Source organism: Cantharellus anzutake (genome assembly GCF_015039405.1).
Source record: "Cantharellus anzutake strain C23 chromosome Unknown EI90scaffold_73, whole genome shotgun sequence".
NCBI lineage: Eukaryota > Fungi > Basidiomycota > Agaricomycetes > Cantharellales > Hydnaceae > Cantharellus > Cantharellus anzutake.
The window spans coordinates 1-71,020 of record NW_024067023.1 but is presented as its reverse complement, the minus strand read 5'-3'; the positions used below and the strand labels follow the sequence as shown (position 1 = coordinate 71,020).

Genomic DNA, 71,020 nt, shown 5'->3' with positions numbered 1-71,020 from the left:
ACAGAATGAATAGGGAGGGTAGGCTGCGAGTACACAGCCTATCTCCCTTACAGGTCTGTTTGCTGGTTTTTCCTTACTTTTCCGTAAGGCTTCCTCAGTGAACTCCCTCATTTTGGTTCACCTTCTCTTCATGATCTTGGAGACCTCCTCTGAGGTTGGCGACCTTGCCTTGTCTGGCATGGTGTGGGGTTGTGTAAACAGCAGAAGTTCTTTTTGGGCTTCTGCACTCTGAGAGATCCTGCTCTCAGGGCATTGTTACAGGGATAAACCCTTGCACTACAAAACAGTGCTCTTTCATTCTTTCATGTACATACATTGGTGAGTGTAGTTGGGGTAGTCCCATGACTGCACAGCCACAACTACACAACACCATACCACAAAGACCTTTGGTGAGATTGAGAGAGGCAGGCAGGAGATTACTGTCCCCCTGTGAGCCTGTGTGACATTGGGATAAATTCCCTGTTACAGCGTTCCTTTGTGCCTTCTTGGGCCTTTAGCCTGAGAAGGAGTTGTTCTTCATTTCCCATCCTCCATTCAGACAGGACCTGGAACAAGTCCAGTAATTTGTTGGATAGCTGATGCAGAGGTTCTTCCCTCTGTTTCCCTCTGTCTGCCTTTGGGGCTTGACTTGGGGAAATGGGGGAAGACTGCAGGGGATAATGGGGCCCTGGAGTTTCCTGCAACTGTGTCCAATCAGCTTTTCAGGCTGATTGTTCAGTGCTTATGCATTTATTGCACAAGTCAATCACCTCCACTGGAGGTGAGAGATCTTCCCCAACTTGGGTGAGATCAATGTGGCATGGAGTTCTAGGGGTATTGGGCCCTGCACTTACTCCACGTAAGTTTTTAAACCCTTCAGGGACCAGCCCTGAGGTGGTTGTTCTTTCTGGATTGTGTTGATCCTCATCGTCATCTGATGACAGCTGTTGCTTTGAATCTCCCATAATGGGAGATTGCGGTTTCTTTATAAACTGCTCATTTTTCTTTATCATCGCTGCAGACATGACCTTGCCCTTGCAGGCATGTTTTGGCACCATCAGCGCTACCGAGTCAGGTTGTTAATGCAATGTGATAGTTTTTGTGGGTTGTGTTGTAAAACACACCTCATACACTTAAAAAGTGTGAGGTCTCAGTGGGATTGCTCAGCACACGAGGCTGTAAGTGATATGATGGTGTGTATTTTATGGTGTGTGTAAGTGGTTAACAGAAGTTACTGCTTACCCATGTGACTATATGTACATCGTAATTACATATGGCTCAGGGTTCAGGGCTATTGCCCTGACACCTCCCCCTCTTCACCCAGAGTCGTCTTACACACTTATCGGGTCCTTCATCAGACTTGTGCATCGAATGCAATGTCTTAACTCAGCCACTTCACTTGAGCACCTCTGGACCCGCATCTTCACATCTGCCTTTGCTGGACTCAATGGGGGACTCAGTGCTGCTCCAGGGACATTGTGGGCCACCTCAGAAGAGCACTCCTCATTGAGGTATGTGTATACATCCATGATTTCAAAGGCCAATTGGCAGAGGCCCTCATCCTCAAGGCATGCCTTAGCGTCAATGTCGAAAAATCCCTCATTTTCGTGGTATGAATCCAATTTGGAGTCATCACAGTTGGCTTTACAAAAGTTCTCATCATTACAATGCAAGTGTCAAGGACTGTTTTGCAGATGGCTGGCTCAGCCTCAGGTTGTGAATCAAGCTGTCCCTCATCAGTAAGTCTGCCTGTCTCATTTCCCCAAATAATTAATGTGATCATACGTTTCCATGCCATGAGGATGTGGACAACCCCAATGACCACAGAATGAAGGAAAAGTTATGGACTTTGTAGCAGTGGGGGGTTTCTGTTGCAGACAAGGGCCAACAGGAGGAGCTTTTGAGCATGTTGGCTCCTGTTCTTTGAGCCAGGTTATGCTCGGCAAAACATGGACAACATGCTTGTCAACAGCAACACAGACATGGTAAGTAACTTCATGGATATTCCTAGGAAACCTCCACCAATAGGGTGTCTGGTGTGGACAAGAGCATGGAGAAGAAAGGAAAGTAGCAACATGTAAGGGGTTGGTGTAGGTTCCAACCCCAGTTCTCCTCAATCCTCAGGTCATCAATAAAGTTGAGCTGTATTGAGCTTTAATTATTAACAATGGGGAGGAAAAGGAGTTCCGTTCCTTTTCCCAAATTCCCACGTTATTGTATATACACTGTTTATACATGTTTATTATGAGACACATATAGAATGAAGATAGGAATTAAGGGGTGGGCTTACACAACATGAGGCTGTTGAAATCCTGAAAGAGTACCCACTTGTCAAATTCTCAGACTACCCAACATTGCAAAATGTTAGTGCAGACCCTCTTTCACATCGTTATGCTATTTTGGACTACTGATGGACTCCTGAAGATTGACTGTTCGTTCCAGGCTGTCAGGGCATGGACAGTTATCCAGCTGGCCTGGACCCCTATCTGGATAGGTTGAGTACCCATAAGCCGATATCTGCATGTGATTTGCCATAGTTAGAACGCTGTAGGAGAAATAATGGTCACACTATGGAAACCCATTATGGAAATATGCCAGATAAATCACAAAACCCCATACGACAAGTAGATATGAGAAAATAGAAGAACCTGAATTTTAACAAAATTTTACGAAGTTTTACGAATTATTACGACTACATACAATAAAATGGAAGAAAGAAAATTAGCAAAAATACTTCAAGCTTAGCATCAACAAGACGGAATTCTCGGGGGAATTTATAGCAAATATTAAACAAAGAATTAGGACAATCGGCCAAGATTTGACTATAAAAACAACCAGAGAACCTCCACGGAAACTACTTTCCCACATCTGCACACGTAGCCGAGGGTGGAAGTACCACGGAACAAGGATTCATTAGGAATTAATGCAAAATTCAAAGTCGTGTTTATAATAAGAAATGTAGATGTCCCCCAAACGGACCCAACGAAGGTAATTACAGGGAAAACTACCCATAAACAACGGAGATATGACTAAAACTCCCGGAAAATGAGGACAACGTTTAAAAAGCAAGCACGAAGAACAACCAGTAACGACCAAGACGAGCTTAATAGCCCATTAGAAAGGAAGGGATCTAATCTTAATCCACCCAAATTTTCATAATAAAAGGATCACACATTAATGAGATATCCAATAACGGGAATAGCGACACCAAAAGTCCGAGCTCAGGGAAAAGACGATGTTTATGTAGGATCCATAAATAAAACATACAACGAAATTTACATGGAAATTATGAAAAATAGTTATGCAAATTTTCAGCCCAAACAGTGTAACGGGTCTATCGCCTAGACTCGAGACAGAGAGAAGGGGGAGGGTGGTAGTGTGTGCAGGTGTGGTTCGTGAGGCCGGGTCTTGGTCCGTGGGTGCTACTGAGTCTGCAAAAACCTCAAACAAACACTCACCTACGTCTCTCTTGGACGTCAAGGCTGAGTATTATGATGTGAGGGGTCTAAGACGTGAGCAACTAGCTCAGAGGGGGCGTTAGGGTCGTGGATGGCGTCTTTGCCACTTGGATGCAACTTCTGCTTGTCCCTTCACGGGTCTATTCAATACTAACTTGTTATGTACAAATTGTTATCTATTTTATATGAGTTGGAAATGAAATGAATGGACTGGGGGAATGTAAATGGGCCGTTAGGCAACCGTAAATGATGAATATCCAATTGGGAACAAAGAAACAATAAAAGAAATATGAATGAATGGGGAAAATGTGACAACGGGTCCGAAATGGGAAATGTAAAAGTTAACTCCGCAACGCTTCGCCACAGCGCCCGCCTATCCTCCCGTCAGAAATCTCCTCGTCTCCAGCTTTCCAACGAGCCCCTATTCGTCCCATTTGGTGCAGTACTTCTTGAGATGTGGCCATTGACAGGTGCTGTCAAGACCATGTGAGAGTATACTCCGTGCTGAACCATCCGGGTATGGGATTGCCATTCTGGGAAATGCTCCGGGGGTGAAGAAGGGTGGTAGAGCATCACTATCGGGTGGACAAATGGCTGGGTTGTGTGTGTGGGTATGGAGGTCTGGAGAGGGGGTCAAATTGGCGGCGTGGTTGGGCGTGGGAATTTTGCTTGGGGTTGTCGGGAATGATGGGGAAAATATGGAAAAATATGGAGTGAGTGTATGGAGTGTTGGATAGTGATAGAATGAGTATCGGGAGCGTCAGCGAATATGTACTGCGTGTTGGTGACCAAATTCCGCAGAATCCGACTTTTTGCGGTACATGGAGTTGTCCCCACAACAACGGTGCAGTCGTTGTGAAGTTATACCAATGATGGGAATATAGAAATCCGCATCATGTTTAATGACACGTGAGGGTGGCAATGCAAAGGGAACCGAGATCTGCACTTTGGCAGATCGCGAAGACCAATTTCCATCCAAATAAGGAAGAGCCCGGTCAAAACAAAGCACGGAAGGTGCAAAACAACCTTAGATCATGAGGGAAAAATCTGAAATAAATCATGGAAGCCCATATAAAGGATACAAACACCCACGCATACCATAAATCCTGAGCAATTAAACAGAAACGGAGCCCACATATGAACGACTACGGGAACGATGCATGTGATTACCAAATGTGCGTGTGAACTTTTGCTAACTCGACGAATACCAGGAAATAGAACACAACTTTAGTACCATTGGAAAGGTGGGAATAAATGAAAATTTATGATACCAAGAAGGTGAAAAACCATCCAGAAATGAATGAGATACAAGGACATGAAGTTAGAAACCTGAAAACGCGCGGGAAGACAGCTTCAAGAGGTCCAGAGCCCTAAATAAAATACATAAAAATATGATATCTTCGAGGACGACCTACTATAACAATGAACAATACATATGGAGGATTAGGATGTGATAATACAAAGGGGAATCAGGGGAGATGAACGAAATCCATGAAAACCACTAAACTACGATGGACCATGGCAGGAATTTTAGGGAACGATATTCTAATGAAGTGGAGAGCTATAATACATTCATTTGAGTAATTCTTGACTACTAGCAACTTTTGCTTTCGGTTCTAAACCTGAATAATTCACTCATTTACCATTTCAAGTCTCATTTTAACTAAATGTCGCTGAATAAAAATGGAATAAATCAGCTGAAGGTCTCAGTGCAGCCATATGCATAGTAATGTGAAGTTTGAATTCAGAATCACCGAGTCATAGCGAATTTAATGGTAAATATGAGGAATTTGAAATAGGAAACTGTGACAAATGCAGCGCAGTCAAGTTCTAATTAACCATTAAAATAGCTTAGGCGAGGAAGGACAATAAGGATTCTAGGCGCAGTCTGACTGCAGTAGAGCTGCAGTTCAGTGCAGCAGAGTGCAGTAGAACTATAGTGTGAAAATTTCATTTTTTATTCAGTTTGAGAAAAATACACTGTAAATAAATCCTGTAACTACGAGGTAGAGCGTGAAAAAGGAAGGCAACCCTGTCATATCCATCCCTGGCCAATGACTTCCAGTACCTCCGATCCCTCCAGTCTACCTCCGCTCCTTCTTCACTAACCTCAGAGCTCCCATATTCCGCAATCCCCTCGGTACTCCTCGATGGTCACCACCCCCTCCTTTCAATTTATTACCTATGCCTCCCTAAGTATGGAGCCCTGAAGACTTCCAGACAGCTCCGATGTCCGCTAGTGCACCCCCGCCTCCGCTGGGCAATACACTCGCCTGCCCTGCAGAGCCCACCTTCGGGCCTGTCATATCCATACAATTCCGACCTCCGCTCCGGGCTCCTGGCACTCCAAACTCCGACTTCTGGAGCCCTACTTCCCTTCTGTCACCTTCTCCTTGCCGACTCCCAAGAGGTTATCCCACCTCTGGCTCGGACACCACCTTCAGTCCGACTCCAGAACATTCCGGGTCCGACCCCAACCTTGACACCTTCCAGATGAGTACGCAAAATCTATGCTCCCGACTCCGGACCTCTGCTCCGGAATCCCATTCATGTCTCCGTCTCCGGAACCTCCGGTCTTAGCTCTGACCTCGGACTTTGACCCCACCTCCGCTTATACCCATTGTATTGGTTAGCTCATTCCATTTAATTACCTTTGCCAATATTCCGGAGTTTAACTTCCGAGTTCGGACTTTCTGGACTTACCTCGGACCTTGCAACTATTGCATTGCCCTATTCAATTCCGCTATTCTCCCTCATTCCTATTTGGGCTGCTGCTTCCTTTCTATTCAGTCAGCTAGCCATTCCCCACTCCCAACCTCCTTCCTTCCTCCTTGGGCCTTGGCCCTTCATTCCTCCTTTGAGAAACACCATTGAGTCAAACCCTTGACCCTCGGTGTTGTTCCTCTTTCCATCTCCCTTTGTCTCCTTTCATCCTACCCTCACTCCTTTTGATTCCGGACCCCTCCTTATATACAATGTACATAGTAACTTGTAACCTCAGTCCGAAATCAACATGAATTCCCCCCAAGAGACTTTCCCTCTGCTAGATCCAAAATTAGGGACCCCCAGGACAACCAGCAATGGCACAGCACTCTGCCTGAGTCGCTGAGGCCAAGGTCCTTCCATGCTAAGTCTCCGATTCCACTCCAGAGTCATCTGAATCCGCCCAGTTCTAACAGGGCCTATCCCTCCTTTCCGTTTCTGGGTTATCGCCTGCCTTTCCGTTAACCCTGCAACCTGACTCGTCGGTAATATTCAGTCAGCTAACGTTAACCCTGTTAGTCCCGCTCCGTTCGGCTCCGCCATTTGCAGACCCATCTTCGCTGTAACCATATATATATCCAACTTGTACATAGGTTACACTTCAGTAATAAAATTGACTAGAGTTACCCCCCTTCAGTTCTGGTTGCCAGTTAGTAAGTTAGGGCACGGACGTGTTACTAGGCACAGCGCTCTTGGCATAAGTCGCTGAGGCTGAAGCCCTCCGCCATGGAGACTTTCCTTCGTCTCGAACCTGGTCTCTGACAGAAAGTGAGAGGAAGCCTTGTAGCATTGTTATTTTCTGCTGTTCTGATTTTTCCCGATTCTTCTTGGTCTCATTCCCAGCTGCTCCTCAATACTCCTGAAAGCTCCTGGGAGGGTCCAGGAGCAGCTGGGAATGAGACCAAGAAGAATTGGGAAAAATCAGAACAGCAGAAAATAACAATGCTACAAGGCTTCCTCTCACTTTCCTATTCACTTTTCAGACTTTCCCATTAATTCAGTTCTCATTATTTCTCAGGTCTCCAAAAGTATTTTCCATTTTTCTCCATCATTTCTTCCTCAATTTTGCAAATAATTATATATCCTGAAAGCACTTTAAAGGCACTATAGTTCCTGATTTTTTTTTTCCTAATTTTTTTTTTTCAACTTTTTAGAGACCAAAATTTTCCTCCCACTGCTCCTCATACTCCTCACCACTCCCAGCTGCTCCTGAACCCCCTCCCAGGAGAACACTATTGGCTCCAGGAGTGCCCAATCTGCTGTTTTGTCTCCCACATGCTCCAGCCACTCTTGATGCTCCAGAGCATAACGGACTTTTGCTGATGAAGCGTGCCCATCATGTGCAAGCAGCAATGCAATGATGAGGAAAACATGCTCAAATGTGAACCATTTGTGCATTGGAATGATGTCCAAGATTGTTAAGAGTATTATGTAGATCATTGAGTGACTTGGCCAATTTGGGGGTGTATGATCCTGGGTTAATGGCAACTAGCTGGTGACAGAGTTTGACACTTTCTTCAATGAATGGGAGTGCCTCTGAGTGCTGTCCAAGATAGGAAAGAGCAATATGTAAATTGTTGAGTGACCCAGCCAAATACAGGGTGTATGATCCTGGGTTAACAGCAACTAGCTGGTGATAGAGTTTGACACTTTCTTTGATGAATGGGAGTGCCTCCAAGTGCCATCCAAGATTGGAAAGAGCACTATATAGATTGTTGAGTGACATGGCCAAATCTGGGGTGTATGATCCTGGGTTAATGGCAACTAGCTGGCGATAGAGTTTGACGCTTTCTTCAATGAATGGGAGTGCCTCCGAGTGCTGTCCAAGATAAGAAAGAGCAATATGTAAATTGTTGAGTGACCCAGCCAAAGATGGGGTGTATGATCCTGGGTTAACAGCAACTAGCTGGCGACGGAGTTTGATGCTTTCTTCAATGAATGGGAGTCCCTCTGAGTGCCATCCAAGATAGGAAAGAGCATTACATAGATTGTTGAGTGACATGGCCAAATCTGGGGTGTATGATCCTGGGTTAACAGCAACTAGCTGGCGATAGAATTTGACACTTTCTTTAATGAATGGGAGTGCCTCTGAGTGCTGTCCAAGATTGGAAAGAGCGCTATATAGATTGTTGAGTGACATGGCCAAATCTGGGGTGTATGATCCTGGGTTAACAGCAACTAGCTGGTGATGGATTTTGACACATTCTTTGATGAATGGGAGTGCCTCTAAGTGCTGTCCGAGATCAGAAAGAGCATTATGTAGATTGTTGAGTGAGCTGGCCAAATTTGGGGTGTATGCTCCTGGGTTAACAGCAACTAGCTGGCGATAGAGTTTGACACTTTCCTCGATGAATGGGAGTGCCTCTGAGTGCCGTCCAAGATCAGAAAGAGCATTACGTAGATTGTTGAGTAAGCTGGCCAAATTTGGGGTATATGATCCTGGGTCAATGGCAACTAGCTGGCGACAGAGTTTGACACTTTCTTCAATGAATGGGAGTGCCTCTGAGTGCCGTCCAAGTCTCCGAAGAGTGACACACAGACTGTTGAGTGACTGGGCTAAATGCGGGGTGTAGGAACTTGGGTCCACAGAAAATAGGTAACGGCAGAGTACAACAGAATCATTTGCTGCCTCATATGCCTCCTGGAATCTTGAAAAAAATTTCAGGTTCAATGGAAGCCGGGTAAGCACATTAGCCAGTGCACTAATTGCCCTGTGGTCAACAGCCAACTGGAAGACCATGAGCTAGTTTCTTTAACACAATCCATAACCCATACCTTAGCCCACTCAGGGAGTAACAAGATACTGACATAGTTTTCCATTCTCACACAGACTTCCACCCACCGAGTTGCTTCCTGACTCAGAAACATACTAACTGGCCCAGCAAGCTCCTCAGACCATCCCTGGACTCCACTGAGGTGATGAATGATGTGGCGACAGGCATAACAAAAATGCTCAGATAATTCCTTTGGAGGAATGCGCGGCATTTCATGTTTTTTGGACAGGTGTTTAATCTGTCCTAAGCCCTTCACAGAGCAGAGATCCTTGTTCAAAATCTCGGCACACCGCAGGGAAACCCTGGCATTCTCCACCCCCACAGCTATGAGTGTGCAATGAGAGCTGATTGTTTGGGGATCGATCCGATCGACAATAAAATCGCGGAAAGATTGGTGTAAGATGCGAACCGGAATGTGGGAATCCTCAACTCCTGAGAGCAGAGGAGCAAGTTCGGCCAACACATATCGAACAGAAGAATTGAGGAAAGGTGACAAAATTGCGTCCCAGGCTGTGATGGACAGAGGCTGCCGAGCAACGAAGATCGCTCCCATCATGATTGGGTAATCGTGTGCAAAATCTTCTTCCTCCCAAGCACACTTCTTCAAAATGCTTCTATACAAGTCATCCATCATCTTCTCAGCCGGGACCTCTGGTCGTTTGGCACCAGTGTCAAGTAGACTTTCTAGTGTCCTCATAGGATCCTTGTTGGCCATCTTCATGTAGCGAAAGATGGTGCTGATCCAGATAAACAAGCCATTTGCTCGTTCCGAGATCACTTGTACCATTTTATCCTCATCCTGAAGATTACGCTGTAAATCCTGATGTACCTTCTTCAGCTTTCGCAGCTGGAAGCGTATGTACCTAGCACAGTCCTGCACGTTTGCCTCATCCGAAAGATCGATACTAAGACGACCAATAGGGTAATTGGGGGAGAGGTAGCGATTCACGAGACCAAATTGTCTTGATGTGATGAAGAATTTGACGGAAGATGGTAGTCTGGGCACTTCATCTCCAAGGATTTCGGCAAGGGATCCGAACACTTCTTTGTCACATTCATCCAAAGCGTCGATGATGATCACCACAGGGCGGTCGGAAGGTGGAGGTTTATGGAGCAGGGGTGAAGCCACTAATTCCTTGAACTGCACCGTGAATGGAGCTGTTGAGAGGGTGGGGTCTTTTCGAAGGGCAGAGATAATGAAGGCACGGTAATCTGCATCACGCTTTGCTAGAGCTTGAGCAATGCCACTGAATAACTGGTCCGGCCGTGGCTGTTCGTCAACTGTGAAGAAAAAGCACAGCAACAGGATAGTCTCCCTGTTACATCTATCTGCAATCGTGTGCACAATCGATGTCTTGCCAGCGCCGACCACAGAAGTCAGTAGCATCAGCCGGTTCTCGTTATCCCCGGTGTTACGACACCAGTTCATAATACGCTCCGTGAGATCGACCCTGGTGCCTTCTAGGCATGCCTCTGTTGAATCATGGTGGGCGATTTGAGGGTACCGGAGATTATCAAGGATTGGGTCACTCTCCAGCCGGCCTAAGCTGTCCTCTATGGTCGATAATCTGACACCAATTGTTAAATTCGTCCTAAGCTACACCGACCGAACATCAGAATGATTATGGAATGCCGTGAGGAAAGCTACCTGAAATGATGTCAACGCTTTGTCAAAGTCTCTCTTTAGGTCCTCGATTCTCCCTGGGTCTCGATAGTGGGACCATGCATTTCTTACAGCTGAGCGTTCCTCTACTTTTCTATGTCTTCGTTCAATTTTGGACCGGATCTCCTGTAGTGCGCTGGTACTGGACGTAAGTATGATATCGAAAACCACCAAAAACCAATACAACGTACTTCGCAAGCTCTGTGACACCCTCCATCCATGACGTTGCCTCTTTCGTTGACACATCATAAGACTTTATGGCTGAAACTACCCTAGCCATAGTGCTAGCTACGTATTCACCAAAATCAGCCCATTGTTTCTTGTTCCCCTTGAACTTCTAAGTGGCGCAAACCAGCGTGAGCTTTCATTCATAATCAAGCTTGAATCATTACCAACTTTAACCTCGTCGAGGATGGAGAGTGCACCGCCAGTCGCCATCCTTAGAGGGGGACACCAATCAGCGGTAGCATTGACAACCCTGAGAATCGGAACCGCCATATCAACTCCCGCCACAAGGAGATTATCGATCTTTTGCCTGAGAGCTTCAGCCTTTTGCCGCAACGACATGGTTGACAGCGCACGAGTTGATGGAGGAGAGCGTTTTGGTCACGCAACGCACGTGTGAGCCCCTAAATGCCCAAAAGCCAGAGCCACGAGGCATCCGTCTGATTATAGAAGGTCGAGGAAGGATATGATATACGGATTGACTATTTGGTCGACCATACATACAGACCTCTAATCCGGTACTATCAGCGGCGAATTCTAGAGTCTGCTGCACGAGAGCCAGTATCCCACTGCAGTTGATGTAGCAACCCGCGTCGTGAGAGGCAAAAGGGCACTAAGCGCCGTATTGCCGATGTGGTGCGGCCGGGCCGCACAACACTGGATCACCAAAGCTCTAACACTTCACGTTGTTCGCACTTGTAGTTTCACCTTTGTCTTGCAGCGCCGTTAGTGCCGCGAAGCCACTGGTCAAGCACAACGGGATGACCTGCAGCACGGTATCCAACGAACAGTGATATCATGCTCAGACGCTCGTCGGACCACCAATAACACCACGTCCTCACAATTTACATCACACACTTCACTTGGTTTTGAGTGAGCGAACAAATCTATAACACATTTCCCCTTCACTGAACGCTGCACCCCGACCCCCCGTCGCAATAAACCGCACTCTGGTAAATCCCTAAGGAGCAAGCTGCAAGACTAACGGGCATTTGTCGCGCCGGCTTGCTCCTGCCAGTTGTTTCAGTCGCCAAAGATGTCCAGATTTGTCAATAATAATCCATACAATTCAGCAGGTAGATGAACGACCAGACTTGCATCAAGAAGAGGGCACTCGCCATTGCTAATCTTCAGATGGACCCCACAAAATGCTCCCACCACTCGCATTTCCGCTGACTGCTCGCAGGGATGGGAAGCCGTCACCCAACAAATTAAAATTAGTTACTGTAGAGCACCTCACACTCGGAGGCCACGTCATTACTTTGAGCGATCGGCGAGCTTCACAATCTCCTCTCCGTTGTACGCAATGATATATAATGAATGATCCATCGATCCGACTAGAAAACGTTCGACATCAGTCATTTCGGGGATATTGTATGGACTAACAGTGAAGTGGGATGGTTCATTGAGATTCTAACACCACTGAACCTTCAGCACCGTCAACAAACGTCCAGTTTGACAGTTATAAGCTTTTTGGATTGGCTAGGGAAACTTTAATTTCTCTCCCGATGAGAGCCAAGTATCTAGATCCCAAACTTATTCCGCGCAGGTCAGTGAGAAATGGTGGCTCCGGATATGAATAAAACTGACTTCTCAAATTATCATCATAGCACGTTGTCACTATTTCCCTCCCTCTAGGGTCCCAAAAATCTGAGCTAACACTGTATTTATGCTCAATTTGCCCAAGGATACAGCCCCGACCAAGTTTTGATGAAAGGAAATCCGTGGCAGCCTCGTGATCTTCTTCTAGCACAGGAGGCGGCTTCGCTTTGGAGCCGTCATCATCACCCTCAACAAGTGCTCTAGTTTCAATTAACATAAGCTTTCGAAGGTCCCATATTCTGCCATTGGAGGAGCAGGTTAAGTCCAAAGCACTAGTAGCATTGCTGACGCTTACTTCAGGGAAAGATCGTTGCTCGCGGTGCACAAGAGGTGACTCCTTCCAGCAGCAGGATTGATGCTGACATTCAATTTAGCGTTCACTTGTCTCCGCAATCGACTGCCTTCGCGGAGGTTCAAAAAAGGAGATCCATAGTTCATTCCCACATGACGCGATATTAATGGATGTGAGAACTGTCGAAGTCGAGGCAAGAGACAAAAGCTCAGTAGATTGTCAACTTAGATTGCCCAGATGTCAAGGAGGTCACATGCAGCCTGGAATCATAGGATGTCGTAGAAACCTATGTAACGGAATGAGCTGAGTGATTCCCATCCGCCGCGCCTTTCACTCACACCACATGAGCATCGGTCGGGCTGAATTTGATGCAAGATATCGAGCTCTTTGGAGATCCTGGTCAATGAGGCTGTAAACACCTCCTCATTCTCGCGTATCATACTCGTACTCTTCGTTCTCTTCGATGGCGCCGCGCCAACGCATCCCAAATACCAAGTTGGCCATGCTTATCCCCAACAAAAATGAGATCTTTCGTTTTCTCCGGGTGGTAAGCCATGGAATAAACACTCTCCCCTCGTAACCTTGGCTCGCGATAGCACGATCCATGCGGCTAAGTCTTTTCCTAAATCAGGATCGCTGCCCCGCCTGTGACAGCTTCCCAGCGCCGTAGCCTCGTGGGTAACTGCTTTCTCGAGAAAAGCCACGACACACTGGGAAAATGCACGAGCAATGCCTCTCCACCTGAAATGGTCAGACCTGCTTCTGCCTCACGCTGAGGTTTTTGACCCTCGTGTCGGAAAACGCCTTTCTGACTCGCTCCTTGCGCTCTTCAGGACCCGCATCAAGAAAATTGAAATTATTGTCGAATCCGTGCATTTCCACACACTCGGAGCTCCGCTGCAGCAATCTTGGCAAGGGTGGATGGCGCCTTATCCTTGACTATTCTTCTTCAAGCTAGCGACATTGGTATTGGCAGATACTCCGACCTTGAAGGGCGCTCCAATAGGCCTGTTTTCGTGATCCATGAGGAGGCACCAGAGTTTCATGGCGGTGGTTGGGCCACGTTGTAGCAACCTCGAATGCTTGCATGGAATATCCATCGAATCAAACGATAACGCGGGTAGGACTGCTGATGCACCCACTCATTCACCCCGGTGATTCTCCGGCCCGATCGCGGAGTTCGTCTCTGCGTTCATGTATCTTGCTTCTCGGTGCTCGAATTATGTATCCCTTTCCCTGTCCCGCGATGTCCAAAGCTCTTCGAACACGATTCGTAGTTCCAGTCAAATGTCAAACATCACCGTCGGGTTCGTCAAACAGGCTATAAATGGTCATTGTCGATCGCTTCACACTGTTTTTTTTTAGTCGCCCATCGGGTAGAACGTTAGTGGCGTAATGCTTCGCTACTAGCTCATGCTTCCTCGAGTTCTATCTTTCTGCAGCTTTCGACACATCTTTCTTAAGGTGGCTATCTCCGAGTACGCTGAAGTGGAAACCCGGGGCTGTTTAGTCGCACTGTTGAATTGAAGAATCAAGAAAAGAAAATTATGAGAGTATGCTGATTATGCAAATGAAAGCAGCCCCAAAAGTGGGCGTCAGCCGACCCTCGCTAGTTATTCCTCATCTATAGGTCACTACTCAGGGCGACGGTTCCCATCTAGCAGAACCCCTGGTGCTAGTCAAGTTGTCCTACATATGGCTGGGACGGTATTCGGACGACGTGAGGGTAGACTGCTAAGGAAGAACGCAAATTGCCTGGTATAAATGACTCTATATACACACATGTTTCCAAGCTGACTTTCCAACACTTATGCCATTCGGGAGGATATTCGATTGAATCGAGCGCTGAAGCGCTAGGGTGTGACCCAACCCAAACATTAATGTGGACCCACACGATGCCTAGCAAATTGTTCCTTGTGAAAGCCGGGGTGTAATTCTCCCTGATCGCCTGGGAAACGTTCATCCTGGAGTGGTTTCGGTGGTTCTGAAAGGGGTATCCTTCTGTCGAACTGCGTTTTGCACTAAATTAGCGCCGCTTCCGTCTTATTGACGTAAAGTCTTAAATATAATGCCACTCCACCCGGACCAACGTGCGCAATCTTCTATGGAAGAATGTAGTCCTGGTCGATTGACTGCAATCAGGAGACAGATTGTCAGAATGCTATCAGACAAGGTGGGGCAAGTTGGTGGGTATTCCAAGAGCATACTATTTCCGCGAGTGAGTGCGACGAATACGGGTTGAAATGTGCTCACCAATAGGCCAACGTGAACCGAAAACGCCTTCTCATTCCCTCGAGAGGCGCTTCCCCTAAATCCGGGTTAATGCTGGTGACGTGGAGCGAGTAACAACACTACATGTGACCCATAGTCATGGGTGAATGTGTATGCAAAGAGCCATCGTGAGTCGGGTGGATGTACGTCACTGAGGTCAGCAATCTCGGCAAAACACTCTTCTTCAGGTAAGGAAGCACTTGAAGCCATATGGAACAATTGGGTAGCCATGAGGTAACAAACTATTGATGACGCAAGCACATTGGGTTCAAGTCCGTATCGAGTGGCGTCACTGGCTTGTCTCAGTAGTATTCCTGGTAGTTTCACATGCTTCTTGTGTATCCAACGATCGGACGAGACGCCGATCGCGATCAATTGGCTTGCTGATATGCTATCCACTGATGAGGCGGACTGTTGGCGAATTTTCCCCCTCGCGCCGGCCGTACTTGGAAGAACGCCAGGAACTCTTACATAAATGACCTAAAGGAATCCACGGGTGCGCAGTGCATGGCAGTGCCGCCGGCTATCCCGTCATAAACACCGTAGCGTACATGAGGGGATCGTCTCTGCATGAAAAGAGTGAATCGTCAGGTGTAAGTGGTCATCGGGGTTTGCAGGTATTGTCGTGGTATCGATGCAAAATAAATAGCGGGACTGCTCCTCTTGTCCACTTCGACCGCTTTCGTCTACTCCTCGGTCGTTCGGCATCTCCATCTCAGTTATCCGGGGTTGGTGCTCCTCGTGTTTTGGCCTCCTGTGTTGGGTCTGCATTTGTCGCCTGTCTTGGATTTCTTGATGAAGGTTGCGAGTCTCGCGATGCAGAGTACTATCATTCTAAAAACGTTCACATCAAATCAATTGATCATCATATTTGAACGCGTATGACACACCGGAGCATGGCTACTGCCATTATATCAGGAAGTGTATATCTGGGAAGGGAACACTAAGGAAAGTGGAGTCGGGCAGCAAGAATGAACCCGTAGGACGAACACGGTGAGGAAGTATCCTTCGGCGAGCGAACTACGAGTGGCTAGGTCGACATCCTTCCCAACTCATCGTGCAATTTCTTCTTGTTCACCGCACCAGCCGGCACTGCTCACATGATCCTGGATTGTGGCGTGCCGCGGCGGCGTGTGGCATGCTGCTCAGATGGGTTTAATTGCGCCAATCACAAACGCCAGGATGGTCATTTCTACCACTGACTATCTGTAAACTTTCTCGGAGAGAAGATTTTCCAAGATGCATCTGAGGACTGTTCTCTTGCCTAACAGATCAACTTCTTCTAGACTTGCGTCGACATTTCATCATGTGAAGAATTTGCGGTTCAACCTTGGCGAAATCGGCGGGCGAATTTGTACTGTATCCTTCTGTGTCTATTGTTGTTTCTGGGCAGTGGCCACAAGAACGCAGCTCAGGAAGGGAGGGATTCGCTCTCCCGACATCTATGGTGCGGGTCCCACAACCCCTCAAGGACAGGCTTTTCCTTCCTATGGTCACATCCCACACCCGGAGCCTGACGGAATTGTCTTGACGTTGACGGCGTTATTGGAAGCACACACCCTCACCCATGAAATTGGTAGTGTGTATGTGGGGGTCGGCAATCCGTGTTGAAGCGTGCCACCCCACGTGACCCACTTTTCCCCGTGAAACCTGGCGAGTCCTTTGATCATCTAACAAAGTGCTCAAACTCTCTCCAAACTCTTAATCATTGTTATTAACGCCAATATATGGTCTCTAGTAATCTAAATGGCCAGTTATTTTGAAAATTACTCTGTGGGATTGTGCTGATCGGCTGTCATCATCTCGCTATCTCCCGCATCCTCCATTTCTCGCCCTCTCCTGCGCTCAATTGCTAGCACCAGCTCTCTAACCTTGTCATCCTGATTTGGAATGTGACTGCTGAGAGGAACCAACGCATCTTGGAGCCTATATGCATTTAGCTGAGGCTTAGGCTGCTAGCTGCGCGATAGTTGTCTTTGGGTTTCTTGCCCATTCTATGTCATTGGTGAGTTCAACCGCCTTTAATGCCTCGATTTTAGCGGTGTATTTGAGTTCCTTAAACTTCCTTTATCTGCCTTTCCCTCCTATTTTCTGCAACCTTCGCTATTCCAGCATCTGCAAGCAATTTTCTACGAGCTTTCTCGGATCCTGACGCGCTGATAGGGGCTGTCCGCAAGATCTTGTGTTTTCTTGGTGTAAGCTTTGCTGTGATGAATTCGTTGACAATTGATGCAGCTTTTTGATTACGAGAATGGCCATTCCTTTTGACCCGGTTCCACTGTGAAGCCATGATACAATGGGATCCCTCATCAGTACCCAACCCCGGTGTGTGAATGCACTTAAAAGAGCGAAAAAGGCCCACTTTGCGCGCGAATTTGGGCTTCAGCAACTGCTGCATGCACTCGATAACCACAAATCCCGCTGCCCAAATTTCTCCTTCATCTCATAGTGTCTTGACTTTACAGATGAATTGAATATATATTGTATTGGATGTATCTAGGTATCCGTAGGTTTCGTTTTCAAAATTAATGGCATCTTTCATGTTTTTCACTGTGATTTCTCGCAATATCTCAACAAAGAAGCATATTCAAAACGAAAAAAACCTAAGGTGCACTGGTATGGGTCACCAAGAACACTAATTTGCTGTCAGGGTTCAGCACCCTGCCTTAGGGTGCCCCGGACTCCCCACCTACTTTATCCCCTTTTATTCTTTGACTGTTGCCTTGTTGTTGCCTTTGTGTGTTGTGTACACGCACGTGCACGGGATAGCGTGGGAACTTTCTGAGCGAGCAGCTCGCCCAGAATGTTCCCACGGGTCACAGCCACAGTTCTGGGCGAGCAACTCGCCCAGAACGTTCCCACGCTTACTGGGCACTGCCACCTGGATGTTCCCTCCGGGTCACACTACACAACTCTAGGAGCTGTATAGTTGTGGGCATGTGACCCATTCCTTTATATAGCAACCATGCGGGGAGATGAGACCTTTACCCTTCTTCTCATCTCATGCCCCGCATAGTGAGGACAGGTTAGATGGGGGTTGAGGTCAGGGAGCCTCCGAGTCCGAGGCCGGGCCCTGACATTTGCAATCACTTGAGTTCTATATTTGTTGTGTAGAGAGTCAAATGTCCCACCATTCCCAGCTTTATTTGCAATAGACAGCACAGCCATGGGTGGGTGAACAGTCGTCAACCTGAATTGCTGACCCCCAGTGTATGTTCCTCTTCTGCAGCACGAGATGCAACATGGTTAGTGTATCCTGGGACAGGTCGGGTCGGACTTCACACACTCGAGGGCACTTCTCCCTAATGATGTTGTGAGCAGCGCCCCACCAGAGAAGGAATCTGCAATTGGCTGTCCCATGGGGAAGGATTCCATCTCGGTAGCGAGCTCGAACCTCGTTCCAATGAGTGAGTATTACCCATCTAGTGAGCCCAGAACCACAGAGAAATTGAATCAGCAACCCAGCATGGTTACATGAATGTTTCTTATAGCACTACTTTGGCAGATTCTGCGTGAAAAGGCTGTGACGTGGGTTTGTCGTGGTATCTGGACCCTGGTAGAGCTCAAACCCAAAGGGGATTGGGGTGTTGAATACTGAACCGAGAGTGGAGAAATGCCAAGCCTTCGATGTGACACATCACTGGGGTGCTTTTTAGGACGAGCACGACTGGCTGATTTTCGCCATGTGCCACGGTCTAGACCAACATCAGATCTGTGGGAAACAGACCCCACAAACTATGGGGATATCCCTGTGTTACGGAAGGCTTTGGACGAAATAGACAGTACTCCTGACTGGTCCCAGTCCCAAGACCTTATTCGACGTGATGTACATCGTGCCCAAAATCCACTGGAATCTGATGTTTAGTTTTGGCTTAGAAAACTGACATACTGTCATATCCATCCCCGGCCATCGACTTCCGGTCCCTCCGTTCCCTCCAGTCTAACTCCGCTCCTCCTTCACTAACCTCGGAGCTCCCATATTCCGCAATCCTCTTGGTACCCCTCGATGGTCACCACCCCCTTATTTCAATTTATTACCTACGCCTCCCTAAGTACGGAGCCCCGAAGACTTCCGGACAGCTCCGACGTCTGCTAGCGCACCCCCACCTCCACTGGGCAATACAATCACCTGCCCTGCAGAGCCCACCTTCGGGCTTATCCCTCCTTTCCATTTCTGGGTTATCACCTGCCTTTGCACTAACCCTGCGACCTGACTCGTCGGTAATATTCAGTCGGCTAATGTCTAACCCCGTTAGCTTGTCAGGGGACGACTCCCGGGTCCCCATGACCCTCCCCTATGGTCCACAGCCCTGAGGTGTAACCAGCCCTATCCAGGGCACAACCTACTGTGGGTAAGGAGATGAGAAGGAAGCTAACTTCTCATCTTCCCACAGTGGCCACAATATCAGCAAAACTTCCGGGGATACCCGGAAGTCACATGAAGGGGTAGAAACCGGGTCCGGAGCATGCGGCGTGCGGAGCGTGCTGTCAGGGACGCGTCCGGGGTCGAGAGGGCCCAGGGGTAATATCCGGCGCTGAGGCCGTCGCGGGGTGTGGAGCGGGCGTGCGTACTGGTGGGCCCGATCTGGGACAGTGGTCCCTGGCCACTCAGACTGAAGTGGAGAATGTGTTATTATTATTAAAGGGGAAAACTATACTACTTACCTGAAGTGGAGAATGTGAGAAGAAGGTTACTTCTTCGGTTCCCACTTCAGGTACATTTATGTACATGCGGCTTGAGTCACATGACAGGTGCCACGTCATCCTCGGAGGCAGCCGCAGGCATCCGGGTGTCCCCGTGGGGGATCCCGAGAGCGTCTGCTACATGCGCGCATGCTGGGCACAGCGGGAAGCCGTCCAGGGTGTGTGGGCCGGACGGGTCAATAGTACATCGATACAAAGGAAGGTGGTCCGTGTAGATAGAAAGAAATAAACAGGAAGAGGAAGATGAGAAGAATGAAATAAAGAAAGGGGAAAGAAAAGGGAAAAGAAAGGGGAGGAGAGGGAGGAAGGAGGGGGGAGGGGGATAGACAGCGGGGAGCGGGTGTGGTGTGGCCAGGTGGGCCCGGGTGGGCCCGGGTCAGGCGGGTGTGCCCTGACACGTGCGTGCATGCGGGAAGTGCAGCGGGTGGAAGCAGGTCCGGACGCGGGTCCGGGTCCGGGCTAGTCGGGGTGTGTGCCCTGACATAGCTCCGCTCCGTTTGGCTCTGCCAATTGCGGACCCATCTTCGCTGTAACCATATATATATCCCGCTTGTACATAGGTTACACTCCAGTAATAAAATCAACTAGAGTTACCCCCCTTAGGTTCTGATTGCCAGTCAGTAAGTTAGGGCACGGACGTGTCACTAGGCACAGCGCTCTTGGCAGAAGTCGCTGAGGCCGAAGCCCTCCGCTACGGAGACACTCCCTCGTCTCGAATCCGGTCTCTGACAGTATTTTATTACTCCCTGACTAGTACACATCTTGTATGGCACCAAAAGTCCTTCGCACTCGTTTGCAATTATGCACATTAGTTCCCAACTCCGCCTCACCTTCCCCAGAACCCTCTCAGCCTGGTCCTAGTCGATTGGCGAGAAACCCAGTTGAGTTTCGAAGCTTTTCTAACCTTGAAACCCCTCTCCCATTGACTCCGATCATGCGCCCCGTTAGGAATCGATCAGCAGTTGCAGACTCCGACTTCGGAGACACCACGGAACAACCCATAGATCCCATCCACTTCTTTGGACTCGGTTCCGAGGTCCCTGACTTCGTCGATCCTCCCCCTGCTGATCCTCCCATCCCCACTGTCCCAACCACCGACGATGCCGAACCCACCTCCAACGTGGCCATTGCACAATTGGCCCAAGCCATTGCCAGTCTGGCTCGTCACACTGGACGACGACGACGACGACCATCTTCTGCTCTCCGGACCAAGGTCCGCGAACCCGAACAGTTCGACGGAAAGGATCCCCGAGAACTTCGAGTATTCTTGGTCCAATGCAAGCTCAATTTCCAGGACCGTCCCCTCACTTTTGCCAGCGACCGCGCTAAAGTCATATTTGCGCAGTCCTACCTCAAGGGAATGGCCCTCGATTGGTTTGAACCGGACCTGTTATTCGACCAGAATTCCATGCTTCGTCCGCGATGGATGAACGACTATCAAGAGTTCGTTAATGAACTTCAAACTAACTTCGGCCCTCACAATCCTGTGGGCGATGCCGAGGTTCAACTGATGACCCTGGACATGAAGGATGGGCACCACATCAATAAATACATCGTCGAGTTCAATCGACACGCCTCTCAACTTCACGGTTACGGAGAAGCCGCGCTGAAGGAGAGAACGAAGGAAGGTCAGTTGGGAGGTTCAAACGAGACCACCACCAAGCTGTTCCCTGGTTCTTTAGTTAGGATGGGGAAGTGTACTAGTGTTATTTATTGTGAATATAGTACCAATCCGAGTGTTTTGGCTAATTCTATTTTTATGGGTTAGTTTTAAAGTTCCTGGGAATTGACTTACAGATAAACCGAGCTCTGCAGAGCTGTTTCTTTATTGGAATTTATTAATTTGTCTAGGTGTAATTCTGTGTAGCGTTGTTTAATTTGGATTTAAACTTGAATTTAATCTTCTACTTGGTGAAGTTTCAAAGATTCTATTCAGTTAATGAATTTGGATTGTATCTGGAGTGTCCCTTGGGTTTATTTTATTTTTGTCTTATTTTATTGCTTGTTTTAACAGTAGCAAGATAACTGTTTTGTGTTTACACTTTGAAATCTGGAGTGTTAACCAGCTCTCCTGTTGAAATATCTACTTAATATTTCTCTCCTTAATTGCTGCCTTTTACTACAGTGGCAATCTTAACTGTATATCACTTTTTCGCACTGGAGTGACAACCAGAAATGCTTGAGAAAAATAATACTCTATTTTCTTACTTCTCTAAGGGGGGCGAAAAGTCGCAGAAAGGGTCTCCCTTTTATACTCCTTGGGTCGCCTTCCTTTTTCACACTCTACCTTCTATTTACAGGATTTATTTACAGTGTATTTTTCTCAAACTGAATAAAAAATGAAATTTTCATGCTATAGTTCTACTGCACTTTTGCTGCGCTGAACTGTGGTTCTACTGCGGTCAGACTGTGCCTAGAATCCTTATTGTCCTCCCTTGCCTAAGCTATTTTAATGGTTAATTAGAACTTGGCTGCGCTGCATTTGCCGCAGTTATCTATTTCAAATTCCCTATATATACCATTAAATTTGCTATGACTTGATGATTCTGAATTCAAACTTCGCATTACTATGCGTACGGCTGTGCTGAGACCTTCAGCTGATTTATTCCATTTTTATTTAGTGACATTTAGTTAAAATGAGACTGAAATGGTAAATGAGTGAATTATTCAGGTTTAAAACTAAAAGAAAAAGTTGCTAGTAGTCAAGAATTACTCAAACGAATGTGTTATAGCTCTCCACCTCATTAGAATATCGTTCCCTAAAATTCCCACCATGGTCCGTCGTAGTTTAGTGGTTTTCATGAATTTCGTTCATATTCCCTGATTCCCCTTTGTATTATCACATCCTAATCCTCCATATGTATTGTTCGTTGTTATAGTAGGTCGTCCTTGAAGATATCATATTTTTATGTATTTTATTTAGGACTCTGGACCTCTTGAAGCTGTTTTCCCGCGCGTTTTCAGGTTTCTAACTTCATGTCCCTATATCTCATTCATTTCTGGATGTTTTCTCACGTTCTTGGTATCATAAATTTTCATTTATTCCCACCTTTCCAATGGTACTAAGGTTGTGTCCTATTTCCTGGTATTTGTTGAGTTAGCAAAAGTTTGCGCACACATTCGGTAATCACATGCGTCATTCCCATAGTCGTTCGTATGCGGGCACCATTTCTGTTTAATTGTTCGGGATTTATGATATGCACGGGTTTTTATTTCTTTCATATGGGCTTCTGTGATTTATTTCAGATTTTTCCCTCATGATCTAAGGCTCTGTACGGGTTGAAGAAACGGGTTTCTTCCACCCATTTCTTTTCGTTTCTTAATTCAAAAGATGACCGAATCATTCTCGTTTCTTCTCCCGATTTCTTTTTGCTTTCATCAAGAAACGAGAAGAAACTGGCAACTGTTCGGTACGCGGTTTCTTTACTGTTCTTCACCACTTCTTTTTTTTTTATAAAACCTACATGTAAAATTAATTGCGAAATGTCATTTCGAGAATGCCTCCGAAGCGGAAGCAAGCTGATCCCGATCCTGGCACTACAGCTGACCCACCCGTCAACAACAAACGACGTCGTGCTCCCAAAGGAGAACCTACACCCACTACTGCAGACCCACCTTCTTCACGTGCTGTTTGGAAATCCCGTGAGGAGGCCGAACTCATCCACTTCCTTCTTGAAGTGAAGCGTGCAGGTGGCTCCTCGAACATTGGGTTCAAAGACAAAGTTTGGAACTCAGCTTCTGCGCATTTACATGAGGAATGTGGGACTGTGTTCAAGCCAACTGCTTGCAAGAATAAGTATGGCAAGGTGAGTATCCACTTAATGAGTAGTCATTGACACACGGAAGCTTGAATACTGACTATATCTTTGCAGTTAAAACAGATATACTGGGCTGTCAAACGTCTTTCAGAGCAGTCGGGATTTCCGTGGAGTAGCGAGAATGGTGCCGATCTGGGCCCTGAAGAGGAACAACTTTGGGTTGATTTCATTGTGGTACGTGCTGCACATGCTGCCGATAAACTCCTACTCATGATACTATTTACTAGGAGTGGCCCCTGGCAGCTCCTTTTCGTCATAAGGGGTGGCCACTCTTTGATGAGATGGATGAGATCAATCCCAGACGTGCAAATGGACTCCAAGCATTCCGTGCCACGAGGATATCAGAGCATGATGATGCAGGTGAGCCCTCGAATGGGGAAGTCAATGATGAACAAAAGGTATGGTAATTCCTCTCCTCTTCAAAGCTGCAACTCAGATTTTTGCGGGATAAGGGCAAAATTAATGACTGGACCCGTACTCCTTCTCCTGACCAGGCTCAAACTCGTCGCAATCTTGGCTTTGAGAGCAATGTTGATCCTGAGCTCATCAAATTGTCATCTCTCTCTTCTCTTTCCTCAACTCAGTCACCTCTTGAATCACCAGTGCCGCAAGTTGTCAAAGTTGAAGTACCTGAACGAAAGCGTGGAATCCCACGTTCAAATGCTGCACTTGGTTTCACAGCACTTGCGGAATCAATGAATGATTTTACCAAGGCTTTCATTGCATCATGCTCCACCTCCGAGTCCTCTCCCACAGCCCCTACAACTCCACAGCGGAAAATTCAAGCCGCCAACTATGCTCAAGAGATTGAGGATGAACTGGATGATGATGAGTTGACTTCCCTTCTCAATGTCCTTCAGGAAGAGCCTCATGCAGCAGACTTTTACCTCAGCCTCAAGCGCGATAGTTTGCGAAAGAATTGGGTCAAAAAGAAGATTGCCCCTCTGATGGCACCAAATTTTTTGGCTAACTAGGATAGTATTTCATCACGATAGACGCATTAATGAAGTAGCAAGTATTGTTGGTAGCTATTCCACATTGCCTGAGCTATATTATCACGGACCCCACCAGTGCGATTACTCTCTTGCCTGGTGATTACACCATGTTGAAGTTCCCCAAAACGATGTGAGGGAATGTTTGTGTCCATTGTGCCAAAATTGTTAATCTCATCGGCATCATGGAACCAGATGAAGTTGTGGAGACAGCAAAGTGCAGGGAGAATACGGACTTGAATGGTCATGGAATATGAAGGTGCACGCTGGAGGATTGCAAAGCACTTCTTTATGATACCAAATATGCGCTCCACAGCATTCCGGAGCTGGGCATGCCGAAGATTATACAGCTCTCGATGATTTTGTGGCCTAAGGGGACAGCAGAGGTTGAGTGTATGAGAGAATACTTGATGGAAAATGAACTTGAACTAACCGATGTTGGCTCCGGCCAAACTCTTGCAGATGATACCTTTCCTTTCGATAAGGGACTAGGAGGGTATCGCATGCACCAAAGCCAGCATCTCCAAGATACATTTTTCCCTCTGGAATAGGGAAATCTGTTGCGTGTGCATCATGGTACATGGCCATATCAGCAGTTGACCCCTCCCATCCGCTAAGCACATATTGAAAATAGAGATCAAATGAGCAGGCTGCTAGGCAATTCTGGGATACACCACCCTTTCGGTTGCGTGATGCTTCGTGCTCTTCTGCAGATGGATTACAGGGTATGTGTGTGCCATCAATGGCACCGATGACATCCTTGAAAAAAGGAAAGAATTTAGGATTGGATGATATCTCAATTGGCGTTGGCAAGTCAGGTTTGGGTAGGTGGACATATCTCGGGTAGAAGGGGGGTGATGACAGCATGTAAAGCACTTTCTTGAAGTAGCTGATGAATCATCAGTTGTACCATATAGTCGAGACATATGGCAGGTGACACTGACGTTGAAATTGTTTCAAATGAGTGCTGGAAGTGCTCTGCAATGAGTCTTACAGAGAGTCCGGTTACAGAGGAGTATAGGAAGATAGCGACATGTTCTTCAACAGCGAGATATTTTGAATTTTTCATACCAAGGGATCGAAGCTCCGCAACCAGATGACGAAAGACATGCTTGTGGACCCCAAATTGGCCATAAAACCAATCTGGGTGTCCATTTAGCAGATCACGAACCCAATCTTCGCCCCTATAGGGTGAGTCATGGTAAGGCCGTCTCAGAAGATAGCGATGGTGGTACACTTCCACCGCAGAAAGCGCCCATTGAGAAATAAGCAGAGCAATAAATTTCCATTGATACTTGGTGCGATGTTCTTTGGTATTACCAGTCTTGCGGCCAACGGCCATTATTATATTCACTTATTATATTCACTTTTAAAAAAAAACAGGACAGAGAATCTACAAGCATGTGCGGGATGCCCCGGGGCATGCAGTTTCTTAAAAGAAACTGCTGAAAGAAACGAAAAGAAACGGGCAGAAGAAACCCGTTTCTTCAACCTGTACAGAGCCTAAGGTTGTTTTGCACTTTCCATGCTTTGTTTTGACTGGGCTCTTCCTTATTTGGACGGAAATTGGTCTTTGCGATCTGCCGAAGTGCGGATCTCGGTTCCGACGGCTGGTTCCCTGCGCATCGCCACCCTCACGTGTCATTACACATGATGCAGATTTCTATATTCCTGTCATGGGTATAACTTCACAACGGCTGGACTGTTTGGGCTGAAAATTTGCATAACTATAGTTCCCCATTTTTAATAATTTCCGTGTAAATTTCGTTGTATGTTTTAATTATGGATCCTACGCAAACATTGTCTTTTCCCTAAGCTCAGACTTTTGATGTCACTATTCCCGTTATTGGATATCTCATTAACGCATGATCCTTTTATTATGAAAATTTGGGAGGATTAAGATTAGATCCCTTCCTTTCTGATGGCCTATCAAGCTTGTCTCGGTCGTTACTGGTTAATTTTCGCGCTTGCCTTTTAGATATTGTCCTCGTTTTGCAGGAGTTTTAGTCATATCTCCGTCGTTTATGGGTAGTTTCCCCTGTAATTACTCTCATTGGGTCCGTTTGGGGGACATCTACATTTCCTATTATAAACACGACTTTGAATTTTGCATTAGTTCCTGAGGAATCCTTGTTCCATGGTACTTCCATCCTTGGCTACATGTGCGGACGTGGGAAAGTAGTTTCCGTGGAGGTTCTCTGATTGTTTTTATAGTCAAATCTTGGTCGATTGTCCTAATTCTTGTTTTAATATTTGCTATAAATTCCCCCAGGAATTCCGTCTCGTTGATGGTAAGCTTGAAGTATTTTTGCTATTTTTCTTTCTTTCGATTTATCGCGTATAGTCATAATAATTCGTAAAAATTCGTAAAAATTCGTGTCCTTCAGTTTTCTTATATCTACTTGTTGTATGAGGTTTTGTGATTTATCTGGCATATTTCCATAATGGGTTTCCATAGTGTGACCGTTATTTCTCCTACAGCGCACTCCAACAGACTTCTGCCAACACCTCTGACCCTGACTCAGACAGAAACCCCATCCATCTTCAGTCTGTCTTCTGACAGTACTTCTGACTCTGACACCTCCATAGTTTTTGCTGGGTAGACTTCTACCTGGGGGGTTTAGGGGGTGAACCCCTGGGGACAAGTGTGAAATTGGGGTGTTGTATTGAGCCAAAACCTGTAACTCCACTGTGGGGAAATGCATTTACACACTGATCATCACATGAGTGTGGGGCTCACTCTGATCTGGGGGATCGGGAATACCCCACTGGTACTCATGTTGATGTGGCAACCCAACGCACCTGCACTGGTGGTGGGATGCTTGTAGGGCTCCTAGCGGATCGGATCGGTCCGGATCCGGATCAGAATCTGCGGATTTTTAGAGGTTTGAAACAAAAACTGTATCCAGTGGTTAGAAATCTGCAGATATGCGGATCAACCGCGGATTATAGATAATACGTTCCAAAATTATATTTTGTTAGAACGGCCCTGATGAGAGCTTTCTAACAATACCAAATATGTCCATATTGGTGGAGAACTGACAGAGATATGGGGAAAATGGCACAAAAGATGGGTGTCAGATGCCAAATTTGGAAATAACGGGCCTGGGTGGTTAGATAGGACTCGAAAACATATGAAAACATAGGAGGGGTATCTAGGAAAGTGGGATATATTTAATCCACAGACAATCCACCTATCTGCAGACTAGAAGCCGTGGATATTATCCTCTCAAAAGCCACAGTAGAGTAGGAGTTACAGTAAATATGGGGAATTTCACCCTTATTTGCCTCAGATCTCCTGCATATCTGCAAGCAATAAACCATGTGATAAAACTGTGGAAATCTGCAAATCCACAGATTAAAAACCATGGATATTTTCCTCTGAAAACCCAAAACCAGATCCATGAATTTCCGGATGCAGTTGTGGATATCCACAGATCATCTGATCTGCTAGGAGCCCTAGATGCTTGTTCTTTTCCTGTTTTAACTTCATTTTGTCTGCCATATCCTGTACCACCTATTGTTCTGGCTGGCCACACAAATAGGTATATGTCAGGGGACGATCCCCGGGTCCCCATGACCCCTCTCTATGGCCCACTGTCATATCCATCTATGGCCATCATCTTCCACTACCTCTGATCCTTCCGGACTACCTCTGCTCCTTCTTCACTAACCTTGGAGCCCCCATATTCCGCAATCACCTCCAACTCCCTCGATGGTCACCACCCCCTCTTTTCAATATATTACCTACATCTCCCTAAGTATGGAACCCCAAAGGCCTCTGGACAGCTCTGACATCTGCTAGTGCACTCCCGCCCCTGCTGGGCAATACACTTGCTTGCCCTGCAAGTCTACTTTTGGGTCTATCTGTCAGGGCACACACCCTGACTAGCCCGGACCCGGACCCATGTCCGGACCCGCTTCCACCCGCTGCGCTTCCCGCATGCATGCATGCTCTGCACGCTGCATGCTCCAGGCCCGGTTCCTACCCCTTCATGTGACTTCCGGGTATCCCCGGAAGTTTTGCTGATATTGGGGCCACTGTGGGAAGATGAGAAGTTAGCTTCCTTCTCATCTTCTTACCCACAGTAGGATTGTGCTGGCCAGACCTGAGGCTGTGGGTCATAGGGGAGGGTCATGGGAACCCAGGAGTCATCCCCTGACACTATCCCTCCTTTCCGTTTCTGGGTTATAGCCTGCCACTCTGCTAACCCTGTGTCAGGGCAATAGCCCTGAACGCCGAGCCACATGTAATTAGACACATATAGTCACGTGGGTAAGCGGGAACCTCCGGGTAACTGCTTACACACCACCGTAAAATACACATACTTGTATCACTTACAGCCCTGTGTGCTGAGCTACCCAGAGACCTCACACTTTTTTAAGTGTATGAGGTGTGTTTTACAACACAACCCACAACAACTATCAAATCTTAACATCTGACTCGGTAGTGCCCATGGTGCCTAAACACGCCCACAAGGGCAAGGTCGCATCTGCAGCAATGCTAAAAAGAAACAAGCGGTTCATTAAGAAACCGCAATCTCCCATCATGGGAGATTCAAACCAAAAGCCGTTGTCAGATGATGACGAGGATCAACACGATCCGGCATTAGCAACCACCTCAGGGCTGGCCCCTGAAGGTTTTAGAAACTTACATGGAGTAAGTGTGGGGCCTAATACCCCCAGAACTCCACGACATACTGATCTAACCCAAGCTGGGGAAGATCCCTCACCTCCTCACAAGGTGATCGACTTGCACGATAAATGCATAAGCGCCGAACAATCAGCCCAAAAAGCTGATCAGATAGAGTCGCAGGAAACTCCAGGGCCCAACTATCCCCTGGAGTCCCCCCTCATGTCCCCAAGTCAAGCCCCAAAGGCAGACAAAGGGAAACAAAGGGAAGAGCCCCCGCATTGGCTATCCGAAAAACTACTGGACTTGTTCCAGGTTCCGTCCAAATGGAGGATGGAAAGCGAAGACCGACTTCTTCTCAGGCTGAAAGCCTGAGAAGGCGCGAAGATACGCCCTGAGAGCAGGATCTCCCAGAGCACGGAAGCTCCAAAAGAACTTCTGCTGTTTACACTCCCACATGCCATGCCAGACAAGGCAAGGTCGCCAACCTCGGAGGAGGTCTCCGAGATAATGAAGAGGAGGCGAACTGAAATGAGGGAGTTCGCTGAGGAAGCCTTACAGAAAAGTAAGGAAAAACCAGCGAACAGACCCCTCTATGAAAGGGAAGCACCCTCCGCAACAGCCTCACCTAAACAAAGCGAGCATGGAGTGTTCACTCCAAGAACCCATCTGGAACCCCCAGAAGCGGTAATGTCAACTGGGGAGAGTCACTGCTCGCCCAACCAAACTTCCTCCTGGAAAACCAGGAATCCCGCATAATAAACACGATAAACTTGATCCAAAAAAAGATCGAGGAAACGAACCACAATAGTATGGCTCGTCTAGAGATAACTCTAGAAAGAATGGCCAACGCAATTGATGTGTTGACTGAAAAAATCAGCATACAGACAGACTTGCTGAAGGAAATAAACTTCTCACAAAAAAGTGAGGAAACAAATAAACACCCCTGGACCACGGTCCAGGACAGAAATAGAACTCGTGAAAAATTCACGAAAAGAACCACCAGTGAAAGCACACTGGAGTATCATCAGTGACTCGACAGAGATGCTAAGGAGATCCTTCTCCCAAGGATAGGAGAAGACGATGCCGAAAGAAGGCATCGTTCAGAGATTAGGAGGAGAATTGGCACATACCAAAGGTTTGTCCAAACGTCCACTTACGATGGACCTCTCAAACAGAGAGGTAACTCAATCACACTCTCTCAAAACAATGAGAGAATCCAAATACAACTTCAGGCAAATTCACCTGAAACCAAAGAAACGCTGCAAGGAAGATTTCCCCCAGTGAAAACCCCCCCAAAGGAGAGATCTCCATTGGATAGCGACCCTGCGAAGGCAGGGGAGCAAGAGGAGTACCTGGAGAAATGGTATGAAAAGGCCATAAGAATGGCTGAAGTGAGAATACTCACTCCCTACCCAGAAGGAGTGAAGCCTGAAGCCCTAAAAATGGGCCGGCATTCCCTGACAAGAAATGGTCAGGGGAGAACAACATGGAATCGTTCTGGCAGTGGTTCACAGAACTACTGGGATTCCTCCCTTCACGAGGATGCAAAGGTCCCCAATTCGATGAAGTCCATCTGAACTGCTTGATTCATGGATTAGGGGGGCCTGTGTTCGACCTCGGAATAAGACTCTGAGACGAAACTCTCCTCAGAGGAGACGAGGGCATGGTCCTCGAAGTTCTCAACATATTGATGAGAACTTTCATTAAAGCCTCTGCTGCGTTGAACGCAACAAAGAAGTACTGCGATGTCAAATACGAAGCGGAAAAAGGCCTAAAACAGTTCTACCTAGAACTGTCCAAAGCAGCGTCCCAGATCGTGACGCCGCCAGACCAGGTGTCCTTCAATGCCAGGTTCCTAAACTACATTCCCCTCAAATGGAAGAGGGAAATGATTGCTCATGATAGAATCAGAGCAGACTTCTACTCAAATGAGGAGATGTTAAAAGCAATATCTCATGTAGACGAGATAATCAACCAGCTGAAGATGTCTTCAGCCTACAAATCAGGTTACTATACCCAAACAACTACCACGGCAACCACGAGCTGTGGTAGAGCCCTCCCATCAGGAAAAAAGGCTGAAGAGCTGAAACCCAGATGGAAAGAGGATACATCCTCGAAAAACTCGAGGAAAACTGACCAAAAGTCAGTTCCAATTTGCAGCAAATGCGGCAAAATAGGGCAAACGAAAGATTGCCCAAGACACAATGTAACGAGCGATGAAAAACCAAGGCGCATAGCTGCCATGGAGATCGTGATCACAACGGAAGAAGAGTCGAAAGACTCATCAGATGAGAAATCAGAGAACAACTTTGGTAACTCCAAAGCATCAAGCTTCGAAGTAGAGGACCCATACGAAGGACCTCAATACTCACCTGACTCAGAGGGTGAGGAAGTCAATGTTGGGACCATAAGGATGGGCCCAATGTCAGTCGTCGATCATGATGACATCAATTACAAAATCAAACCAGCTGTAGCACGCCAGTTAGAAAACATGGCAGATGAAAAAGTCGCCAAAGCCTTGGTGGAAGCACCAAGAAAAGATGCCTTGGGGAAATACACCAAAGTACCCAAGGAAAACAAGGACAAAGGGAAGAAGGACCAAAAGTCCATCGAAACCCAGTCCCCCTTGTTCGATGCGAAATTCCGCATCTCAAAAGATGCGGGAAAATACCCCGCAAACAGACTGCTCTCAATGAAGAGAACGCTAATGGCTCACATAAAAATAGCAGGCACAAAAGCCTATGCGCCATTCGATAGTGGAGCTGAAATGGACGCTTTATCACCGGACTTTGTCTGTGCAGTCCACATCCCAATTCTCCAATTGGAGAACCCAGTCGTCCTTCAAATGGGGATGAAAGGAACAAGATCACAGATCCTGTTCGGAACAAACGTGGACATTGAGATTAACGGCCATGTAGAAAAACACTACTTCGATGTAATTAACATCGATAGATACGATGCCATATTCGGCGCCCCCTGGTTAAACAAAAACCAGGTAAGCTTAGACTTCCAGTCCCACAAAGTGAGAACAGTGAACAAGGGCAACATAGACACCCTTGGAATAAGCGAAGACCGTGTGATGAGATCACATGGATGGAAAACTTGAGCAAGAGCTTGAGAACAACCAAAAAAGAAGCCCCCCCTGACAGGGAGGCAGGATTGAAACACACCTCAGGGTAAAGAAAGTACCCTGAAGGTTGGCCCAATCCTAGTCCGGAAGGACTAGAACTTCCAGACGTACCACATCTGGAAGGTCTCTCCATGAACAACCCCGAGTTCGAAATACTCAGGGAGTGGTGGAGAGAGAAATTCGAAACTGTAATGGCACCAGCACCATTAGAAATGCCTCCCTTGAGGGAGGTGAACCATCGAATCCCGTTGAAGGATCCGAACAAGAAATTTCGGGAAAACACCCTGAGATGTCCTGCAGCACTAGGCTCCCGATACAAAAGAGCCTGATGTGTGATGTGTGCAATGTGTGCAATGTGTGCAATGTGTGCAATGTGTGCAATGTGTGCAAAGTCTGTTATGTGACACATGCAGTGCATGGGAAGTTGCTGATAGCAGCATGCGCACTTTGACATTGCAGCAATTTTTATGAAATGAGTTACTGAAAAGAATTTCTGCATTTGCATGTTGTCTTTTGCTTGTTGCATACTTTGCAGACATTACATACTTTGCACACTTCACACACTGTGGCAACTTCCCATAGTTCCCACACTTTTCATTTTCAATAACAAACAAATTGCTTCCGATACAAGTCACATTGCAGGTTCAATACAAAAAGTCACATGCTACAGAGTGTGGCTATTTCCGCAAAATGAGACAAGTTCTCAGCTTCAACCATGGGAAAGATACTGAATTGGACCTTTCAGACAATGTGACCTCATGCTCAACAACCTTTTCCGAAATTTTGCAAAATGTAGTATGGCTGTGCTCTGTCACTATCCGGCCTTTAATTTCCCATGGCAAACAAGGCTCACTTCAAAGCTCTAATCTCCCCAATCCACAGAAAAAAAATTAGTTAACCCTACCTAACATTAACCTGGCCCAATCGGACTTGTGTTTGACCCTGCGGAAATAGCCACACTCTGTAGCATATGACTTTCTGTATTGAACTCACAATGTGACTTGTATTGGAAGCAATTTGTTTGTTATTGAAAATGAAAAGTGTGGGAACTATGGGAAGTTGCCACAGTGTGCGAAGTGTGCAAAGTATGTGATGTCTGCAAAGTATGCAACAAGCAAAGGACAACATGCAAATGCAGAAATTCTTTTCGGTAACTCATTTCATAAATTTTTTTCGGTAACTCACTTCATAGGTCACGCATCACACAGGCCTGCTGGCCCAATGTCCGGTGTCACGCACTTTGAGTAGAATCCAGTGGCTGTGCAAGCTTTCAATTCAAATTTTCCAACTACATCGTTAAAAGTGTGTCTGTCTTGCCTGTTTAAGCCACTTACCCCATCCCAACTCACCACTACCAACTTCAGACCCAACTGCCACAGTGAATTCTCCAATGGATTCTGCATTGTCAGCATCAACTGAAGGCCACCATTCATGTCGGCAAGGCCATCAGGCAGGGTTCCGGTGTTGAGATGTTCATAAACCTCCTCCAACATCACCTCCACATCATCCTCTACAGCTTCTGAGAATTGTCCTTCATGTACTACCATAGTAGAGTTAGGATGAATCCCACTGTCACCAGTAGGATGCTTGCATATTGAGAACAGCCTGTAGCAACCAATGAGAAATATAGGGGTGTTGTTGTATGTGATAGTTTCCTCAGCACAAGCTGCAATATGGCTGGCAAGCACAAATCCATCCATAATACCGGGCAGAAAATTTGACATGAGAATTTCCATTTCAAAATTCAAATATTATCAAATTCTCTCGGATATAAGACAGAAAACCTGTTGTCTGAGGGGTTGTGTCATGCAGTTCTGGCCTCAGCCTGTTGGCTGTCATGCATCACTCAAGCTTGCCAGTTGGATGTCCAGTGCCATGCTCCAAACTGGATGATGTGTGACCAGTTGTTGGTCGTGCCAGTACAGTATACTTGTTTCACAGGTTGGGGATAGTGCATAAATTTGCACTCCTGCCCAATATTTGCGATAAATAAGACTGCAAGGGTCTCTGCTGCCTGTTCCAATTTCATTTTCCCTTCCCACATTACCACATGAACAAAACTCCATCAGGCTTGACCACGTAGATGTGTTGCCAACAAACACTCGCTGATTTCAGGAATTCATCCCTTGTCCTTGTTGTAAAGTCTGTCAGGAACGTGTTGGATGTGTATCTGGATGATCCGCAAGGTGCACAAAGTCGTCTGAGCTCGTAAGGTCGGAGGGGTGGGACTTTAGCTTCAGCGACTTGGGTGGAGCACTGTGCTTCGTTCTTACGTTGTTGTCCCAATTTCAGACAGAAGCCTTACAATGAGGAGAAGAGACAAGGGGGGGGGTAAATCCAAGTCGATATACAAACTGAGGTACATCCGGTGTAACCTACATGCATTATAAGCACAAGTAACTAAATGGACCGGCCCGGAAGGAGTGGTGGATCAAGTGCGATATTAATGAATGAAGAAAGAGAACTTCATCCATATAACAGATGGCAACACCTCTGTCAATAAACTCTCGGAGAATGTCGTTCATCATCGTCTGGAAGGTTGCGGGGGAGTTACAGAGGCCGAAGAACATGACTAGGGGCTCAAACAGTCCTCAGTTGGTGCGGAAAGCAGCCTTCCACTCATGGCCTTCCTTAATCCGGACATTGTTGAAACCCCATCTGAGGTCCAAGACAGAGAAGTACTTCGAGCCTTGAAGACGGTTGAGCACATTTGACACGAGTGGGAGTGGGTATGAGTTCTTCACTGTGATTTTGTTCAGCTTTCGGTAGTCTTGAACAAGTCAGAGGGATCCGTCTTTCTTTTTAACAAAAAACACTGGGGCCCCCATTGGGGATTTAGATGGCCTGATGCGGCCATTGGCAAGGTTCTCTTGCAGAAACTCATCAAGTTCCTTTTGTTTGTTTCGGGACAAAGGAAAGGTGCGTGACTGTGGGAGATCAGCCCCAGGTAGGATATCTATTGCATGATCCCATGGCTTCCGCAGAGGTAATGCATTAAATGCCTCCTTTGAAAAGACATCTTCATAGAGGCAGTAGGCCTTCTGCGAATTGCTGAGAAGGGGTAGTGGTGGCCCGAATCTCCGGCACGCCGCACATCAACATCACGTGGACCATGAAGACTTCGTCTCCGGGTTCTACCAATTCTACTCTCGCGGGTACAGCTCTCTGACACTCAGGTGGACATCGTGTCATCGTCACCTTCTGTCGAACCCAATCCACCTCTGGGTTGTGAAGGAGAAGCCATGGGTGGCCAACAATAACTGTTATGGATACAGAGTCTCCAACGACCATATCCATCGCATGGTCAAAGACTTCCCCTCTCTATCGTTCCTCCCCTCTTTCTCTCTTCCGCCCTCTATCCCGATACCCTATCCTCCTTACCCGTTCTACCCCTTTCCCCCCCTCGTGCAAAGCTTTCCCCATTGGGGTTTTGGTGCTGGCCGAGGTTATTTGTGTTTTGCGGGATTTCCCGCGACCTTACCATTTGTAGATAGTCATGCGTCTTGTACGGAAACCGCCGAAGGCGGTTCCCGCTAACTAACAACTGCTCTACAACTGTCTCGTGTACCGTCTTCTGTAACAACCCTCCCTGTGACTCAACTGAACCCGTGTGACTGTACAACTCTCAATATGTCTTATAAGTCTGGTTATATCAAGTCCTCTAACGGCCCTCACCGCGAGAACTCGAGGTCGAGAGTCGAAGACTCTCGACATGTGTATCGTCCTATCGAATCTGTACCCTATGGGTCCTTGTCACTCCGCTCTCCCCCCAGTACTCAACATACGACGTCACCTCACGATCATGGAGATCGTGAATACTTTGAGGCCCACCTTCCCGTGATGCCGGCACGTTCGCTACGCGAACGCCAAGTCGCCACCCATCCACCGTCTGTTCCCTCCTTCGCCAGTCATCATGTTTCCCCACCAACGGTACGTTCCCTTTGGGAACGCCAAGTCACCGAAGGCCCTACTAGTCAGTCCTCATTGCACGCTTATGACATCAACCCGCTACCGGTACATTCGCACTGCGAACGCCAAGTACCCGATGGCAACTATACGAAGTTCTCACCCATCTCACAAGTCACGACCTCGCACACGGTACGCTCCATTGAGGAGCGCCAAGTACCCATGGCTGACCTGTCCATCCTGGCATCTCCGACTACCTACCATCAATCCTTTAGTAGCTCACTACATCACCAATCGCGATTGATGGGAATACGATCGTCCACCCCCAGGCAAGACTGGGATCACTCATCGATTACATATCCTGTTATGGTACAGACCAGATATGACCTCACTCATCCCACTATAAGAATGGATCGAGGAATGGGGAATTTCCCCCATCCCCGTAACATTGGTGCCCCAACCCTGGTGCGAGAAACTCGCACCATGCCACCTAAGACGGTGTCCCTGTTGGGAGACGAACCAGTCACCCCGGCCCAAGTGACACACGAATTGTATCCTCCTTCCCGCCCCATGAGGATTAGTCAGTCAGATCGTAGATCCAATTCAAGAGATACCTCGCCAGTAGGCGAAGACGTGCATTCCTCGCCCGGTGCATTCCTACGACAACAAGCTCTCAGGCAAGTCATCGAAGCTCTTGGAGAGTTTGAAGGTGGAATTTTTGAGGATTTGAATAACTACATGAAACGTATACGAAATTGGCATCGTCTCGCTCCCGCTGATCTCGAGAAAGAGTCTGTTGGAGCCGGTCTCGAAGGAGATGTCAGGGACGCGTCCGGGGTCGAGAGGGCCCAGGGGTAATGCCCGGCACTGAGGCCGTCGCGGGGTGTGGAGCGGGCGTGCGTACTGGCGGGCCCGATCCGGGACAGTGGTCCCTGGCCACTCAGACTGAAGTGGAGAATGTGAGAAGAAGGTTACTTCTTCGGTTCCCACTTCAGGTACATTTATGTACATGCGGCTTGAGTCACATGACAGGTGCCACGTCATCCTCGGAGGCAGCCGCAGGCATCCGGGTGTCCCCGTGGGGGATCCCGAGAGCGTCCGCTACATGCGCGCGTGCTGGGCACAGCGGGAGGCCGTCCGGGGTGTGTGGGCCGGACGGGTCAATAGTACATCGATACAAGGGAAGGTGGTCCGTGTAGATAGAAAGAAATAAACAGGAAGAGGAACATGAGAAGAATGAAATAAAGAAAGGGGAAAGAAAAGGGAAAAGAGGGGGGAGGAGAGGGAGGAAGGAGGGGGGAGGGGGATAGACAGCGGGGAGCGGGTGTGGTGTGGCCGGGTGGGCCCGGGTGGGCCCGGGTCAGGCGGGTGTGCCCTGACAGGAGAGCCGTTGAGATATCGACTAGGGACCGTATGGCAGGTCGAGCTAACCGACCTGCTCATGAAAATCACCGAGTTCACCCAGCTAGCCACCAAGGCCAACTTAGCCGCAGGTGATTTTGTAGTGGATCCCCGAGGTGACCTCGCCCTGATATTCACCATAAGAGGATGGTCATTGCCTAAGGAGTTCAGCATTGCATGGAACTTCCTAGACCAGCGTTTCAATTCCTTCGAAAAACATTTCAATGCCATCAAGAAAGCTGCTCGTCCTTCACGGGAATTCGACGAGTCGCGCATGAGTGGATTCAGGTTGGCAAATGTCTCGCCCGCCAAGTTTACGGATCCTGGACAAGTCAAGGAGGCGTGGTCGACCGAAATGCGACCCACTCGGCAACCTGAAGCCCTCCCGTCGGGATGGACTACATTTGAGGATCTCATATCTCCCACGGAAGAGACCACTTTCGTTCATAAACGCACCCTACCGTCCAGGGCCTTCCCGGTGCCTAGACCAAGCATTAATGTTGCTGCAGGGATGCTACTCAGAGACGAACCCTCAATGCCATTCGTCACAGTTTGTTGAGAGACCAACGCTTTCGAGAACCCCAAGGAGAACGTGGGTTACACGGAATTTGTGAAAGGTCTGAAGGTCGGAAGGAAGACAGAGCTGGGACCTGTCGAGGAGAGACTTGATCCTGACAACCGTGGACCCGAACCCCCTCGTGTCCCTCACCATCCGGCGAATGAAGGACCCATTGGATCCAGAGATCCAGGTCATGATCCGAGACAACCACCTCCCGACCCCTGGCAGCCGCCACCACGAGGTGCGGGTCCACCACCCCCATCAGGACCACCACCTCCACCTGGACCACCTCCTCCGCCCGGTGGGGCTCCATACCCAGGGCACATTCTACCCGTCAGATACGCTGGGGCACCGCCCCCTCCCCCGCCTCCCGGACCTGGAGCGTTGGCAGCGCCTCAGCAGAATCCTGGATACAGACCTCCTCCTCTCGACCGCACACAACCTTACGTGGATCGCAAATATACTGCGTCAGACTTCCCAGAGTTCGATGGTTCGATCGACAGCTATATAACGTGGTGCAGCATATGTCGGAACCTGGCCAGGCACTCGCCTGCTTTCGCCCAACAAATGACCCGCGTACTTCCTGGTCATTTCAAGGGTGCTATGGCAGACTGGTGGTCGACTGTACCGGTCGCCGACAAGTTGTATTTTACCACCAATTGGGAAGATCTACACGGATATGTGCTTCATTTCTTCTTAACACCCGCCTTCCTCGACAAGATTCGAGATCGATTCCACGCTTGTAGGTACCGTAAGGGTGAAAGGTACTCTAAGGAGTCCCCGCACAACTTCATGACATGCAAACTACGACTCCTACGCATCCTATATCCACTCGCCGATGTTCCCGGACCAGAGGTCTTGAGGGGCGAGGCCCAAAGACTTCTAGAAGACATCCTGAAAGGATGGTGGGCCCATCTCAACATCGATCAGGTCGACACAGCCGAGGAACTCTTACGGCTGACTAAACTTAAGCATGACGAATTAGTAGCTAGCAACGAGTTCAGTATCGACGCTTTAGCAAACCGAGTCGCCCGCATTAATTTGGAGAGGAATAAACGCGGAGGAGACCATGTCGAGACCAGAAGCGTCGCCGTCGCGTCCGGAAGCCAGACCTACCCTATGAGCGACTTCAAGTCGTGGAAGAAACCGCCCAGACCGTGTCGGCACTGTGGAAGTGCGAACCATTGGGACAACGACTGTCCCCCTAGGAAGGCTGATCGAGCCAGGAACGACCGTAAGGAACGTGACAACTCGTCCAAGTTGGAAAGTACCTACCGACGGGCTTATGCTGCCTTAGTGCAAGGTCAGGAAGCAGAATTCGCAGTGGCCTACACAGAGTTTTGTACCCTGTCCGATTCCGAATCGTCGGACATACCTGACATAGATAATGCCGAAGATTCTTCCTTTTCTTACATTGCGGCCTGTACGTGGAAGGAGATCCTGCCTGATGAGAGACTCATTGGGGCCGCCCTGGTCCCGGGTGAGATATATGAAGCCCGTAAGATATTCGAGCGACCCCCAGGTCAGCAGTCCTTAGGATCTGACGCATGTCGAGTCCGTTGTCGTATCAATGCAATAGATGGGATCGAGATAGAAGCGTTGGCCGACTCTGGGGCAGCCTGCACGCTAATATCGACTGACCTGTACGACTGTATTAAAGGAGAAGGCACCTGCATTAAGCAAGGATTGAAATTGAATTTGGTTCAGCTAACAGGGAAGGCTAAATGCCAAGGCTACACGACGATTGAATTATACCTACCCTCACAACGAGGTCACGTCCTGTTGCGGGGTGTGGAAGCTTACGTACTCAAAGGGATGACCATCCCTCTGTTAATAGCTGAAGACGTGCAGACAGCGTTCCAGCTGCATACCATGCGTCCACCTGAACGAGAATTCTGGCAAGTGGCAGACTCAGACCACCAGGTTCCCCTCAAGAGCCAGATTCATCACGTGCCCGCCTATCCAGTTATAGCCGGACCTCCTCATTCTTGAGAACCTAAACGAGTGAACGTCTCGGGTACGGGTCAACTAAAAATCACGGAGGATGTGACCTTAGAACTGTACACAGTCCGCCTGGTTGGGGTCACTGGTAACTTCGACCACAACTCGGGGGTACGCCTCGTCGAAGGACGGAGGACGGGATGGAAGCAGGGTGACTGTCTGCCACCTCTGACCATGCTCGTAAACACCACCCATCCCTTTAGGCTTCCCTTGACCAATCCAAACCCATACCCGATCAAAGTCCAGAGCGGGACAACGATAGCATCCATGTGCAATCCCAACGAGGATCTAGATGGCACCGAACAACTAAGCGAGCCTCAGATCCGTGAGTTCCTGAGTAAAGGACTATTAATACAGGCTGTCGTAGCGGAAGCCAATGTCCGGGGACAACCTGAGGAAGCCCATGATATCGACGGAGCTTTAGTCGGACCAAAGACAGTGGAGACGATACCTGGAGACGAGGTCCTTCCTGAAACCTTGGTGGATGTGGTAGACGTAAACCCAGAGTTATCGCCCATAGAAAAGGAGCAGCTCCGAGCCTTGGTGCAGAAGCACGAGAGGGCCTTCACTATGGCTGGGAACCTGGGACGATATGATGCCCGCATGCATATATCATTAAAAGAAGGCACGAAACCCATCTCGCTTCCGCCATACCATGCCTCCCCTCTGAAAAGAGAGATCATCGATAAACAGTTAGACGCCTGGTTAGAGATGGGAGTGATCGAGCCGTCCCAGAGTCCCTGGGGCGCCCTGGTTATAATCGTCAGCCAAAGAGGGAAGAATAGGCTCTGCGTGGATTGGCGAAAACTGAATGAGGTCACAATCCCGGACGAGTTCCCCATTCCAAGACAAACGGATATTCTACAGGCCCTTTCCGGTTCCCAATATATGTCAACCTTCGACGCACTATCAGGGTTTACGCAATTGGAGTTCGATCAGGAATCGAGAGACAAAACGGCCTTTCGTACCCATCGTGGATTGTTTCAATTTACGAGGATGCCCTTCGGGTGGCGAAACGGCCCACCCGTGTTCCAAAGAGTCATGCAGGAAGTCCTAGCTCCTTTCCTGTGGCAATTCGCCCTAGTGTACATTGACGACATCGTAGTATACTCCACGTCTTTCGCCCAACACTTGACACATATAGATCGAGTTCTTGATGCTATAAAGAGGGCTAACCTTACGCTTTCGCTGCCCAAGTGTCATTTAGGATACCAGAGTTTGTTGCTACTGGGTCAAAAGGTATCCCGCCTGGGACTCTCCACTCACAGGGAAAAGGTGCAAGCCTTACTGGAGATCGAAGAACCCCAAAACAGGAAGGCACTGCGCACCTTCCTTGGAATAGCGGTTTACTTCTCCTCATTCATACCTCAATATTCACTCATTGCCAGACCCCTTTTTGACTTATTGAAAGATGGGGCTCCCTGGATCTGGCACGAGCTGTGCAAACAAGCCTTCTCATTGTTGAAATATGCCCTAGCCACGGCTCCGGTCAGGGGACACCCCATGAAAGGGTTGGGTTATAGGCTCTATACAGATGCGTCTGACGTAGCTTTGGTGGGTACGTTACAGCAGATACAGCCGATGACTATTAAGGACCTCAAGGGGACGCGCGCCTACGAGAAGTTGAAACTCACATATGATCGGCAGGAGCAGATTCCTGAGTTGGTAAAGAAGTTGAACGCCGGGCGAGACGATCGCCCCCTACCTGCACAGTGGGCGTCCGCTTTCGAAGAATCTACCATCCAGGTGGAAAGGGTTATCGCCTATTGGAGTCGAATGTGCAAGGGTCCCGAGACCCGATACTCGGCAACAGAGAGAGAAGCCTTAGCAGCTAAGGAATCGTTAGTCAGGTTCACGCCGTTCATCGAGGGCGAGGACCTACTCCTAATCACGGACCACGCAGCACTGCAATGGGCGAGGACCTTCGAAAACTACAATCGTCGCCTAGCGGCATGGGGTCTAGTCTTCGCAGCATTCCCGAAAATGACCATAGTCCACCGTCCGGGACTTGCACATTCTAACGTAGACCCCTTATCTCGCTTGGCCCGGACCCCGGAAACGATATCCCCGAACGTGGAAAAGCTACTCAGTCTAGAAACCAGCCTGGCTCAGGAGGACCTTATCCAAAGTTGGAGCACGTATCTGCGCAAGGACCCAGCAAAAGGAGTCTTTGTGGTTACCAGGGCACGGTCTCGCGCTGTAGATAAGTTAGACCTATCGCGTAGCATGGACGTCGTGGACGAAGATCAAGTGGAAAAGGGCACAACAAGTTTATGGTTGGGTTTAGCCCTGAGAACAGCCGAGGAATTCCGTCTGGCCTACTACACGGACGAAGAATTCGGGGACATATACCGCAAAACTCTTGACGGCGGTGTAGCAGGAGGTGCCCACCAAGTGTCGGAGGAAGGGTTGCTACTTTGGGACGACCCGCAAACCAACCGACGCCTATGTGTTCCGAGAAGTCTGAGGACCACGATCCTCAAGGAAATTCATGACACCACTCACGAGGCTGCCCACGCGGGTATAGAAAGAACGCTCAAGCGCCTGAAATCTAAGTGTTATTGGAAGGACCTTGGAAAGGATGCTCGACAGTATGTGGAAACTTGCGACGTCTGTCAGAAGATCAAGCATGACAGAGGCAAAACGCCGGGTCTGTTGAAACCCTTGCCTGTCCCAGACTTGCCATACCACATGATAACCTTGGATTTCGTGACTGGATTACCCCTTCCTAAAGGAGCCACACAGCCAGACGCCATCTTGGTAGTGGTAGACAAGTTCACGAAATATGGGCATTTTATCCCATGTTCTTCCACCACAGACGCGACGGGCGCTGCAGACTTATTATGGCGCCATGTGATTAAACATGTGGGGTTGCCCGCAGTAATAGTCAGCGACCGGGATCCTCGTTTCCTCTCGACGTTCTGGTCATCCTTAGCGCATCACTTCAACACTAAGCTGGCGATGTCTTCAGCTGCGCACCCGCAAACGGACGGACAGACGGAAATAATGAACCAGCAATTAGAAGTCATGCTACAAGCTTATGTCAATAAGGACAGGGACGACTGGCATGAATTCTTGGACGTTCTGATGTTAGCGTACAATAACAGTCCTCACACTACTACGGGAGAAGCTCCTGCTACGCTACTGATGGGTTTCCGGCCCCGTCTGCCCAGTTCATTCCTAGTTCCTGAGGAGTCCCTCAACATCAAAGCGGAGGAAAGAGTGGACGCGTTGAACGTACGCAGAAGATGGGCATGAGAAGCGATCCATCTGGCACAATTGCATCAAGTTAGAGCGCACAACGCCAAACACAGGAGAGTAACGTACGAAGTGGGAGATTTGGTACTGATCGATCCTCATAAACTCAACCTCCTGGAAGTAAAGGGTACAGGGAGGAAGCTAATGCAGAGACGCATTGGACCATTCAAGGTGACGGAGGTGATAAACGAGAACGCCTACCGATTAAAACTTCCCGACTCCTACCCTATGCATAACGTGGTGAATGTAGCGCACCTGAGGCCTTATCATTCACCCAGTGACATCTCAAGACCGCTACTGTCCAACCCCAGGGACGATATGAAAGCCTTGGAAGAGTTTGAGGTAGAAGAGGTGGTGGGGCACAGGAAGCGGAAAGGGAAACTCCTGTACAGAGTGAGGTGGAAAGGATATGGGGCACAAGAAGACACCTGGGCAACCGAAAGAGACCTCCGAAATGCCCCTGAGATCCTCGGAAGGTATAGATCGAAGGCGGGCCTGAGCAGATGTGAATAAGTGCCCACTTCCCGATCGGGTATTCACACGAAGTCGATTAATGGCACGTGATCAGAATACACTTCGATCACCTTCCATCTCCATCGTTTTCCCTCTTGCAATCCCATCAACGAACCCAACTGACAATGTCTCTCGGATTGGCAAGTATGAGCTGCAGGCCCACCCCACGTAACTCTGTTGCGATCACGGACGATCACAGACAGGACTGCCCAGGTCTCGAAGCAGCCGAAGTGTTGTCCGAGCCCTTCAAGAGAGCCCCATCCGACCCTATGTGGTTAAACGGGCAGCTGTGTCAGGGTTCAGCACCCTGCCTTAGGGTGCCCCGGACTCCCCACCTACTTTACCCCCTTTTATTCTTTGACTGTTGCCTTGTTGTTGCCTTTGTGTGTTGTGTACACGCACGCGCACGGGATAGCGTGGGAACTTTCTGAGCGAGCAGCTCGCCCAGAATGTTCCCATGGGTCACAGCCACAGTTCTGGGTGAGCAACTCGCCCAGAACGTTCCCACGCTTACTGGGCACTGCCACCTGGATGTTCCCTCCGGGTCACACTACACAACTCTAGGAGCTGTATAGTTGTGGGCATGTGACCCATTCCTTTATATAGCAACCATGCGGGGAGATGAGACCTTTACCCTTCTTCTCATCTCATGCCCCGCATAGGCAAGTGTATATATTATCCTCCCTTTTACTATACATCTCATGCCCCGCATAGTGTGAGGACAGGTTAGATGGGGGTTGAGGTCAGGGAGCCTCCGAGTCCGAGGCCGGGGCCTGACAAGCTGGGACCTCTCGACCCTACTTTCTCGTACATCGCTTTGCACCACGTAAGACCCGGTGCTCGATCTCTGGATCGACTATGGCTCTTACCACCGGAATATCACCACCTCAACGAGGCCGAAGTGCTGAGAGAAAATGGGAACCAGAACGTTCCGCCTCGAGCTCTGACCCCATTGCTGGAACGATGGGAGTCTTCAAAGGCCGCTGCGCTCAAGGCTGAGGCCCTCACGAAATTACGATTGCCTAACGAATTGAGGGAGGTAATATACAAAGTCGAGTCCAAGTCGGGCGGCGAGCACGAGTTGGACAGTCACATCTTTGCCTTCCAGTTCGCTCCCTGGCAACACCCCTTCGCCATAATATCTCGATACACCTACATACTCCGGATCATTTCCCTCCTTACCGCTTTCGTCAATTACACCCGGATCCATGAACACCTGATGGAAGTAGAAGTCCAAGAGGGACGCAAGATATCCTGGTTGGAACCCCTGAAAGGAATTTTTCTCGAAGAAAGTTCGACTGATGATCGATTGACGGCAAATTCACCCGAGTTCGCTGTATACCTAGCTTGTCAGCTGCCATGTCGCGTAATCAAGAATGGATTGTTCAAAGAACTGGACCTGAGCGGACATGCCGAGGCTGCTCGTAATTATCGACTCCCGTTGGCTCAAGGGACTGAAGTTCCCTGGTTCCTCGACTGGCCCAGATGGGAAGATGCGCCCGAACCATTGCCTGGTGCTGAAGACAGGGAGGCCTACGAATTCCGACTCGTGTGGCCTGGTCCACCCCCATCCAACAAGGACCCGTCCACCCTCAAGTTGGTGGAGAAACGTCGTCTGAGCCGGACATTCTACTACCCAGATACCGGACGCTTCATGACTCGCACCAAGGCACAAGAGGTGGTCATGGATGATGCTGAGCGACAACTGGCACAGCCAGATTCACCGACTCCCTTCGACAAGGGCTCAGACGAGCTGACGTCAGGAACGTTGGGCTTGAACCTAGGAGACGTTTCCATACCGCCTCCATCTCCCAACTGGCCGGGTGCGGGGAGTTCAGTCTTCCTACCCCCTCCGAATGTGGTGGTGCCGCACCCAAGCGTTCATCCTACCAACACCCCATCCACCCTTTCCACTGACAACTCTTCTGCCTCATCCTCTCCCTCGGGTTCGTCGAACCATAACCGCTGGAGGAAATTGCCTCGAGAAGAGAGAAGGTCCCATCCATATCCCGGACGAAGAGAAGGATCAGTCTCGGGTCATTTGGGACAGGCTCGCTGGCAAATGGGGAATGAAACCCGTCGAACTCGGATGGACTCTTATCGCCCCGAACCTAGTCGATCCGACTACAACAGAGATGTGGATAGAAGGTGGTCTTCTCGACCTACATCTCAAGAATCGATTGCTCGAAGGGATAACCACCCTGACCCGAGAGACTCAAATCCCGATCCTTCCCCTTCTAGTATGGTACCGTATAGCGCCGGAAGGCCACAGTCAATTCCGCAGACGCCCACTTTCGCGATGCCAGTCAATCCTACGTGGGTGGTGGACAGCAACACCAACACCGCTGTGCCCACCTTCGTCGTCAACCTGGCAGCTCCTCCAACGACTGTTCATCCTCCTCCTATGAGCCGGCCCTACCCCCCGCCCGTGCAGTACCTGGGATCGGATCCGTACCCATCCTCCTCCGGTGGGGCTCAGTACGATTCCCTCCATCTGGATTCCTATCACGAGCGTTCAGGAAGCCAGTCGCCCTGGAGAGACGACCCGCAGAGATATGCCCCTCAGGGACCATGTCATGGTCGTTAGGAGACTGGGGGGCGATGTTACGGATACGGAGTCTCCAACGACCATATCCGTCGCATGGTCAAAGACTTCCCCTCTCTATCGTTCCTCCCCTCTTTCTCTCTTCCGCCCTCTATCCCGATACCCTATCCTCCTTACCCGTTCTACCCCTTTCCCCCCCCTTGTGCAAAGCTTTCCCCATTGGGGTTTTGGTGCTGGCCGAGGTTATTTGTGTTTTGCAGGATTTCCCGCGACCTTACCATTTGTAGATAGTCACGCGTCTTGTATGGAAACCGCCGAAGGCGGTTCCTGCTAACTAACAACTGCTCTACAACTGTCTCGTGTACTGTCTTCTGTAACAACCCTCCCTGTGACTCGACTGAACCCGTGTGACTGTACAACTCTCAATATGTCTGGTTATATCGAGTCCTCTAACGGCCCTCACCGTGAGAACTCGAGGTCGAGAGTCGAAGACTCTTGACATGTGTATCGTCCTATCGAATCTGTACCCTATGGGTCCTCGTCACTCCGCTCTCCCCCCAGTACTCAACATACGACGTTACCTCACGATCATGGAGATCATGAATACTATGAGGCCCACCTTCCCATGATGCCGGCACGTTCGCTACGCGAATGCCAAGTCGCCACCCATCCACCGTCTGTTCCCTCCTTCGCCAGTCATCATGTTTCCCCACCAACAGTATGTTCCCTTTGGGAACGCCAAGTCACCGAAGGCCCTACTAGTCAGTCCTCATTGCGCGCATATGACATCAACCCGCTACTGGTACGTTCGCACTGCGAACGCCAAGTACCCGATGGCAACTATACGAAGTTCTCACCCATCTCACAAGTTGCGACCTCGCACACGGTACGCTCCATTGAGGAGTGCCAAGTACCCGTGGTTGACCCATCCGTCCTGGCATCTCTGACTACCTACCATCAATCCCTTAATAGCTCACTACATCACCAATCGCGATCTATGGGAATACGATCGTCCACCCCCAGGCAAGACTGGGATCACTCATCAATTACATATCCTGTTATGGTACAGACCAGATATGACCTCACTCATCCCACTATAAGAACGGATCGAGGAATGGGGAATTTCCCCCATCCCCGTAACACTACTTCTTCAGTTCCCACTTCAGGTTTGTTTATATACATGCAGCTTAGATCACATGACAGGTGCCACATCACCCTTGCACACAGCCATAACCACCTGGGTGTCTCCATGGGAGATCCCAAGGGCATCCAGTGCAGGCACGCATACTGGGCACAGTGGGAAGTCACCCAAGGTGCCTGGGCCAGGTGTATGGTGGGCGCGCTGCAGATGGGCCAATGGTACATTGATACAAAGAAGGTCGTCCATGTAGAATAAAGAGAAATTAAAGAAGAAGTAAGATAGGAGGAAAGTGGGGAAGCATGGATGAGGAGAGAGGAAGGGGAAGGGGGAGGAGGTGAGGAGGGGTGGACAGCGGGGTACCAGGTCAGGTTGGGCTGGGTGGAGCCAGGTCAGGCAGGTGTGCCCTGACAATCCTGGATGCCAATCCCGGATCAAGAATACATCCTGACCCCCAATCCTAATCTGGCATCTGGCATCAAAAATTCCAGATCATCCAGGATAATCCAATCCACCCAAAGCCCTAGTATGCTCCTGGGTTAATGTCAGGGCATACACCCAGACCTAGCCCATACCCACATCCACACCCACACTTGCACCTGCACCCACACCCACACCTGGCTGTTGCACTTCCTGCATGTGCCCTGTGCTGGACACTCCATGTGGCCGGATGCCCCAGGCCCCAGGTCTCGGGTCTCATGTGACTTCCGGATATCTCTGGAAGTTTTCAATATTGTGGCCACTGTGGGAAGATGAGAAGTTAACTTCCTTCTCATCTCTGACTGTCATGACCGACAAATCCCAGGGCTCTGTCAGCAGCGAACCAATGCCAATAGGCGAATCCGCTGACCCGAAACCCATCCTAACCAGCCCCCAACCCCATGTCTGGCCCCCTGCCTTATTGCATGAGACTTGGCCAATAATCAGAACCTAGACCCTGCCGGTATTCCCACCTTACCTCCAGTTCCTGAGCCCTTGGCGCTCCCAGCATTCAGTCCCTCCAGTTCCTATGCCTGCCTTGTCTCCATCTGAACCACACTCATTCATCAGCAAAAGTCCGTTATGCTCCGGAGCATCAAGAGTGGCTGGAGCATGTGGGAGACAAAACAGCAGATTGGGCACTCCTGGAGCCAATAGTGTTCTCCTGGGAGGGGGTTCAGGAGCAGCTGGGAGTGGTGAGGAGTATGTAATGTGCCAGGAGCAGTGGGAGGAAAATTTTGGTCTCTAAAAAGTTGAAAAAAAAAATTTAGGGAAAAATCAAAAAAAAAATTCAGGAACTATAGTGCCTTTAAAGTGCTTTCAGGACATATAATTATTTGAAAAATTGAGGAAGAAATGATGGAGAAAAATGGAAAATACTTTCGGAGACCCAAGAAATAATGAGAACTGAATTGATGGGAAAGTCTGAAAATTGAATAGGAAAGTGAGGGGAAGCCTTGTAAGCATTGTTATTTTCTGCTGTTCTGATTTTTCCTGATTGTTCTTGGTCTCACTCCCAGCTGCTCCTGGACCCTCCCAGGAGCTTCCAGGAGTATTGAGGAGCAGCTGGGAATGAGACCAAGAAGAATCGGGAAAAATCAGAACAGCAGAAAATAACAATGCTACAAGGCTTCCCCTCACTTTCCTATTCAATTTTCAGACTTTCCCATCAATTCAGTTCTTGGGTCTCCAAAAGTATTTTCCATTAGCTGCTCCTGGACCCTCCCAGGAGCTTCCAGGAGTATCCAGGAGTATCCAGTAGCAGCTGGGAGTGAGACCAAGAACAATCAGGAAAAATTAGAACAGCAGAAAATAACAATGCTACAAGGCTTCCCCTCACTTCCCTATTCAATTTTCAGACTTTCCCATCAATTCAGTTCTCATTATTTCTCGGGTCTCCAAAAGTATTTTCCATTTTTCTCCATCATTTCTTCCTCAATTTTGCAAATAATTATATATCCTGAAAGCACTTCAAAGGCACTACAGTTCCTGAATTTTTTTGATTTTTTCCCTAATTATTTTTTTCAACTTTTTAGAAGTCCCTATTTTTCAAAATTTCCTCATTTCCCTCTATATCCCCCCCTCATTCCCCCCTCATTCCCCCCCTCATTCCCCCCTCATTCCCCCCCTCATTCCCCCCTCATTCCCCCCCTCATTCCCCCCTCATTCCCCCCCTCATTCCCCCCTCATTCCCCCCCTCATTCCCCCCTCATTCCCCCCTCATTCCCCCCTCATTCCCCCCCTCATTCCCCCCCATTTCCCCCTCCCCCATATTCTGCCAGCCCGAAAGTGATTAAGTTGCCAGATTAATCATATATCAGGCCATAAATTTTGATTGTGTATTGGTGAGTCTCAGTGTCCTTGATATATAGTATAGTGTTTGATCTAAATGTTAAGCAGTGTCTTGTTGTGTTAGTCTTGTGGTAGGAGGTATTCATGGGGGATCTTCCCTCTTTTTTTTTTTCCTTTTCATTTTCAAATGCTCCAGGAGCTCCCAGAAGCTTCTCACCCCTATACACTTTGAAGCATTTAAATTGTATTTACTGGATATGTTTGTGCACAAAGCAATGCTCCAGGCCCTCCTGGGAGTGCCCTGGAGTACCTAGCCAACTCCGGAGGAAATGGGCTGTTCCTGGACCGGCCAATCTCCTCCTGATTCTCCCAGTGCTCTCGATACTCCGGAGCACTCAGGAGCATAACAATTTTTTGCTGATGTTGCTTCCCCCTATGTGGTCACAGCCATGCCCCACTTCCGTGCATTCCACACCCTCTGCCCACTCCATGCCCTCTGCCCATCTCTGCACCCCCTGGCCACTTCTGGTTGCCCTTGACACCTCTGGTCAGGTCAACACTCCCACTCCCCTCTGTACCTCTGTTGGCCTTCATGCTGTCCTTGTGTGACAGTGCTGACAGATCAACCTCTGTTCGCAGACTTGTGTCGGCACCGCACCGACCACGCTTATTTGTGGACTTGTATTGGCACCGCATGCTGACCTCCACTTTTGTCCTCTGGCCATTTTTGTCACTTGGCAACATAACATTCATTCCTTGCCAAGTGCCTATTATGTTCACCCCAATATTGGCATTTGATCCATGTGCTATTGCACTTTCCTATTCATTCATTTAATCTGTCAATATTGGTACTTGATCCGCTTTGACTTTATTCATTCCTTGCCTCCCATTTCCCAGGTTCTTGTCCTTGGTTTAGTTTGACAAGTCCCCGCTCATTTCCACTTATTTTTACACCGGACAGACCAGTCCCTCTTTTGATTTCTCTTACCTACTTATACCTTGTAAATACTTTCAGGGACCTCAGTCTGAAATCAACTAGAGTACCCCCCCTGTCCTGGTCTGAGTCCCTCCTTCTGAAAAGGGGGCTTCCCCCCCTCTGAGTCTGCTCTGCCTGCAAGTCTTGTTTGAAGTCTGCTGTAAGTGTCAGTCTGTAAATACAGGATCTTCCCCAAATGTCAAGTTCAGGGCACAGTGCTCCACCTGAGTTGCTGAGGCCACAATCCCACTCTGCTAACCTTGAACAGCGCTTCCAGACACGCCACACATTTCTGCCCACATATCCATGCATGCACACTCCAACAGACCTCTGCATCACCTCCGACCTCAACTCAGACAGAACTCCATCCGTCTTCTGACAGTATTCTCAACTCCGACAATAATCCAGTCTCTGACACTGACCCACAGTAGGCAAGTTGTATATACTTGCCTCTTGCTTATACACCATCTCTGACCCACAGTAGGATTGTGCCCTGGATAGGGCTGGCTAGACTTGAGGCTGTGGGCCATAGGCTAGGGTCATGGGGACCCAGGAGTCGTCCCCTGACAGTTAACAGCAACTAGCTGGCAACGGAGTTTGATGCTTTCTTCAATGAATGGGAGTGTGTCAGGGACCGACCCGGGGTCGAGAGCGCCCGGGTGTATCGCCCGAGGCTGAGGGTCCGGTAGGTATGACGCAGGCGCGCGTAGCAGCAGGCCCGAAGCAGACAAGGGTCCCTGGCCACTAAGACTAAAGTGGGAAATGTGTTATTGTCATTATCAAGGGAAGTGTAAGCTACTTGCCTAAAGTGGGAAATGTGAGAAGAAGGTTGCTTCTCAGTTCCCACTTAGGCTGTGTTTATATACATGTGGTTGAAGGCCACGTGGGAAGCGCCACGTCACCCGAGCGCACAGCCACCTCCGTCTGGGTACCTCCGTAAGAGGTCCTAGGAGCGTCCGGTGTGTCCGGGTTCGGGCGCGTTACACTGCAGCCGGGTCAATGGTACATTGATACAAAGGAAGTCGTCCGTGTGATAAGAAAGGAATAAAGAGGAGAGAGAATAGAAAAGAAGGAGAGGAAGGAAGGGAAGGGAGAAAAGGGGAAGAGGGGGGAGGTCGGGAGGAGTGGATGGTGGGGCATCGGGTTAGGTGGGGCCGGGTCAGGCGGGCGTGCCCTGACAGAGTGCCTCCAAGTGCTGTCCAAGATTGGAAAGAGCATCATAAAGATTGTTGAGTGACCTGGCCAAATTCGGGGTGTATGCTCCTGGGTTAACAACAACTAGCTGGCAACAGAGTTTGACACTTTCTTCAATGAATGGGAGTGCCTCCGAGTGTCATCCGAGATAGGAAAGAGCATTACATAGATTGTTGAGTGAATTGGCCAAATCCGGGGTGTATGATCCTGGGTTAATGGCAACCAGCTGGCGATAGAGTTTGACGCTTTCTTCAATGAATGGGAGTGCCTCCGAGTGCTGTCCGAGATTGGAAAGAGCATTACGTAGATTGTTGAGTGACCTGGCCAAATCCAGGGTGTATGATCCAGGGTTAATGGCAACTAGCTGGCGACGGAGTTTCACACTTTCTTCAACAAATTGGAGTGCCTCCGAGTGCCATCCAAGATTAGAAAGAGCATTACATAGATTGTTGAGTGACCTGGCCAAATCCGGGGTGTATGATCCTGGGTTATTGGCAACTAGCTGGCGATAGAGTTTGACACTTTCTTCAATGAATGGGAGTGCCTTCAAGTGCCATCCGAGATTGGAAAGAGCATTACATAGGTTGTTGAGTGAGCTGGCCAAATCTGGGGTGTATGATCCTGGGTTAATGGAAACTAGCTGGCGACGGAGTTTGATGCTTTCTTCAATGAATGGGAGCGCCTCCGAGTGCCGTCCGAGTCCAGAAAGAGCGATGTACAGACTGTTGAGTGACTCAGCCAAAGGCAGGGTGTAGGAACTTGAGTCCACAGAAAAAAGGTAACGGCAGAGTTCAACAGAATCGTTTGCTGCCTCATATGCCTCCTGGAATCTTGAAAAAAATTTCAGGTTCCACGGAAGCCGGGTAAGCACTTCAGCCAGTGTGCTAACAGCCCTGTGGTCAACAGCCAACTGGAAGACCATGAGGCCAGTTTCTTTAACACAATCCATGACCCATACCTTAGCCCACTCAGGGAGTAATGAGATACTGACGTAGTTTTCCATTCTCACACAGACTTCCACCCACTGAGTTGCTTCCTGACTCAGAAACATACTGACTGGCCCAGCAAGCTCCTCAGACCGTCCCTGGACTCCACTGAGGTGATGGATGATGTGGCGACATGCATAACGAAAGTGCTCAGATAGCTCCTTTGGAGGAATGCGCGGCATTTCATCTTTTTCAGACAAGTTTTCAATCTGTCCTAAGCCATTCACAGAGCAGAGATCCTTGTTTAAAATCTCGGTACATCTCAGGGCGACCCTGGCATTCTCCACCCCCACCGTTATCAGAGTAAAATGAGAGCTGATTGTTTGGGGATCGATCCGATCGACAATAAAATCGCGGAAAGATTGGTGTAAGATGCGAACCGGAATGTGGGAATCCTCAACTCCTGAGAGCAGAGGAGCAAGTTCGGCCAAAGCATATTGAACAGAAGAATTGAGAAAAGGTGATAGAATTGCATCCCAGGCTGTGATGGACAGAGGCTGCTGAGCAACGAAGATCGCTCCCATCACAATCGGGTAGTCATGCACAAAATCTTGATCCTCCCAATCAAACTTCTTCAAAATCCTCGTATATAGGTCGTCCATCATCTTCTCAGTGGGCACCTTCGACGGTTTGGTCCCGGTGTCGAGCAGGCTCTCCAGTGTTCTCATAGGATTCTTCCTAGGCTTCTTCATATAGCGAAAGATGGTGCTGATCCAAATGAACAAACCACCTGCTCGTTCCCGGATCTCTTGCACCGCACTATCTTCATCTTGGAGTTTATGCGATAAGTCGGGATGCCATTTCTTAAGCTCTTGTAGCTGGAATTCGATGTATGCAGCACAATCATGCATATTTGTGTCATCCAGGAGATCAATGGTGAGGTGATCGATAGGAAAATGGCGTGAGAGGGACCGATTAACAAGATCAACATGTCTTGAAGTAACGAAAAACTTTATGGAAGACGGTAACTTGGGTACTTCCTCGCAAAGAATCTTAGCAAGGGGTTGATACGCTTCTTCATCACATTCGTCTAAAGCATCGATAATGACCACCATAGGACGGCTTGGACGCCAACGCATATGGAGGAGAGGTGAAGCCACCAATTCCTGGAACTGCATCGTGAATGGAGCTGTTGAGAGGGTGGGGTCTTTTCGAAGGGCAGAGATAATGAAGGTACGGTAATCTGTGTCACGGCTTGCTAGAGCTCGTGCAATGCCGCTGAATAAACAATCCGGCCGTGGCTGTTCGCCTGCTCTGAAGAAAAAACATAGCAACAGGACAGCCTCCCTGTTACATCTATCTGCAATCGTGTGCACAATCGAAGTCTTTCCAGCGCCAGCGACGGAGGTCAGTAGCATCAGCCGGTTCTCGTTATCCCCGGTGTTACGACACCAGTTCATGATACGCTCCGTGAGATCGACCCTGGTGCCACCTAGGCACGCCTCTGTTGAATCATGATGGGCGATTTGAGGATATCGGAGATCATCAAGGATTGGGTCACTCTCCAGACGGTCTAAGCTGTCCTCCATGGTCGACAATTTGACGCCAATCGCACCCTCCATATGGTCTAGGCTGTCCTCTATGGTTGACACTTTAACGTCAATCGCACCCTCCAGCCGGTTTAAGCTGTCCTTTATAGTCGATAATTCGACACCAATTGTTAAATTCGTCCTAAACTGCACCGTCCGAAGATCAGAATGATTAGGGAACAATGCCATGAGGAGAGCTACCTGAAACGATGCCAGCGCTTTGTCAAAATCTTTCTTTAGGCCCTCGAATTTTCCAGGGTCTCGATAGTGAGACAGTGCATTTCTTACACCTGACCGTTCCTCTAGTTCTCTGAGTCTTTGTTTGATGTTGGACTGGATGCGTTGTAGCGCGCTGGTACTGGACGTAAGTATGGTATCGGAAACTACCAAAACCAATACAACGTACCTCCCAAGCTCCGCGACACCCTCCACCCATGACCCTGCCTCCCCCGCTGACACATCATAAGACTTTATGGCTGAAACTACCTTGGCCACAGTGCTAGCTACGTATTCACCAAAATCAGCCCATTCCTTCTTGTTCTCCTTGAACTTCTACGTGGCACACTAGCGTGAGCTTTCATTCATAATCAAGCTGGAATCACCACCAACTTTAACCTCGTCGAAGATGGAGAGTGCACCGCCAGTCGCCATCTTCAGAGGGGGACACCAATCAGCGGTAGCATTGACGACCCTGAGAATTGGAACCGCCATGTCAACTCCCACCACGAGGAGATTATCGATCGTTTTCCTGAGATCTTCAGCCTTTTCCCGCAGCGACATGGTTGATAGCGGACGAGTGGATGGAGGAGAGAGAGTTTGGGCGCGCAACGCACGTGCAAGCCCCTAAAGGCCCAAAAGCTAGAACCACGAGGCGTCCGTCTGATTATGGAAGCTTGCGGAAGGATATGATATATGTAAGTCTACTGCACGAGAGCCAGTATTATAGCGCTGCCTGGAACTGGAAGCAGGATGAATGTGATTAGGAATGAGAATTAGATAAAGGACTGTGGGGCGTCATACCGAGGCACTGGTCACGGCGTTCGCTTCGTACAGAGAGCGGGTGGTAAGCGGTGCCAGGGCACGCGTCCGCGACGTATGTGCGTCAGTGGAGCATTCCATCCGGGTCCAGGAGTGCAGCCATGAGCTTTCACACGAGCTATACTAGTAGGATGCCGGTAAGTGGCCCGGCGCTGGCATTGTGCACGTTGATTGAAAAAACGGGCCCTGGACAAGTATACTTTTTGTTCAAGTCCGGCTAAAATCATTCTCCGCAACCAATTTCCTTTCCCTTTTGATTAGGGGCCAACTAGATAGCGCCTTATTAATATAAAGGTCCACAGCGTCACAGCAGTAGTGACGGTTCGTACATGTCCCACGGTCACTGGTTCCAGGCTCGTGGAGCTGTAGCGTCAACTTAAACACCACCGCGGGCGCACGGCGTCCCATACCCGTGCACTAGTTAATTATAATTGGCACTTGGAAACTAGCTCGGGACTCCAAAGCCTGATTCTCGACGTTCCCTATCCAGCACAGTATGTGGCCGCACTGGACCTGAATTCGCACTCAGCTCTCGACTTGATGTAAAACCGACAAAGGACTGTTATCGAAACACAATGATCGCCAAGCCAGTTGTAAAGAAAGATGGCACCCAACGGTTAGCGCCAGCACCATCATCTCCTAAACGCGGGACAGAACCAAGGAAAGATAATGAAACGTATGAAGCTCACGACTGCAACGCTTGAAAAAATGAAAACGAAACAATGAAGATTGTCTGTTGGTGTACGACCCGGTAATGAGCAAGAGTTAATATGAGGTGTTGGATGACATGCCACGACGACGCGCCGGTATATCTCCACGCAATGCTACAGTGTTTCACGTGTAGCAGCGCGTACCATGTCTCATTCACTATTCCCTTCTCCGGTATTCCGTTATTACCTCAGCCACTTATACTGCCACGCGGTTACATGTTATCAATCAATCTTTCCCCTTCGTACGAGCATCATGAGTGCTACCTAACGGAAGGTACGCAGTGCGTGAGCCCATAGTAGGAGATGAGAGTACTGAAAAGGAGTGGATGAAATGATGTCATAAGCACCACATCGCTAGGCTACATAAAATCGAGTCGAACATCACTCAAGCGGCGGAATTCGGCTAGAGACTGGTTATTTACATAAGGGTAGACGGCAAAGTGGGGTGCCATGTGAATATGGCTTGCAATGAGCAACGCAATGCCTACTTCCAGGCACCACCCACAAGACGCTCCTAACTCTCAGTAGGATTCGGACGTCGACAGCGTTAGAAGGTAATAGTACAATGATGTCCGAAGGCGCGCAATGTGGCCCTCATTGATCCCACCATCAATTATGGTGAGTAGGTGATGTGGCCCAACAGTACGGTGATAGCATTGGAATCTGGACTTGATACCACAATGGGCGACAGAGATCGGTACAGTGCTGAATAGAAAAGTATCGAGAGGGGTTGTGGCTGAGGAGGACACTGAGCGCTGTTGAACAATCTGGCTAATTCGGTACATCGACTCGATGATCCCATCGTTTCGAGCAGGAGTAGGAAAACTCAACCTATATAGCCAGGACATCAAGGCTTCCAGAGTTCCATCGCGCGTACAGTATGAGCCGCTGCGATTGGTCCGTTCGGGATGCAGTGTTGCGTTTAGTTTAGGCCGGATGGCCAGCGTATGTTTAGTAAGAAATTACAATTGGTTAGAGTAACCACACTCGGAGAACCACGTCATCACTTTGAGCGATCGGCGAGCTTCCCGATCTCCTCTCCGTTGTACGCAATGATATCTAATGAATGGTCCATCCATCCGACCTAGAAAACGTTCGACATCAGTCATTCTGGGGATATTGTGTGAATTAACAGTGAAGTGGGACGGATTCTGACTCCACTGAGCTTTCAGCACCGTCAATCAACGTCCAGTTTGACAGTTATGAGCTTTTTGTATTGGTTGGGGAAACTTTAATTTCTCCCCCGATGAGAGTCAAGCATCCAGATTCCAAACTTATTCCGCGCAGGTCAGTGAGAAATGGTGGCTCCGGATATGAATAAAACTGACTTGTCAAATTATCATCATAGCACGTTGTCACTATGTTCCTCCCTCCAAAAGCTGAGCTGACACTGTGTTTATGCTCAAATTGCCCGAGGATACAGCCCCGACCAGATTTTGATGAAAGGAAATCTGCGACAGCCTCGTGATCTGCTTCTAGGACAGGAGGCGGTTTCACTTTAAGCGAGCTGGAGCCGTCATCATCACCCTCAACAAGTGCACCAGTTTCAATTAACATAAGTTTTCGAACGTCCCATGTTCTGCAGGAAGTTAAGTCCAAAGCACTAGCAGCATTGCTTCAGGGAAAGATCGTTGCTCGCGGTGCACAAAAGATGACACCTTCTCCTTCCAGCAGCAGGATTGATGCTGACACAACCAATCTTCAATTTAGCGTTCACTTGTCTCCGTAATCGGTTGCCTTCCCGGAGGTCCAAAAAGCTTAGTCCACCATCAGTGTCGGAGATCCATATTTCATTCCCACATGGCGCGATATCAAAGGATGTGAGAAGTGTCGAAGCCGAGGCAAGAGAAAAGAGCTCAGCAGATTGCCCAGATGTAAAGGAGGTCACACGCAGCATGGAATCATAGGATGTCGTCAAAACCTATGTAACTGAATAAGCCGAGCGATTCCCATCCACATGCGCTTTTAACTCACACTATGTGCATCGGTTGGGCTGAATTTGATGCAAGATATCGAGGTCTTTGGAGATCTTGGCCAATGAGGCTGTAAACGCCAATATCTTCCTCCTCGGGTATCATCATATTTATCCTCTTCGTTCTCTTCGGATGGCGCCAGCGCATCCCAAATACCAAGCTGGCCATGCAACAAAAATGAGATCATTCGTTTTCTCTGGGTGGTAAGCCATGGAATAAATTCTCTCCCTCGAAACCTTGGCTCGCGATCGCACGACCATGCTGCCAAGTCTTTTCCTAAGATCATTGATATCAGGATCGCTGCCCCGTAGCTGAGGCTTCTCCGCAATATTACGAGAGTTCCGTAGTCGTGTTTCGACAGAATGCACGTCATTGCAGGCAGTTTCGAGAGTATCCCTTAATGATGAGATTGATTCCTTTGTATCGTCCTCGTCGCCGACAAGATCATCCAGAGACAGATTTCCATGGCGCGGACGCCTCGCTACGCGTTCGAGCTCTAGCACGGCAAGTCTCTCCACTTCTTCGCGTTTCCTCTTTGTTTCCAGCTTTTCCTACAAGAAAGACAAGCGACGTTGAGAAATACACGTGCTTGACGCGGTCATTCGAGTAAGTCGCGAGCGTACGACGACACTGACCAGCCTTTGTATGGGAGTATCATCCGGGCTTGCGTGCAGATGGGCAAGTCTGGAGGACTGCCTTCGGGGAACAGATGTGTTCTCCTTTCTCGCTTTCTCCACCTTCCGAGGCCGGACTGGACGAACCCGATCGATCTTCTCTGAAATCCTGCTCTTTGCAGACTTAACGGGCAACATCCCAGGGGAATGAGAAGCATCTTTCAGGTCCAGGGACGCCAAGAGTGCTTCATTCTGTGCAATATTTCTTCGGCGAATTTCCTCGCTTTGTCGTGTCACTCAAGCACAGATCGCTAAACGCGTAAGACGCGAACTCACCAGTCAATGTCCTCCTCCATAATGAGAGCTTAGTATCCGGCCAAACTTCACGTACATGCGCAAGTGGACATAGACAGCTTCAAGTGCCCGCTCCTTCCAGCTCTCTTCTCTAGTGCTCTTCATTCTTCATGTTCTTTAGCCGTGGCAAGACTGTTAAATTCGGACGTGAAGGCTGGCAGTTGGACTGCATCCACATTGCTGCCACACATGCATGGATCCGTGCCGTCCAGCGAAATTCATTCAAACCGAAGAGGAGTGTCACAAGCGTGGTGAGTAATGGGAGTATCGTGTTCCCAGGACGATCTGGGGGTTAGATAGGCTGCTTGAAAGGCATTAGCACCTCGTTGACAGCAGCTTCATACAGCCTTGCATTAGTAACGCATGGTGCCTGCAAGCGCCCATGCTCTCACGCTTTTGGCATGACTCACAGTATCATTGTATTCTTGCATTCGTTTCTGGACTAGCTTCAATAGTACACCGGAACGGCTTTGGGTTTCACTTGGGGGAAGTGACATCACTTAAAGAAAACATACTCGGCCGAAGAAAGATAGATCCCGCGGGTGTATGTATAAGCTAGCGAAAAAGCATTACCAAACAGTGCATATCGTTACGCTGAATGAGCGACTAACCGGTGGTGGAACGACCATGGTAAACTGTTTAATGGCGACATCGAATCACATCCAACTAGACGGGGAAAAGGACACATAATTAGAGCACCAAGCCGCAAGACGCAGAAGGCAGAATCCAGTGTTGCTAACGTATGAGCTCAAAATCGAAGTCTGGGACTGGGAGAATCACCAAGGTGAGCAAGTTTAAGTGGTGCATCAGTAGTGCTGCACATGCATCGTTCGATCCAACGAAATTTTTCATACAAGCATGCGGCATGCGTCAGTGTGGAACTGCACCGAAAACCTTCTGACAAGCGTTCATGTGATAAAAATTAAAATGCCGACGCAAGTTTAGAGGATGTTGATCTGTTAGGCAAGAGGACACAGTGTTGTGCAACAACAACGAAGATTCGACAGCAAGAGCCATGAGCAGCCCAGCGAAACGACTGCAAGGATGCGTGCCAGCAAGGCACAAGGGGTGGCCGCACGCTGATGGATTAGTGTAGGTTGAACAAAATCTGAAAGACGGCATTCGCCGAGGGCTGGCAATGCCAGTGTTGTGCGGACCTGGTCCCAAATAGTCCCAAAGACTGAAGTCCCAGACTCCTTCCCAGTCGCTCACATGATTTCTCCGAGGTTTAGCCGCAACTTACGTTGCCCTCCGAAATCTGTCGAGCGACTGGTACAACTTGCAACACGTGATGTTCCCACGCTAAGTTGTAATGAGTTGTACATAGGTTACGGAATATAATTTTTAGTATTTACGCATGCGGTCATTGCACCCAACCCAACCCGTGGAGGCTAAGGGAGCACATCCAAGGTTGTGGAGTCAACATCCGGGGGTGCGCGAAGTTTAACAGTTTATATATTACTTAGTTACAAGTCACTTGTTTGTGCCCGGTGGCATAAGTGGTATGGCGTTAGCTGAGGCTATGCAGTCTTTTTAAGTGGCACATGTTCAATTCTCACTTAGGAAACTTTTTTTTTTCATACCCTCCATTCCTTAGTGTACAGAAAACAACCATTTCAAACAATTATTCCATGGGAGGGCCCAAAAAGAGTTTGCCTAAGTGAGAATTGAACATGTGCCACTTAAAAAGACTGCATAGCCTCAGCTAACGCCATACCACTTATGCCACCGGGCACAAACAAGTGACTTGTAACTAAGTAATATATAAACTGTTAAACTTCGCGCACCCCCGGATGTTGACTCCACAACCTTGGATGTGCTCCCTTAGCCTCCACGGGTTGGGTTGGGTGCAATGACCGCATGCGTAAATACTAAAAATTATATTCCATAACCTATGTACAACTCATTACAACTTAGCGTGGGAACATCACGTGTTGCAAGTTGTACCAGTCACTCGACAGATTTCGGAGGGCAACGTAAGTTGCGGCTAAACCTCGGAGAAATCATGTGAGCGACTGGGAAGGAGTCTGCTGAAGTCCGTGAGTCCGACTCAATGGTCTCAAGTCTCTCTCACAGTCCGTGCAAGTCGGACCTTTTGGCGGGAAATCCCGATATTCAGAGCCGTCTGACCGATTCCTTGCAGGATAAATTTTGTTTATTATGGATTTTATGTTGCAATGACTGTCTGCTGGCATACAAGCAACACAATATAACTAAGAGTGTAAGAGTGATTCCACTTCAGCTTGAGTTACCCACATTTGCGACTTCACCCCCTGATTCACCACGTTTCATGTTGTGGGATTTTCGAAAATTTCCGAGCACAATCCCGTGCATTTCTGCCTCCCATCCTTTGCTTAACATGGGTGTCCCGAGTCCTATGTGGGAGCATTTCTATCACCTTGACAGGCTTTATGGAAATAATAAAAGCCACCGAGTCGCAAAATGCAAGGGATGTGTAGCTTGGCATGCAAGGACACTGGAGGCAGCGGATTCTGAGGCCATCTCAACTGGAGATGCTGCACGGAGACGCTCAGCAGGTGAACTACATGAAGCTGGTATGGATAATCCCCTTAATTTGATTCAAGAAGTGCTCATCAACCAAAAAATTTAAGCTCTTACACTCTCATCCGATATTCAAGGCACGGTAGAAAAGTTGGCACGTCATCTTGTAAAATGCGCGCATGCTTCCCAAGATGGGTGTGCTGAAGGACAGGCATGGCTAAGCCGACGTTCAACAACTCCACTCCCTCATGTGCATATAACACCTGCCAACAATCCATCATCAACTCAGAGCCACGCTTCTCCATCTGCAACACTACTTGTCCCTCCAGCCCATATTCCCCATCGGCGAAGCACCTCACCAACAACTCCTACACTTCCAAATGAAGAACAAGTAGCACTTGAGGAACAATTACTCCGTGCTATCGTGTCTGCTGGATGGTCCTTCCTTTGTGTTGAGAATCCGGAGGTTGTCAAGTTATTTTCAATGTTGAACCCGGCCTTCAGACTTCCAAATCGGAACAAACTTTCAGGACAGATTCTAAACACGGAGTTTGACTGACGACATGAGGAGTTGACTCGGTTAATGAAGGGGGCATATGCTACTGGTCAATGTGATGGGTGGAAGGACGCTTCTCGGAACCACCTAGTTGCCTTTATGATCTCATCAAGGGGAATGGTAGGCCAGTTACTAGCAGAATTGACCTTCATTATAACTCAACTATTGAAAGGTACGAGTAACAAATGTGTATGACAACACAGGGGAACGCAAAACTGCTGAGAACCTACTTACACACATTAAGAAAGAAAAGGATTATATTGAAGGCCCTTTAGGTCTAAAGCTCATCGGGTGGGTATCAGATGCATCAGGAGAATCTCGGGCTGCACGCATTAGATTATTGCATCATTTTCCACGGCTCTTAGTAACAGATTGCTATGCTCATCAGGTATTTCCCTGTGCTCGAAACAGTTCCCATGCTAATCCATTTATCATAGATGCAGCTTATTCTCGGTGACTATATTAAGCGCAACAATGGAATGTCGTTGCGATTGGCACAGGCGAATGAGATAATCAATTGGTTCAACAACCATTGTCTGGCGCTTCGTTTGCTATATACAGAGCAGCGCACTGTCCATGATACTGCACACCAGGCAAAGGCCCTCATTCGGCCAGTAATCACAAGGTGGACATCACATGTATTGGCCATACGACGTCTTCTTCTCCTAGAGACATGCTTCCGAACCATAGTGTTGAAAAGCCGGAGTGAACTTGAGTTTGCTGCTGGTACTAGGGGTGATTCAGTGAATAAAGCGCGCCAGATCATCTCAATCATTGAAGATAATGGTTTCTGGAATGATTTAAAACAGTGAGCTAGTGTGAGGTCTTTGGGGTTGCTCAGCACACAAAGCCGTAAGTGATACAAGATGATGTATTTTACGGTGGTGTGTAAGCGGTTACCCGGAGGTTCCCGCTTGTCCACGTGACTATATCTATCTAGTTTACATGTGACTCGGGGTTCGGGGCTATTGCCCTGACAGCTAGTATGATACCGGGATCACAAACGATATTGATAATTCCGTCTGATATCTAGGATAAAGAACCATATAGAGCCCCTTGCAGTCGCCGTGAATGTTTGTCAAGGTTCCAATACCAGGGCAGACCAAGTCGCACTCATCTTTGGCCGACTCTACAAGCACTACACCGATATGTCTTTTGCCGACATATTGTCTTCTAGTGAACACTCTCCCGTTGATGCTATTCTCTCTAGTCTTGATGCCCGCTGGAGCAAAATAGACCATGATTTTTTTATAGTCGCAGTCACCCTTAATCCGTTCATCAAAACTTCCCTCTTCACCCCACTAGTCTCTACCGGGATCTTGGTGACAATGATCGAGCGTCTATATTGCCGCGTGTTTGAAACCACCACACCACCACAAACATTGGGCCAGCGCGCTATTGCGTACCTGACAGACAGCTATGATACATTTGGGTATCAGGGTGGGGACTGGAGTCTGGCTAATCTTCGCAATCGCATACCGGTATGCAAATTTTTCCTTCACATCCTACTCAAGCTGATTATTGTCACTCCACTAGGATTCCAATCCAATGATGGCTTGGAGATGTGCTCACAATGATGACCCACTAGCGCGGCTTGCTATTCTCATCTTCTCCTTTGTGTGCAATTCAGCTGATTCAGAGCGCTTCTTTTCTATCACTGGTGACACAAAGAGCCCTGCACGCAATCGACTATCTGTTGAGAAGATGGTGAAAATCTCATCTATCAAACTAGACCTAAATCGCCAACATGCAATCGAAGGTTCACATAGAAAGAGAGTCCGCCGTTCATTTGGACTTGCTCCTTCTGCTAGTGACTGTGACCCATCCGGGGGCCGTTTGGAGCCCGAGCACGGACATCCTTCATGCATTCCTGATGAAATAAACCATGGATATCATTCTTTCCGTGCCCAGCTTCTTGAGGACCTCACAAGTGACCGCGATGCAGAGATGAATTTTAATCCACCATTAAGATCCTCTGAAGTAGGTTCCATTTTTCATCCCTACTAAAGTATCTACTCACAATCTGCCCTCAGGGCATAAGTTTGCAGGGGAGAAGGGTGCACGATATCTTCAATTTGACGCGTGATTCAATGTGGGACCTTTACTGGATCCAGGGTGAGCGCAATATTGCACTAGAAACTGAGATGGAGGACCTCTTAACACGAGAGAGAAGCTTAGACCTAGATGGGAGTCTAGAGACAGTGGCAGGATGGAGTATTAGCGTGGCGCATTGAGCGCTTGTAGTTAAATCCGTTAGTCCATTTTAACTCCATTGGCTCAGACCTGAGATGGACCGAGACTCCCGTCCGACCCCGGTCTGACCCGGGTCCCCGTGACTTCGAGTCTGACTCAGTCTTGTGCAACACTGCCGATCGCGGCCTGCTCGATGTTCCGGAGCGCCACTTAGAGCTCTTGCACACTGTGTTGGACCGGCGAACAAGTCAAACAGGGTGCTAAAGGGGAAATCGGCCTGTAGTTGGTTGCAGATGGGTGTAGATGTGCAACATTGAGGAAAGGGTCTGAATGTCCAATTTTCCGTTTGAATTCTGTGTCTGCTACCTGATACAAGGTTGCAATGTAGATGGGTCGAATGGGGTAAAGGCTGGTGAAACGGCGTAGATACAAGTTCCTCTCTTCAGGCTTGTTGCTAGATCAAAATTGATAGTTCGGATGCAAATTTGAGGAAAATTTTCCGTTCCCCCCAAACCAAAAATCACTGGTAGAACAAGAAATCACCCCAGAATGCCTTCCCTCCCGCAGAACGCATCTTCAAATGCATTTGACTCATCAATTCTGACCCTTCAGGCCACTTTCTCCAGTGGCATGACCTTGTTGACTATGGCTTCCACTGCCAACAACTTCCTCAGAGCTACAGATGGCCCGTTTGCAGAGTTGAAAGAGCTTATTGCACAACATACTTCCATCGAAGACAGGCCACAATTCCAACCACTTGTCCCCCCCAATCAAATTGTGAAGGGGATTGTGCAGAAAATATGGGGTCATTCATCTATTGAGACAGTCGGAGATATTGGCGATATACTGGAGAAGGGACTCGTTATGGATGATTTGAGCCTCGAAGGTGCATTGGTGTCTTTGTTGCTTACACCGTTTAGAAATACTCAAGGACCCCCTGCAGTTTTTTTAGAAGCTTGCATTGCCGGTTACGCACAGAAAAAGGGGAAGTCCCCCCAAGAAGTCATGAAGAGGTTCCGTTTACACAATCCCACTGAAGCGGGCCAAATGGCTTGGCAAACATGGCTTAAGCTTCACCGTAAGTTAACCACATACTCGCAAGATATTAGGAACTAATCATTTCCTAGCTGGAATTGACAGTCAAGAAGCAGCATGCCTGCGTAAATTACAGCAACAGGATATCGATAGGAAGTACCCTGACCAGGCAGAAGAAGCAAAAGCATTCTATGATAAAATTCTGATACATTGTGGGGACCTTGTTTTATCGAAGGACGAGAGGGAGGCTCAACCAAATGAAGGCCTTTATCTGTTGCAGAAAATAACGGGAAAATATGCTGCTCAGGTATAGTACAGAATCCAGTAACTATCGCAATCGATTGTACTGAAAAATTTGCTGATAGCTCGCTGCACTCAGCTCCATTCATCCTGTTGGGGTGGCGTTAGTGGGGTTCATAGCAGATGACAAGCTTGCCCCTTGGGATTCGACTATCGCATTTACGAGCTCACCAATGATTGCGGAAATGGTCAAAGCTATGGGCCTACCCCTCACAGAGGATAGTGCCTTAGCCATGAGGAACTTCTACGACGGGATAAAGGCATTCAGGTACAAGGTTTATGCAGGAAAGGCACAAATAACTTACTCATATCCTTCCAGCCCATATCAACCCGACGCCATTAAACAGAGGTATGAGCAATTTGTCTCCTAGCCCGCATTGGCTGAAATAGGTGCAGAACCTTTCTTCAACATCTTGGGGCGTTTACGAACCCCGATAAATCTACCAGCGAGGTGTTTGGTGCCTCAAGCCTCATGAAGACCGTCGTGATGCACATGAAGCAAAGTGTCCATTTCAGCGATGATCTGGACAGGTATTTGGGAAATGGAATGGGAAACACGGCCATCAAATCAGAGGTTGAGGGCGATGCGAACAACGTGGATTACCACACACCCACATTAAAAAGGAAGGAAGGCCTCGCCTTTGCAGACGAGACCTATGGCTCGCATCCCCAACGCCGCACTGAGTGTGCTGGGTGGCTTAAAGCAATCATTCGTATGTCCTTTTGCCGTGCCGTCTGATTGCTCATCTGACATCTACTTGTAGTGGAGGCAACAGGGATAACTGAGCTTGGGCACAACTGGAGAGTCGCCAACATACTTTCATTCATGCTTGAGCATCATCTCCATTTTGTTGGTTGGCATCGTGGTGTCCCATGCTTGAACAAGTCACTACCATGCGATTGGACCCCATGCGAGTCTGCACGGTGTATAATGCAGCTCACTCACCAGGATCCGGAGCAGACGTTGAGGGTGGAACAAATGACAGATGGTGAGGAAAATGTCAATGAAACTTCAAAAAAACACAGCTCACCGGTTTGGGCTTACCAGACGAGTACCTGACGTGTGAGGTGCTACACTATGCACCAGATGCGAAAGGGAATATTACGAAATACCTATTGCCTGAACACGAGACAAGGAGGGCAATTGCGAGGACAGCAGTCATCCCCGCACGAACCCAAAAACGTAAGGACAGCATGCCAAACTCCCCAACTGTGGAGATGGAAGGAGATTCGGTTGGTGATAATCAAATATCATCCCCGTTGTAACGGGGATTTGCCAGTGCACCCTAAACGAGCCAAATCCCACGATTCTACTACCCTCAGCAAGCACCTCACATCCATCACATGTAACCCATGTCCACTCACACTCCTTACACATATTTCCTATTTTTCCTAATTTTTCTGATTTCATTTCCGGTGTCTAGAGCCAGATGTTTCTGTTTTCTTATTGTCATGTGATACTCTTTCCTTATTTATCTATCGGACTCTTCCATGACCCGCTGTACAGTAGTAGAGAGTTATCAGCACCACGCTTGAGAGGACCAATATACCCCACTTCAGACCTGACTTGTAGTGAGATCCTTATCCCCCCTCTTTCCTGTTGCGAGTCTAGCTGGATAGACCCGTTACACCGTCTTCCAAGCGATGCAAGAAGTCCAAAGCCACTCGTGCATGCACCCTCACGAAGGCAAAACCTCCCCGTGTGACACCTGGGGGCCACAACCAAATGAAAGAAGCCGCGGTACCAGAGAACGAGGTGAAAGGTCCACAGGACGATGGCATCGTACCCGAGACACCACCTCGCAACTCACCTGAACCGGGCGGGTCTTCATCATCATCAGTAAAGTTAGAGGCAATAAACCTGACAACGTTCCCATCGGGTGTACGCTCAGGCTTCCAGCAAGGGCGTGGGCCGCAACTCCCTGATGACCCAGAAAACGACGTCTTCATGGAGCAAGCCGTTCCGGAATCACATACGCCAATGGTCATCCCTCCAATTAGGCTCATCCATCCAACACCGCATAGTACTCCCTCAAAGTTCAACCAGTGTTGAAGATTAATGGAAGTACGCACCTCACTGTGAATGAAGGTCCAACGTCCCGGGCACCGTCGGAGGCACCGTCATCCGTATCAAGCCTAAGCGGTGAGCCTCCCACCTTTGACACCTTGTTCAGGTGTGCATGAAACTCAGTGTGGTGGGCTGCATCGAAAATGTTGCTGGCGGTTCGTTTGAAGGCACTAATGGAAGAAAACGTTGAACTCCTAGTCAACATCGACATCATTGCCCTGCATGTTACCGAGAAGGAGCCACCTCCTGAAGTCTTAGATGTCGCTCAACACTGGAGAATGATTAGCGCCGTTGGAAACGAGCTTCGTGACAGGGGGGCTGATGTAGGAAAGGTTGCCAGGAGGGTGGTCCAACTGCTTGACGAGTTGGAAGTGAACGACGACGAGGATGTGATAGCTACGTGGATACAGATGTTGCCCAGTTGAGTGACCCAAACATCACAACCGATCATTGGAAGGATACATAGGTATCTTAAAATGAAAATATTGCACGCGTCATTATTAAACCTATGGGCTGGGCACAAGTGCAAGGCATAAGCTCAGCAAACGTAAAATACATCGGGAAGTTATATGCTACAAATTATTCTAGAGTATATACAAAGTGAACGGAAAACGGTCACAGACAGCTATTGCGTGATGCTCTCCGACTACTACTTGCCGCTTAACTCTTCTGGAGTCGGCTTGTTTGGAGGAGCAGGAGGGCTCTCTGCAACTTTGAGCGCTGAAGGAGAGAACGAAGGAAGGTCAGTTGGGAGGTTCAAACGAGACCACCACCAAGCTGTTCCCTGGTTCTTTAGTTAGGATGGGGAAGTGTACTAGTGTTATTTATTGTAAATAAAGTACCAATCCGAGTGTTTTGGCTAATTCTATTTTTATGGGTTAGTTTCAAAGTTCCTGGGAATTGACTTACAGATAAACCGAGCCCTGCGGAGCTGTTTCTTTATTGAAATTTATTAATTTGTCTAGGTGTAATTCTGTGTAGCGTTGTTTAATTTGGATTTAAACTTGAATTTAATCTTCTACTTGGTGAAGTTTCAAAGATTCTATTTAGTTAATGAATTTGGATGGTGTCTGGAGTGTCCCTTGAGTTCGTTTTATTTTTGTCTTTATTTTATCACTTGTTTTAACAGTAGCAAAATAACTGTTTTGTGTTTACACTTTGAAATCTGGAGTGTTAACCAGCTCTCCTGTTGAAATATCTACTTAATATTTCTCTCCTTAATTGCTGCCTTTTACTACAGTGGCAATCTTAACTGTATATCACTTTTTCGCACTGGAGTGACAACCAGAAATGCTTGAGAAAAATAATACTCTATTTTCTTACTTCTCTAAGGGGGGCGAAAAGTCGCAGAAAGGGTCTCCCTTTTATACTCCTTGGGTCACCTTCCTTTTTCATGCTCTACCTTCTATTTACAGGATTTATTTACAGTGTATTTTTCTCAAACTGAATAAAAATGAAATTTTCATGCTATAGTTCTACTGTGCTTTTGCTGCGCTGAACTGCGGTTCTACTGTGGTCAGACTGCGCCTAGAATTCTTATTGTCCTCCCTCGCCTAAGCTATTTTAATGGTTAATTAGAACTTGGCTGCGCTGCATTTGCTGCAGTTACCTATTTCAAATTCTATATATATACCATTAAATTTGCTATGACTCGATGACTCTGAATTCAAACTTCGCATTACTATGCATACGGCTGTGCTGAGACCTTCAGCTGATTTATTCCATTTTTATTTAGTGACATTTAGTTAAAATGAGACTGAAATGGTAAATGAGTGAATTATTCAGGTTTGAAACTGAAAGAAAAAGTTGCTAGTAGTCAAGAATTACTCAAACGAATGTGTTATAGCTCTCCACCTCATTAGAATATCGTTCCCTAAAATTCCCGCCATGGTCCGTCGTAGTTTAGTGGTTTTCATGAATTTTGTTCATATTCTCTGATTTCCTTTTGTATTATCACATCCTAATCCTCCATATGTATCGTTGGTTGTTATAGTAGGTTGTCCTTGAAGATATCATATTTTTATCTATTTTATTTAGGACTCTGGACCTCTTGAAGCTGTTTTCCCGCGCATTTTCAGGTTTCTAACTTCATGTCCTTGTATCTCATTCATTTCTGGATGTTTTCTCACGTTCTTAGTATCATAAATTTTCATTTATTCCCACCTTTCCAATGGTACTAATATTGTGTCCTATTTCCTGGTATTCGTTGAGTTAGCAAAGATTCGCGCGCACATTCGGTAATCACGTGCGTCGTTCGTATGCGGGAGCCGTTTTCATTTATTTGTTCGGGATTTATGATATGCGCGGGTGTTTATTTCTTTCATATGGGCTTCTGTGATTTATTTCAGATTTTTCCCTCATGATCTAAGGTTGTTTTGCACTTTCCGTGCTTTGTTTTGACCGGGCTCTTCCTTATTTGGACGGAAATTGGTCTTCGCGATCTGCCGAAGTGCGGATCTCGGTTCCGACGGCCGGTTCCCTGCACATCGCCACCCTCACGTGTCATTACACATGATGCGGATTCCTATATTCCCGTCATGGGTATAACTTCACAACGGCTGGACCGTTTGGGCTGAGAATTTGCATAACTATAGTTTCCTATTTTTCATAATTTCCGTGTAAATTTCGTTGTATGTTTTAATTATGGATCCTACGCAATCATCGTCTTGTCCCTGAGCTCGGACTTTTGATGTCACTATTCCTGTTATTGGATTTCTCATTAACGCATGATCCTTTTATTATGAAAATTTGGGAGGATTAAGAGTAGATCCTTTCCTTTCTAATGGGCTATCAAGCTTGTCTCGGTCGTTACTAGTTAATCTTCGCACTTGCTTTTTAGACATTGTCCTCGTTTTGCAGGAGTTTTAGTCATATCTCCGTCGTTTATGGGTAGTTTCCCCTGTAATTACTCTCATTGGTTCCGTTGGGTGACATCTACATTTTCTATTATAAACACGACTTTGACTTTTGCATTAGTTCCTGAGGAATCTTTGTTCTGTGGTACTTCCATCCTTGCTACGTGTGCGGACGTGGGAAAGTAGTTTCCGTGGAGGTTCTTTGATTATTTTTATAGTCAAATCTTGGTCGATTGTC

General features: G+C 48.1%; 6 protein-coding genes across 6 annotated transcripts; 1 reads left to right on the top strand and 5 right to left on the bottom strand.

The window, feature by feature from the left end:
• Positions 1 to 7,402: 7,402 nt before the first annotated feature.
• Positions 7,403 to 10,363, bottom strand: EI90DRAFT_3078158 (uncharacterized protein; the record flags this gene model as incomplete). The annotated part of the gene is made up of 2 exons (XM_039061761.1): positions 7,403 to 8,928; positions 8,976 to 10,363. Coding segments are annotated over 2 exons (2,741 nt in total), but the record flags the coding sequence as incomplete, so codon positions are not given.
• A 1,919-nt stretch (positions 10,364 to 12,282) lies between these two features.
• EI90DRAFT_2483998 (uncharacterized protein) lies at positions 12,283 to 13,193 on the bottom strand. The gene is made up of 3 exons (XM_039053106.1): positions 12,760 to 13,193; positions 12,453 to 12,703; positions 12,283 to 12,397 (listed from the first exon to the last, which is right to left on the bottom strand). The coding sequence occupies exons 1-3, from the start codon at positions 12,900 to 12,902 to the stop codon at positions 12,345 to 12,347; spliced, it is 447 nt and encodes a 148-aa protein (XP_038910816.1). The 5' UTR covers positions 12,903 to 13,193; the 3' UTR covers positions 12,283 to 12,344.
• Positions 13,194 to 33,356: 20,163 nt separating this feature from the next.
• Positions 33,357 to 34,031, bottom strand: EI90DRAFT_3292543 (uncharacterized protein; the record flags this gene model as incomplete). Its single annotated transcript, XM_039067340.1, has 3 exons — positions 33,357 to 33,403; positions 33,547 to 33,565; positions 33,642 to 34,031. 3 exons carry the CDS (start codon positions 34,029 to 34,031, stop codon positions 33,357 to 33,359), a joined length of 456 nt encoding a protein of 151 aa, XP_038910815.1.
• Positions 34,032 to 51,829: 17,798 nt separating this feature from the next.
• On the bottom strand, positions 51,830 to 55,501 carry EI90DRAFT_3078128 (uncharacterized protein). Its single transcript, XM_039061760.1, has 5 exons — positions 55,194 to 55,501; positions 54,991 to 55,136; positions 54,786 to 54,936; positions 53,028 to 54,731; positions 51,830 to 52,979 (listed from the first exon to the last, which is right to left on the bottom strand). Exons 1-5 carry the CDS (start codon positions 55,362 to 55,364, stop codon positions 52,209 to 52,211), a joined length of 2,943 nt encoding a protein of 980 aa, XP_038910814.1. The 5' UTR covers positions 55,365 to 55,501; the 3' UTR covers positions 51,830 to 52,208.
• A 1,834-nt stretch (positions 55,502 to 57,335) lies between these two features.
• EI90DRAFT_3131116 (uncharacterized protein) lies at positions 57,336 to 59,275 on the bottom strand (the record flags this gene model as incomplete). Its single annotated transcript, XM_039064366.1, has 7 exons — positions 57,336 to 57,416; positions 57,722 to 57,935; positions 57,991 to 58,253; positions 58,307 to 58,465; positions 58,542 to 58,856; positions 58,929 to 59,202; positions 59,256 to 59,275. 7 exons carry the CDS (start codon positions 59,273 to 59,275, stop codon positions 57,336 to 57,338), a joined length of 1,326 nt encoding a protein of 441 aa, XP_038910813.1.
• A 5,798-nt stretch (positions 59,276 to 65,073) lies between these two features.
• On the top strand, positions 65,074 to 68,352 carry EI90DRAFT_3131114 (uncharacterized protein; the record flags this gene model as incomplete). Its single annotated transcript, XM_039064365.1, has 11 exons — positions 65,074 to 65,410; positions 65,477 to 65,602; positions 65,652 to 65,866; positions 65,925 to 66,127; positions 66,179 to 66,208; positions 66,256 to 66,572; positions 66,624 to 66,848; positions 66,908 to 67,092; positions 67,472 to 67,843; positions 67,885 to 68,002; positions 68,051 to 68,352. 11 exons carry the CDS (start codon positions 65,074 to 65,076, stop codon positions 68,350 to 68,352), a joined length of 2,430 nt encoding a protein of 809 aa, XP_038910812.1.
• Between the last annotated feature and the right edge of the window lie 2,668 nt (positions 68,353 to 71,020).

What these genes read in the sequence shown, in the direction of transcription:
- EI90DRAFT_3078128 (XM_039061760.1), bottom strand. Translation starts at nt 55,364, where the DNA reads ATGTCGCTGCGGGAAAAGGCTGAAGATCTCAGGAAAACGATCGATAAT. An exon ending in CCATCTTCGACGAGGTTAAA is followed by an intron (nt 55,137 to 55,193) that starts GTTGGTGGTGAT and finishes TGTGCCACGTAG; the next exon opens with AAGTTCAAGGAGAACAAGAA. An exon ending in AAGCGCTGGCATCGTTTCAG is followed by an intron (nt 54,732 to 54,785) that starts GTAGCTCTCCTC and finishes CGGACGGTGCAG; the next exon opens with TTTAGGACGAATTTAACAAT.
- EI90DRAFT_2483998 (XM_039053106.1), bottom strand. Translation starts at nt 12,902, where the DNA reads ATGAACTATGGATCTCCTTTTTTGAACCTCCGCGAAGGCAGTCGATTG. An exon ending in AGCAACGATCTTTCCCTGAA is followed by an intron (nt 12,704 to 12,759) that starts GTAAGCGTCAGC and finishes CTCCAATGGCAG; the next exon opens with AATATGGGACCTTCGAAAGC. An exon ending in CTATGATGATAATTTGAGAA is followed by an intron (nt 12,398 to 12,452) that starts GTCAGTTTTATT and finishes GCGCGGAATAAG; the next exon opens with TTTGGGATCTAGATACTTGG.